At 42.5% G+C, this 72,089-nt stretch overlaps 1 protein-coding gene across 1 annotated transcript; it reads right to left on the bottom strand.

Moving 5' to 3' along the window:
- Positions 1–23,966: 23,966 nt before the first annotated feature.
- Positions 23,967–25,435, bottom strand: sox3 (SRY-box transcription factor 3). The gene is made up of 2 exons (XM_060832004.1): positions 24,395–25,435; positions 23,967–24,079 (listed from the first exon to the last, which is right to left on the bottom strand). The coding sequence occupies exons 1-2, from the start codon at positions 25,262–25,264 to the stop codon at positions 24,038–24,040; spliced, it is 912 nt and encodes a 303-aa protein (XP_060687987.1). The 5' UTR covers positions 25,265–25,435; the 3' UTR covers positions 23,967–24,037.
- Between the last annotated feature and the right edge of the window lie 46,654 nt (positions 25,436–72,089).

Raw genomic sequence — 72,089 nt, forward strand, 5'->3', positions numbered from 1 at the left:
GGATATGGGCCAAGTGCTGCCAAATAGGACTAGATTAATTTAGAATATCTGACCAGTATGGGTGAGTTGGACCAAATGATTGGTTTCCATGCTGTGCATCTCTATGACTCGATGATTATGAACCCATGGCTCTTGAGTGAGAAAATAAATCTGCCTTTTCTCTACCTTAAATGAGTTATCCTTTACTTTGAAACATATCTTCCTCATCCTGCCAATTTCTCCCCTATAATTTCTGAATGAGTGTGCTGTAATTTGGATTTCAGATGTTAGGCTGTCCGTGGTTTTCTGTATCAGCAATGGAAAGGGTAAGGATAAAACAATGAATGCTGGGAGTCTGAAAACAAATTGTTGGAGAAACTCAGCAGATTTGGCAGGATCTGTGGACAGAAAGCAGAATTAATGTTTTGGGTCCAGTTTTCAGAACAGTAAGGATTAAAAATTAATCTCAAACAGTGAGGAAAGGTGGACATAGTGTAAAACTACTGCTGCTGGCAAAACTGACTTTTGCCCTGAAATCTTTATATCCCAAACATGCCAGTCAGAATAATGGAAAAGTAATAACTAGGTGTGTGTTCAAATATGAGGGGTAATAGCCTCCGTTAACACCAGGACAATTCTGCGATAACAATTCTATTCACCTCCCCTGTTGTTCTGGGTTTGTGGTGGATTGAAGAGCCTGCAGCCTGGACTTTGGCTTGTTTTTCCATCTTTCCAAGGAGGTGACACAACACAACATCAGTTAGCATGTATATGGTTTATGTAGCATAAGCTTGATGGACTGGTGGCTATTTTCCTGTCTGACATTTTTTGCATGTTGCTGTTTGTTAGCATTTACTGTGTGCTAATTGGCTGTCATGATTCCTACAGCACACCAATGACTACACTTTAAAATGTTTAATGGTTATAAAACACTTTGGGACATCCTGGAGTCTTTGTGCTATTTTTTCACGGGATTTGGATATTTCAGCATGTGTTGCCCATCTCTAATTTCCCTTGAGAAGGTGATAATGTGCTGCTTTTTCTGTACTGTCAGTGGTAAAGGTTCTCCTGCAGTGCTGTTTGGAAGGGACTTCCAGATTTGTGACTTAGTACTAGTGATGCTCCTCTGTGAGAGGCTCTATGTAAATGCAGGTCCTTCTTTCAACATAAGGAATAGTTCCATTCGATGTAAGAGAAAATCATGCAAATCTTTTCTCTAGCAGTGCGAGTGGGTAAGTATGACCTTGACAGTGATAGAAGAATTGCCAACCTTTCACAGAACTCCCTTATGTTCCTGCCACTCATTTGAACAGGAGGAACAGTTCAATCAAATCAATCCACTCAATTCTTCTTGTCACACCTCACCCAGATGAGAAGACGCACTCAGAATATATTGAATTCTATGTCCATTCACCTTTAAACAGCTTCAACAAAGTTTTATGTGACACTGTGATAACCTACCAGCCACACCTTCAGCTGACCATAGACAGTAAACTCTGGAATTCTTTCCCTAATTATCATTTCCTCCTCCACTCTCTCTCTCTCTCTCTGACACACACACACACACACACACACACACACACACACACACACACACACACACACACACACACACACACACACACACACACACACACACACACACACACACACACACACACACATTAACAAGCTCCTTAAAATCAAACTCTTGGATCAATTACTTTTTAATTTCTCCTAAAGTCTCATCCTTTAGCTCTTTTATTAAATCTGCCCTGCTGTCATGAAATGTCTTGAAAAGTGTTTTTTTTTAATTTTAGGAGGTGCCACATCAATAGAAGTTGTTGTTGAAATTCCACAAACTATATTTGTCCATGCAAAGTTATATTCCGTGAAACTTATCCAAGTTATGATTCTAATGTATTGCGCCACCACTGAGAAACCACAGGTTTATCTTAGAATAAGGCACTTTATTATTGCAGAGCTTTAATAGCAGTGTGAGGGACATAGGTTGGGTGGGTATTTTGTTGCCATGAGCCAGTTTGGGCCAAGGGGCCAGTCTCCGTGCTGTAAGACTCTATGACTCTATGGCAGAAGAACAGAAATAAATGGATCAACCTTTCAGAGAATTTAAATCATTCGAATCTCTTGGATAAATCTTGAGTTTTTACAATGGTAAAATTACTGCCAATGGAAATTATGTTAGAAGTCACACAACACCAGGTCAGAGTCCAGCAGGTTTATTTAGAATCACAAGCTTTCAGAGAGTTTCTCTTTCAGCAGGTGAAGTGAGAGACTTTTGACTTTGCCCACCCCAGTCCAACACCAGCACTTTGACATAATGGAGGTAACGATTAACAAGGATGTAAAACTGATATGTTGCCATCCAATTTGACACATTTCCCAAAGTCACATCTACCCCAAAGTATTTTGCAGCATTGATGCAATGGGCTGAATGGTGTCTCTTAGCCTTCAAATTTCTACCTTTAAGTTACATTAGTATATTAGTTGACTCTTAATTGCTTTTTGAAAATGGCCCTGGCAAGTCCCTCAGATCAGGACAATGAATGTTGGCCCAGCCCCTATCCTTTGAATAAACTTTAGAAAATAATTGACTGCTGTTTGCTAATGATCCAGATACTGATGTTAAATGTTCATTGCAAATAAAGTAGACAAGCAGGAAGTTAGAAGAACACAGCAAGCTGGGCAGCATCAGGAGATAGAGAAATCAGTCCAGAAGAATAGGGTTATACCTAAAATGTTGACTTCTCCACCTCCTGATGCTGCCTGGCTTGCAGTGTTCATCCAGCCTCCTGCTTGTCTACTTTGGATTCCGGCATCAACAGCTTTTTTGTCGCTATTACAAATAAAGTTGCTGTGCAGGAGAATCTAGAACACAGAGGTCACTGTTTAAAAATAAGGGGTGGGTCATTTAACACAGAGGTGAAGAGATTTATTTTCACAGAGGGTCATGAGTCTTTAGAACTGTCTTTCTCAAAAGGCTGTGGAGGCAGATTTGCCGAACATTTTTAAGGCTGAAATAGGTAGATTCTCAATATGCAAGAGGGTGAGAGGTTATCAGGGTTTGGCAGGAATGTGAAGTAATCAGATTAACCATGATCTTCTTGAAAGGCAGAACAGACTCAAGGAGCTGAATGGTGTATCACTGCTCCTGATTTGTATTTTGATTTGTGTGTAAAATCTGTCTTGATGTATTTTATATCCAAAATAAATTGTTGGCTTCAAACCGAGTCCACTAATGTGAAAAGGTCTTATATTTGGTTGATGATTAATAAAGGATGCAATGGATGATTCAACAATCCCACTCCCCCACCCCCGCCCCCCCGCACCACCACCACCACCACCACCACAGCCCCCAGTAAGAAATAAATGTTAAACTACTATGACAGATTCTGCTATTAATTATGTTCTTAGACAGCAAAGAAAAGGTCGAGTAAGAGCTGACGTTGAAAGGATTCTTCAAGAGGCTATGACTCCCATTTTTTCTTTCTTTGAAAGTCTCCTCAACATTTGTTTTTAACAAACATCAGTGGGCCTCTTTATTCAGTTCTGTTCTTTCAATCAGAACTCTGTGAAGTGCAATAGAATATCTTTTCAGTTTAAAATTTACTAAATAAATGTAAGTTGATGTGCATATGTACAGCTACATATTCACACAAATGCACTGACGCACACAAACACATGCATGTTCACCACAGGTAAAACAAACCCAATGTCTGAATACATAAGCACTCACATTTATAATATTCTAGCCTGAAATATGACCAGATTTAATTTTAATTGTAATGTCCTAAAAAGTGTGTTTTATGGTTGCATATGTTCTCAAATTAGCATTTATCTTATTCAATAAATAAACTTAATGTATACTTAATAAAAATGCTTGATTTGAAAGCTTCCAAATAGATTTGATATTGTATTCTGTTTAAAAATACTTGCAGTAATTAAACTAACAAATTATTAAAATGGACTAATTTATAACACACCCCTCAGGTACTCCCCCATCATTGCTAGAAAATGCTAAATGCCCGACTTACTAACTCTGGCAGTAAATGAGAAAATGACCCTTAAAATCAAATAGACACACACTGCAACTGTGTGCATACTAAAAGTGTGAGCCATTCATCATTCTGCTTCATATCATCATCCATTTATACTAAAATGCAACATTAACTGCAGTCTATTCCTTTCCAATTTATCTACTTTAATGTCATAACACAGCATATTTAATCCTCTAATTTTTCTAACATTGAAGATCACACAGTCATAACCAATTTAAATTTAACATGCAAAATTAACATTGGTTGACACCAGGCGAATAGTGAGTAGTCCGGTTATTAAGAAGAATTAATGGAACCATTACCATGCAAATGGTTCTGATCTTTGCCCTCCCAGAGTTATGTTCACCAAAAAGCCATTTGCTTCAATTGAAACTTCTTATTCCCCATAGTGTGGAAAAATGAAATCATTTTTTAATCTTCTCTTATTTGTGTCAAAACATTGCGAATGTCCCCCTTCCAATTTTTCTTCTAATGGTGTAGTTAGTCCAATTTCCAATCTATTAGGTTACTTACCCCCTTAAATTAATCTTTTCTGTGTCCTTATTTTCTGAGATTAATTAATAGCAGGTAGTGGTTGATATAGTTAGGTTAATGTTCAATTCTTTCAGAACTGCTTTCCATTACAGTTATACACCACAGACCATGTTCAAAGACAATTGAAACACCCTCATCTTACTTTGAATGCTGGGGTAATGAAGACCTGGTTTACTTGGTGAACATAAATACGTCACCATCACCTATGAAGTCTACGTCCATGCCTTTTTTTCCTTTATTGTAGACCATTTAAGTTCTCTCCCAGCCGACTCATCTTCCCGTGCTTTTCAATAACATACTACTGCAATCTGAAGTGACACCATAACCTATTACTGTTGTGCTCAGAGATCAGCATCAGCTTGCTGTGCTACTGACTGCATGGGGCTCAGTTAGCTCAGTTGACTGGATGGCTTGTTTATGCTGCAGAGTGATGCCAGCAGTGTGGATTTGATTTCCGCACCAGCTGAGGTTACCATGAAACACTCTCCTTTTTAACCTCTCCCCTTGCCTGAGGTGTGGTGACCCCCAGGTTAAACCACCACCAGACTTCACTCTCTCTAATGAGAGAGTGGGACTATGGTGACTTTAGTCCGTTAAAGTGCATTGCTTGTTTATCGCTGCAATCCTATCAAATCTGCATTTCTCCAATCCTATCCTCTGTATGTATCCCTTACTTTCACCACTCCATTACCAGCAGCCTTCAGATCCTCCGGTCTAAGCTCTGAAATTCCCCTTAAAACTCTCTAAACTCTTTGAAGATTCTTAGGAACATCAGAAATAGGAGCAGGAATAGGTCAAGTGATCCCTTGAAACTGCTCTGCCATTTATAAAGTTCATGGCTGATCTGATTGAGTCTTAATTCACTTTCCTTCCTGTGCCACGTTTCTAGACCTCGTAATTGATTCCCTTCCAGATGAAAAGTGCACTCACCCTTGAAGATGTTCAGCATCTACTGCGTTTATTGGGTATAGCCTTCTAAAAATTCTAAAAAGAAGAAATTCCTCCTCATCTCCATTTTAACTGGGAGACCCCTTAACTTAGACCTACATTCCCACTCTACACTTTGGCCAAGTTTTAATTAAACATCTTACAATCTCTGTACATTGTTTGGCGTCAAGCGTCGTTTGGATGAAATGTCCTGAAAGGTTTTACCATACGCTATATAAATGCAAAGCGAAGCTGAAGATGGTGATGTACAAAGTGTGCAGGCAGGGATTGGCATTGAACAATGCCAACTGCAAGTAGACGCAAACCTTTATCCAAAACAATTTAACATTCTAAATTGCCAGTTTGAGAACTCGAAGGATTATGCATGTAGTTAAAGAACCGAACAAAACGTTTGAGTGGAATTGTTTTCTCAGCATCGTCAGTACAAACAAAATGTGTGAGAAATCACTTGGTAGTTGACAAACGAGCCTGAGATAAAGACAGAGATCAATTGGATTATAGGTAATGAGTCTATCAGCATCTCTAATTGGAATGGCTATTCACGTGTGTGTCCATCATTGTAATTTAGTTCTAAGAAAGAGTCACTCTTTGAATAGGATGCTTTCTTTTTCACGAATGGACACTAACTGGCTCATTCTGTATCTCTAGAATTTTGAACTTTGTGCTTCCTTGGGTTGCTTACTTTTTGAGAAAAAGTTCAAGCCAATTCAGGAATATTTGAAACATTACAGTTGAAGTTTACACAAAGAAAATGTGGAACCACCTTCTCCAAAAGCTGTGAACGCAAGTGGAAGTCATTAGAGTGGCAAGCTAGCATCACAGCCAGAAGTTCTGAGGACAAGGGTTCAACTCCCATTATAGCAAATGGTGAAGTTTGAAACTGGTTCATAAAAGGGGATATTTCAGAGAAATGTTTAAAAATTCCAACAAGACTAGGCAAGTTAGATGCAGGAAGGGTTATCCCAATGGTATGGGAGTCCAGGGGTCATAGTTTCAAGATAAAAGGTCAACCTTTTAGGAGTGAGATGAGAAGAAATATATTCACCCAGAGAGTGGGGAGTCTGTGGAATTCTCTGCCACAAAAAGTAGTTCAGGCCAAAACATGAGTTATCATGAAGGTGTAGTTATCATCTTGGGCGGCACGGTGGCACAGTGGTTAGCACTGCTGCCTCACAGCGCCTGGGACCCGGGTTCAATTCCCGACTCAGGCGACTGACTGTGTGGAGTTTGCACGTTTTCCCCGTGTCTGCGTGGGTTTCTTCCGGGTGCTCCGGTTTCCTCCCACAGTCCAAAGATGTGCGGGTCAGGTGAATTGGCCATGCTAAATTGCCCGTAGTGTTAGGTAAGGGGTAAATGTAGGGATATGGGTGGATTGCACTTTGGCGGGTCGGTGTGGACTTGTTGGGCCGAAGGGCCTGTTTCCACAGTCTAAGTAATCTAAAAAAAAACCTTGTAGCTAAAGGGATCAAGGAACATGGTGGGTGGACAGGATTAATGTAATGATCTTGAAGATCAGCCATTATTATACTGCATGGCAACGTAAGTTGAAACGGTCGAATGATCTACTCCTGTTCCTATCTTCAATGTTTCTGTGTTAAAAACATCTGGAATATAGAGTTGGCCTCATAATGTAATCACTGCCAATTGTTATAAGAACCCATCTGGTTCACTGACATTCTTTAATGAAGGAAATTTGTTGTCCTTGCTCAGTCTAACTGTTTTCAAGCCAATCTATGACTCCAGACCCACAGCAATGTGGTTGACTCTTAACAGCCCTTTAGGGAATTACAGATGAACAATAAATGCTGATCTGGCCAGTGACACCCACATGCTGTCTTTTAATTCAGAGTTTTCAAATCAAAGATCAATAGGTTTTCGTTTTACAACGGTATCAAATGGGATGTGGAGAAAATGAGGTTGTGATGCAGATTGGCCATAAGATTCATGAATGATTCGAGGGTGGGAATGGTATTGGATAGGGCAATGGCTCTGAAGGGGTTAAATCTTCACGTTGCATTGGTTTCACCCATTCTACTAATATCACGCAGTGTGGGTGGAGACAAGGAGATGTACTCTCAGTTTTTGGAGGGAATAGTTGGAATCTCCACTAGCCCCCTAAATTCCTCATCATTCTGGCTGACCAAATGTAATTGTACATGTTGTTATCATGCAATAAACTTTTTTTTTAAAAAAAATTCCCTACAGTATGGAAACAGGCACCTTGGCCCAAACCAACCATCCGGAGGGCACCCCACCCAGACCCATTCCCCCTACCCTATATTTACCCTGACTATTGCACCTAACCTACACATTCTGAGCACTATGGGCAATTTAGCATGGCCAACTCACCTAATCTGCACATCTTTGGACTGTGGGTGGAAACTGACGCAGACACAGGAAGAATGTGCAAACTCCACACACATAGTTGCCCAAGGTTGGAATCAAACCTGGGTCCCTGGTGCTGTGCCACCTCATTATCTAAGAACAGAACCTCTTCTGTAGATACTTGATGAAGGTATATCTTCAACCAATAATCACTGGATAGGTCCAAGACAAATCAAACAGAAAGGGGAATTAGTGACAATGAACTACCTCAAACAACTCATACATAGTACCACCAATTGGATGAGATGAAAAGTGTCATCAGCAGTGGACAAACAGGAGAACACCACAAAATAGTCTTAAAGTTTCTCTTTGTCAAGCCACTCAGAAAGATAACGTGTTTTCAAAATAAGTCTTTTTACCCTCTCATTAAAAATTCTGCAATTTATTTTAACTTTATTTGTAATGAACTACTAAAATAAGTAGAAGTAAGTAATATTAAACCGCAATGCAACTAAATGAAACAAAGCATACATTAGCCTGGCATTTCCATTTAGTTTTGATTATTTAGTGAATTCATGCAAAGGTATCAGGGATGGAGCAGAAGATTGGGAAGCTGAAGGGCAAACTATACTCAAACTAAATGGAATTCCTGCAATCTAGTTTAGAAAGCAGTGCATTAGAAACAGACATTCCCTCCAAAGAACGGGCCACATCACCACAGCTAATGAGTCTGGACAGAGCATTTCCATGAATTAAGTTCATTCGTAGGTCTTGGAGGCATTTTGAAAACTTAAAGAGGATCATTTAGCCTCAAGGACACTAATTGTACTTTTAAAAGTACTTTGCGTCTAATATTTTCTTAATTTACTAAAAAACTGAATTTTCTGGGTCTGTATGACTAGCAGATGATTCTGTACAATGCTTACAGAAAGTCTTTATCAGCTATTTAAGAATCAGTTTGCTCACAGTCGGTGGATTGGCACTCTGATTTATCTTTGTGATAAACTCATATTCAGCTATATTCATAAAATAGCCATCTATTACCACTCTTAAATACATCGAGAGACACATTTTAAAGCAACTCAAATGATCACATGTTCCACAACACTGCATTGCACTGCTGAAGGTTTTATGTTCAGTGATATTTGGATACATTTGGGCTGAGATTAACCAAACGAGTGAATTTCAAAATTTGCGTAATCTTGGTCACAGTTCACAGTTAGATTGTAGAAGGCACCCAAAGTGGAAACTGTACACCAAGGAAGCTTACTATATTTTCAAATTCTGATCCAAAACCTCAGCAACCATCTCAAACATTTCAGTTGAATACCGCTTGAAGCATTTCCAGAATCTCTTGGTATTCAGTCCACATTCAGAGTCCACTTTCTATATATCATCAGCATAATTCCAGTTATTTGGGCTATTTATTGTTGATTGATTGATTTATTGTTGTCACATGTAGCAAGATACAGTGAAAAGTGTTGTTTTGTGTGTTATATGCAGGCAGATCATACCATACATAGTGCATCAGGGTATAGATAAGATGATAGCAATGGTTTTTTTTCCCCTGAAGGTAAGGGAATTCAAAACTAGAGGGCATGGTTTTTGGGTGAAAGGAGAAAGATTATTAAAAGGGATCTGAGGGGCAACTTTTTCACACAGAGGGTGGTGTGTGTATCGAATGAACCTCCAAAGGAAGTGGTAGGTGCTAGTACAGTTACAACATTTGAAAGACATTTGGGCAGGTCCATGAATAGGAGAGGTTTAGAGGAATGTGGGCCAAATGCAAGCAAATGGGACTATTTAGTTTGGGAAACCTTTTCAGAACGGACAAGTTGGATCGAAGTGTTTGTTTCCAGGCTGTATTTCTCTTCTCAAAGCACATTTTGTGAACAATGTTCTCTCTAAGTTGCACAGCTGCAAACATGTGCAGCTGCTCTGATGTTTCATGCATGGTGATTGGCAATGGCACGCCAATCATGCCATTGACTTTCGATTCTAGAAGCTCATGCTTCACACAGATCTCAGAAGCCTGCCTAGATGGATGGAAAATTAGAGAAAATGGTGTTGGTGAGACTAAATATCCCACCAATTCCTGGCAGGCCCTGGTTTGTGACTGACTAAAATGAACAAGGTTCCTTCAGGTGGGAACCAAAATATGTTGGGACACATCTTCAGGAACATGCAATGGTGAAGTCAAGTCTTACCAACCGCCTTCCATTGACTGAAGTCAAGTCTTACCAACCGCCTTCCATTGACTGAAGTCAAGTCTTATCAACCGCCTCCCATCGAGCTGAAGTCAAGCAGGTCATAGTCAACCCTGAGGTACTGTGTAAGGAAGCGATTGGAATAGACAGGTCCAGAGGGAATGGTAAAGTGCCCAGACGACCATAGGGAAGCTCTCTCATTCGAGAGAGATGACTGATGGTGGTTTAAATATGTCTCAGGTGAGAGGAGAGGTTGAGAAGGAGACTGCTCCACGTTCACTTCAGCCAGTGTAGGAATTGATACTGTTGGTATCTCGCTACATCACAAACCAGCAGTCCAGCCAACAGAGCTAACCAACCTAAGATCCAGAGGTTACAAAGGCATGTATGGGGGTTTCAACAATGGATAAGGGCGTTGAAGGTAGGCAATATCATGGGCTTGGAAATTAATGGCCTTAATGCTAATATGACTGCGAGGCCTGTAGTTCAACCTGGGCTTACAACCACATTGTATCCGTCTGGTTTAGTCTCAGGGACAGGAGTCAACTTTGTTGCCAGAGAACAGAATGTGTGGCAATGGAGCAAAAACTGTCTTCCCAAAACTGGAAGAAACTTTTGCTTAATTAACTCTGATTGTTGGATAACGGCTTCACAACAGTGGAGAGACAATAGTGCTACTATCGTGATGGGTGATATTAAGGTCCATATAAAAGTTGAAGCTGAAATTTTGAGTATAGCTGAGGGGCAGCACATAGATGAGAAGCACAAGGAGGTCAAGAATAGATCTTTGGGTGACACCAAAATTCACAGCATGGGAACAGGAAGCAAAGCCTCTGCAGGTAAAATTGGCTCTAAGACTGAATGGATAAGAATGAAACTGAGTGCTATCACACCCTCTGGAGAACAGTGAAAAGTCATTGGAAGAGAATCATATGGTCACCCATTTCAAATGTTGCAAGATGAGCAAGGGTATTAATTCACTGTGTCACAGTCAGAATGTTTGTAATCTGGAATTTTGGAAAGACATTTCATGAGGGTGGTTAGTGTGAGAGCTTAATTGGAGAGATTACACATGGACAGATGGCCACAGTTTAGGGACGCAATAATATGTGGATAACAATGGGAATTTTGTGGAGGAGAGGAGACATTGGAGATGGAGCAATTTCCAAGGACAGAGGTATCAGGATTTACTTTACAGAAGGGATTAAATGGGTTAATGAAGAGAGCAGATCATAAATCTGGAATATTAATTTGATTTCTCTTCTGAGTGCTTCTAGCATTTATTTTGTTTCATTACAATTTCTAGAATTTTTTTTGTTTTTGTTGGACTATTCTTATATTTGTTTGAGTGTTAAAGATTTAGATATAATCTAACCGAGGTGTTTAAGGTGATTAAACAAATTTGACTTTACTCTTTCATTGACTGGGTGTGGGCATCACTGACTAGATATATTGCTCATCCCTAATTGCCCTTGAGAAGGGATGGTCTGTTGTGAATAGACTGGATGCAGAAAATGATTTCCTCTGGTGGGGACAGTTCTAAAGGAGGGGGGGAGAACTCAAGGTGAATGATCATGTTGAAATTTAATTTCCCACACATGTCCAAGGTTTGACATTTCTGGGATGCTGTTTGTCCTGGATTTCCTTGCTTTGTCTTTGTTGGAAGTGGAGTTGCTGCCCACCAGTTTCAGATTGGAGTCCATCAGTTCTTTACTGTTTTAGCATCAGCTAACTCTCTCCCTGACCCCATGGACTTTGCAGCAGCCTCCTTTTCACTGTTCCACCTCAATTCCTATGGCTTGGTGTTTCCTAATGTCTTTCCACCAACCCTGTCACAAGATAAAGTAACCATTGTCCTTCCATGCCATAGGGCCGCGCTCTCATTGGAGAGTGTGGGAGAGAGAGAGAGAGAGACAAATTATGGTGGTTTAACCTAGTGTTACCATGCCAGAGTTTAAGACAATGCCTAGGCTTACCTTAGTTAGTGTGGGAATTGAGTCCACACTGTTAGCATTGCTAACCAGCCAAAATGTGTGGCATTGGAAAAGCACAGCAGGTCAGGCAGCATTCGAGGAGCAGGAGAATTGATATTTCAGGCATAAGTCCTTCATCAGGCGGATGGTAGATAAATTCTTGATGACTAAGGGAATGAAAGATTAACAGTGGATGCACAGAGATGTAGAGTTGAGTTTAAAATCAGGCCGACCATGATGTTTTTGAATGGTGGGGCAGGCTCAAAAGGCTGAATGGCCTCCTCCTGTTCTTTGTATATTTGTACCAGGTGAAAATTTCAAAATTGAGATTGATAATTTTTAGGAAAGGAGACTACAGGATTCAGGGACGAATGTGGAGTTGAGATGTAAGTCAAGCCTCATCTGATTGAATGGCAAAATAGTTTCAAATCGCTGAATAGGTCGTGCTCTGTGTTCAAGTCCCACTTACCAACCAGAAAGTTGATGCTAACACTGGAGTATTTCAGCGATTTCCAGTGTGTCATTCTGTTGCTCATTCTTCATGGGTGTGCTGGCAGAGACTGGGCCCAAGGCTTCTTCGCTGCAATCACAAGTCAGTCCTGACTTTTACAGGCCTATGGTCTTGTAGGACAATGGTGACTTTACCTTTTTACAGTGCTGAAAGAGGCCACTTAGTCTTTCTTGTTTATACTATCTTGGTTGGTATCCGTAGCTTGAGATATTTGGAAATCAATCATAGAAAATGGGAACAGGAGTAGGCCATTCAATATGATCGTGGCTGATCATTAAGCTCAATAACCTAATCCTGTCCTTATCCTATTGCCTTGACCTCTTTAACATTCTATCGAAGCAAAAAGTCTCATTTAATAACATGTGAGCAGGCAGAGTTTGAAAAGGGGTGTGTGTGTGTGCGTGTGTGTGGAGTGTTGCTGAACAGAGACCTTGGAGTGCAAGTTCATAGCTCCTTGAAAGTGGAGTCACCGGTAGATATGATAGTGAAGAAGGTATGCTTTCTTTTATTGAGTATTGAGTACAGGAGTTGGGAGGTCATGTTGCGGCTGTACAGGACATTGGTTAGGCCAGTTTTGGAATATTGTGTGCAATTCTGGTCTCCTTCCTATTGGAAAGATGTTGTGAAACTTGAAAGGGTTCAGAAAAGATTTATAAGGATGTTGCCAGGATTGGAGGATTGGAGCTATAGGGAGAGGTTGAATAGGCTTGGGCTGTTTTCCCTGGAGCATCGGAGGCTGAGGAGTGTCCTCTTAGAGGTTTATAAAATCATGAGGGGCATGGATAAGATAGATAAACAAAGTATTTTCCCTGGGGTTGGGGAAGTCCTGAACTGGAGGGCATAGGTTTAGGGTGAGAGGGGAAAGATATAAAGGGGACATAAGGGATAACTTTTTCATGCAGAGGGTAGTGTGTGTATGTAACGAGCATCCAGAGGAAGTGGTGGAGGCTGGTACAATTGCCTTATTTAAAAGATAACTGAAAGTGTATATCAATAGGAAGGGTTTATAGGGATATGGGCCAAGTGCTGGCCGCCAAGTTAGGGCGGCACGGTGGCACAGTGGTTAGCACTGCTGCCTCACAGCGCCAGGGACCTGGGTTCAATTCCCGACTCAGGCGACTGACTGTGTGGAGTTTGCACGTTCTCCCCGTGTCTGCGTGGGTTTCCTCCGGGTGCTCCGGTTTCCTCCCACAGTCCAAAAATGTGCGGGTCAGGTGTATTGGCCATGCTAAGTTGCCCATAGTGTTAGGTAAGGGGTAAATGTAGGGGTATGGGTGGATTGCGCTTCGGCGGGTCGGTGTGGACTTGTTGGGCCGAAGGGCCTGTTTCCAGACTGTAAGTAATCTAATCTAAAAAAAAAAGGATAGATTAGGTTAGGATATCTGGTCGGCATGGACAAGTTGGACAAAAGTGTCTCTTTCCATGCTGTACATCTCTATGACTATGACTGGAACATAAGAATATTCTGTATCTTGAAAAAAATCAATTACCCAAGTTTTTTAAACCCATCATAAATATAATTATCTTCTCTGATCCTTCTTTAAATGTTATGCACATAGCTTGAGTAGTTTATTATATTATCCAAATAATAACTCAACGAAATATCCTTAATCTCAGTTAGGATATTAATGCAAATTCAATTATTTTATTTTTTCAAGCAATGTAGGTGTCACTGGCTGGGTCAGTGTTTGTCTCAATCTCCAATTTCCCATGAACTGAGTGGATTCTGGAGTCAATCCAAAGGACAGAGGGATCTGACCCACCTCTCCCTGAAAGTGGGATAACCTGGTCAAGAAAGCATACAGCACGCTTGCCTTCATTGGCCAGGGCATCAAATATAAAAGTTGGCAAATTATTTTACAGCTGAATAAAGCTTTAGTTAGGCCACATTTGGAACATTGCATGCAGTTCTTGGCACTACACTGCCTGAAGGATGTTGATGTTTTCGAGAGTACAAAGAAGGCTTACCAGGATGTTCCCTGGTCTGGAGTTTTAATTATGAGGAGAGGTTGGATAAACTCAAGATTGTATTCACTGGAAAGAAAGAGGCTGAGGGGCTACCTGATAGAAGCCTACAAGATTAGGAGAGGCAAATATAGGATGGATAGTCAAAGGCTTGTTCCCAGGGTAGAAAGGTCAACTACATGAGGACACAGGTTGAAGGTAAGATGGGAAAACTTAGGGGAGAAGTGTGGGGAAAATCTTTCACACAGAGGATGGTGGGTACCTGGAATGCACTGCCAGTGGAGGTGGTGAAAGCTGCCATGTTAGCAATGTTTCAGGCATTTTAATAAACACATGAATGGAAGGTGAACAGAGGGATGGAAACCATATGTGAGAAATAAGTAGTTGGTCTAAATAAGGATGAGGAATCAGTGCAGTCTTGGTATTGTTCTTTATTCTTAATTCTTTTACAGTTAAAAGTCACCCACATTACTGTGAGTCTGGAATCACTCAGATCAGACCAGATAAGTACTGTAGATTTAGTAATTTAGTAATCCAGGTGCCTTTTTAAAAAAATGACCCTGGTTTCATGACTGCCTCTGTATTATTTTTTTAAATTTCGGATCTTGTTAATTGGAATCTAAAAATATTTGTAAAATGTAGTGCTTTAACAAATTGTGGAGTCATTCATCCTTCAGAATTGTGCTGGTATCTTCAAGAATTAAACTTTATTCTCCTTTGCAATGCTGCAAGTAAATCCGATTCAAAACCATAGAAGATTGAAAAAAGATCATTCCATTATTTTTGCACTTTTGTTCTTTATTTAATATGCAAGACTAGATGTTTGATTGTGTTGTGTTGGAAGTGTTAGCAGGCAGGCAATGAAGCCTGTAGAAACATATTTAATATTCCACCAATAACTCAAAAATACCTGAAGAGATTTCATAAGGGAACTGGATGTATTTTGTGTTTATAATGTGCTGGTGCAACTTACAATTTTAACAACTTGTAAAAAAAAATGAATAAAGCAAACTGAGCAAAGGGTGCAAGCAACAAGCTCTGAAACCCATTTTATTACGAATTCACAAAAATAAGATATGTTGGTCAGACGAAAGGCTAAATACATTGACTGGTGTAAGAATAATCATACATACATACATAAAGACTATAGTTCTGTTCGCTGTTCTGAGTTAACTGATCCAAACCTGCGCTATCAGCAGTTTCGGAGGCTCCGAGACCCAGAAAGGAATTCAATCAGCTTCTGATGACTACATAGCAACCGCTGCCAGGAAGTGTGTGTGAATAACAACTGCATCAAACTCAGCTGTGATGCTTCCACAGCTGAATAACTTGCATTACTTATTCTTTCCTGCATTTACGATGACTGGTGGTTAAGGAAAAGCCAGAGTATTGCTTCATCCAAAGGACAGTGCCCCCTCAGCACTGCACTGGAATATTAACTTTGCCTCTTCCCTTTGGCCAGAATCCTGTGGTTCTGAGGCAGGTGTTCCACCAAATGAGCCAGAGCAGATCCTCAAGGGAGAGTGTTGGGGATGTAAAAACTGCTCAGTTAGTACAGTGACATTATTTTGACATTTTCAGAATACAGTATATGGGTCCACCTACAGCAGTTCAAGAAAGCAGCTCACCACCACCTTCTCAAGGGGCAATTAGGGACGGGCAATAAATACTGACCCAGCCAGTGACACTCTCACCCCAGAGTGAGACAGAAAGCATTGTCTCAGTTTCACAAGTCACTTTACTAATGTAACTCACTGAAACTTTTGAAAAAAAAATTATTTTGTCTCATTCTTAGCAATACAGCATAAGAATCAGCAATAATCAAACTGCATAATAAATTACAATTGTCAAGCAGATGTTAGAATTATTCTACAGTCAATTGAGAATTGTACAAAATGCAGCAGTTTAGGAAGGCAGCTCACCACCACCTTCTCAAGGGGCAACTAGGGATATTCAATAAATGCTGACCCAGTCAGTGACACCCACATCCCAAAGGTGAAATATAAGGCATTGTCTCAGCTTCACAAGTCACTTTACTATCTAACACACCGTGGTATGATGGCTCAGTGGTTAGCGCTGCTGCCTCGCAGTGCCAGGGTTTAATTCCAGCCTCAGGCGACTGTCTGTGTGGAGTTTACATGTCCTCCCCATGTCTGCGTGGGTTTCTCCTGGGTGCTCTAGTTTCCTCCCACAGTCCAAAAGATGTGCAGGTTAAGTGGACTGGCCATGCTAAATGGTCCATAATGTTCAGGGATGTGTAGGTTCGCTGCATTAGTTGGGGGTTAATGAAGAGTAGTAGGGTAGGGAAATGGGTTGCTCTTTGGAGGGTCGGTGTGGACTTGTTGGGCCAAACGGCCTGTTTCCACACTGCAGGGATTCTAAGTTCCGTTTTCCTAACAGACTCAGCAAGTTTTTTTTTAACTTCACTTGATGGAGGAAGGAATGAGTCAGGGTGAAGAAACGCACAGATGACCCCAGACCAAGTTTAAATGCCAGCACTGAACTCTCTGTCACTTCACCCAATTAAAGTAGGAAGGGTATTTCTGACCCCTACCAGTGAGCCAGGAGATCCAGGTTCAAGTCCCACCCACTCCAGCAGGGTTAATAATATCTCTAAAAACAGTTAATTCTGAATATTACAAACTTTATCTGAAAGTGCTCCTTGGTACAGTGGTATTGCCTCTGCCTCTGAGTCAGAAGGTCCATGTTCAAGTTCCCACCTGCACGGGAGGTATGGCATAACATCTCTGAATTGGGGAATTTCGAAAAAAAACATTACCGCTGTGGTGTAGGTTTAACTTCCTTCTCGATTTAACATTTCAGAGTTAACATCATAAAAAGAATCTGAAAAATCTTTTGGAAGAAAAATTACTGGCCACTTTAATGGGAACGACATTTTGGTGTATGAATGAGTCTGGACCCGGCAGCGGGTGAAATGTGCAGTGAAAGCAAATTGCACTTATACGGTGAACCGAAAGCAAAAGCTACTGGAGGTCAGGAAGCATGCATGGAGAGAGGACAAGTTACCGTGCCCAGGAAAGACGGTTCTTCATCAGAGCTGAAGGTTCTGTTCCTCCGCTTGTGTCAGGAAATCGGATCGCCTGCGCTCTAGTTCCGACTTTACACACGCCAAAAAAGTCTTTCCACCCTCTCTTAGTTCAGTCTCCCGTTTCTCCCACCCTTTCCTGCATCCAGTTCAATTCCAATTCTCCCGGTTTTTTTCCGTTCTCGCTGCCTGTGTTTGTCACTTCGTTAATCGCACTGATTAAGGAGAAAGGTCCCGTTATCCGGCATCCTCGGCAGGAATGTGCGTGCCACATAGCATTGAAGTTGCAGGATTGCAGGCAAAATTCCCCCCTCCCCACCCCACCCCCACTCTCTCCCCCTGGGCAAGAACCACCTCATCCCCAACATATTCTACACCTTGTTGCTTTCACCTTGAAGAGAGAACATTTACATTTCGAAGCGACCTGCTAGGGTTCCCAAAACTACTTGCAGCCAATCAAATACTTTGGGAAAAAAAATGCTTTCAATCGATTTGCTTTCAGTCTCTAAAATTCTAATCAATTCAAGGAATACCGTCTTTAACCCGTTGGATCCAATTAAATTGAAATAAAAGAACTTCCGTTTGTTGAATCCTGTTTTTAAAATCGTGAATAAAAGCTCAGAAAGAAGGAAAACAATAATATAAATATATTTATTTTCCTCAGACAAAATGTTGGAACATTTTGGAGTGAAACTCTGGTGCCACTCAGTGAGGGGCGGTTTCAGGTTGAGCTCTCACCCCTCAGTAGCTTCTCTCGCCACATCAGAGCAGGTATTGTGTTTTTTAAACCAACATTCCCCCCCTTCCCAAAAAAAACACAAAATCGTGGTCTAAAAAGGCATCTGGATAGGTATATGAATAGAGAGGGTTCAGAGGGATTCGGACCAAATGTTCGCAAATGGAACTAGATTAGTCTGGTCGGCATTAACTTGTGGGACCGAAGGGTCTGTTTCAGAGCTGGACATCTCTACAACTGCCTAGCATTAGAGCGTCCTGCTACAGGGTCCAATCATCAGTAAGAAGTGGATCAGGGTCCCTGGAGACATTGTAATATCACACTGTAATATCCTCCCTCTACAAGTCTGCAGTGCTCACTTTCTCCTCGAAGATTGTAATATCACAGGTGGAGAACTGAGGATGAACAACACGGGTCCTGTCCCCCAGTTGTAACATTCAGAGGACAAAGACATGTTCACAGGCTGCAGTCAATGCGGTCTCATTTAGATTGTTTTTACAGGCAAACCTCATTTCTATTCCTTTACATTTAAATACACGTGTGTTTAATTCACTAGAAAGCTACTTCTACAAGTACCATCCAGTTGTGTTGCGGTTTCTTTGTTTAAAAAAAGGACACCTTGATTATAGGAAGGATTAAAAGCGACATGCTAATGGTAACGTCCGCTTTTCCTCCAACAAATCTTTAAAACGGTCTTCATTAAAAGTGTCCTCCGTGGGCAATATTTTATTCAGTGGTCCTTAGCTGCGGAATGATTTCTGCGTGTCGCTCCTTCCTGCAAAACCACACGACACCAGGTTAGAGTCCAACAGGTTTATTTGGGAGCGCCGCTCTGAAAGCTTGTGATTTCAAATAAACCTGTTGGGCGAAAATCTGGCGTCGTGGGACTTCAGACTTTGTCCACCTCAGTCCAACACCGGCACCCCCCGACAACATCAGGGCTTCCTCCAACACTTTGCGAACGGAGCGCGCTGCAACCTGTTGCATTGGGGATTTTCTCTGGACCCATCCACGGCCGAACGTTCCTGTATAAGGGTCTGGCAGGGCGCGTCGGAAAGATGTGGCTATGGATAACCCGTGGCGGAATTCTCTACAGGCTGCTGTTCACGTCCACCCGTTTAATTTCCAGTCTAATTCAGTTTGTAAAAATCGTTTTCTTTTCCCAAACCTAGGCAAACCCCTTTTTATTTAAATCCCCCCAAAATAATCTGTGTGTCGGGTAGGATAAATATAAACTTCACAACACAGACCGTGTCAATTTCCTACGTTTAATTTAAATATTTTCTCAACCTCTAATCTGCTAGGAATGAACTAAATTGTCCTAATTTTACTTCATCGCCATTTTACCTTCACTCCTGCGAAAAAATTAATACCCTCTTTTCCAAATTAAGCACCTTAAATCCAAAATACAAGCAGTGGTCAACTCCCCAGACTGCAATGAAAACAAGTGGTGTTAGCAGGTGGAACATGTTTGTTTGTGAGAGACTGGAGAGCCAGCGAAATGACCCCGCACTCATTTCGTTGCGTCTTTCGCTAATTTGCGGATATCCCAGACCCCTTTAGCCCCCAGAAAGGTCTTTTTTTAGGGGTAGTCGCTGTTGGTAGTGGGGTAGGTGGAACTGCAACTAACCGCGTCAAGGAACAGCAACGTTGAGCCGGTTTGAAGATTTCCAGCAACTGGGCGAGGAATGCAGACCATCCGAAAGTTTAGGATTATCGTGAAAACTTCCCTCGGGAGAGGATATTATGGGGGTAAGGGTCAGGTATCAGCGTTTAGACAAACCCTGCATCTGAGGCGAACTCTGAAAATGATAACTGTGGTGTAATTTTCGACAGAGCGATTTTAATCTAACCCGTGCTCGCTTTTCGTATTCACGAGATCCACAGGGAAGATTAAGTCCAAAATTAACGAACAAATTGCGTAACGTGCTGCCAGCCACCCAGCAAATAACAGAACACAGCAGGTGCCTCGGGGAGGGTTGACAGTACCTGGGGAATGGAAAGGCCCTGGATATAGAAATGTGCTGGAGAAACTCAGCAGGTCTGACAGTATCTGTGGAGAGAGAAGCAGAGTTAAGGTTTCGAGTCTGATTAGGATTTATTACTGAACGACATTTTCAAGCATTCTCAGTTTGACCCTTTGGCTTTCCAACCCCGTTATGAATCTCTTCACAAACTCGGGTCTGAAGAACTGTCCCTGGACACCCACAGTTCAATCCATTCTGTTCCCTCAGTCTCCACAGATCCTGCCAGACCTACTGAGTACTTCTCCTCTTCCCTGCACTCCCCCCTCCCCCCATTTCATGTTCATTGACGATGTTCCTTTATTTTTTAAAAAGGGTTATAACAGATTTGAAAAAGCACGATTATATCTGCGATTAAAATCGGGCGAAGGGAGAAGCGGGATAGTGTGGCTCAGGAACCTTCCCCCACCCCCCACCCCCCCTACCCCCAAAATAAAATACAGGAAAATTGAATGGATCATTTGGGAAATGGAAAAGAACCGAGAGTTACTGTTTCCCACCTGCCTCAGACAGAACATTTCCCCCCCCCCCCAATCTACAAGTGCTAATTCCTGAAACGTTGGTTATTCAACTGACACCGATTTGATGTTGAGATTGTGACGCCTCTATTCAATAATGCTGTTAATATCACTTTTTTAAAAAATCCTTCAACTCAAACCATTGGTATATCAGCAATCCTGTTATGGGCATGGATACACGCGGCGAATTTCCCCACCCGGTATTCCAACAGGAATGAGTTTTTAAGAAAACGATCCGTTTTCTTGCTCTGGGAGATTATTTACAGCAGTAGAGAGCGGAAACTGCGGCTTTATAAAAGTAAGGTTCATCTCCTAAATCTTCAGGGGCTGAATAGATTACAAATGTCATGCATTTTTAAAGGGGGAAAAAAACCAACAAATTTCTGGCAGTATTGATGCTGCCTATTTGTTAGCGTGTAAGTCCACCGGGAAGTATTTTAGCGTTGCTGGGATAAAGCGACTCTCGCCGAGTTACACTTGCTGGCCACAATCAGGAGCAGTTCAGTGACTGACTTAACTTTGTCCATCTCCCGGTCGCCCAGAGAGTATCCTCCGGCTGGGCATTAGGACAAGTCCTTGGGGTTGAGAATGCATTGGAAATCTCGGCCTCGACCATAATTCATAAAATCATGAGGCCAGGGGGACAAAAGGTCGGCCCGAAACTGCCTGCAACAGGTTGTGTAGTAGACAGATACTCACTACACTTTAAAATAAAATAGCGCATGTGCTGTGGTATAATTCGCCAGTTTCTATTTATTGTTTGAAGCAATGGATGGAGATTTTTAAAAAATACTACAACGAAAGGTCAACCCATCAAATTACAGCTCAGTTAGTACGTAATTGTCAGCTCTAAAAACAAGACGCATCCCCTTAAAGTGTTCCTTTAAAAATGCCGCCTATCAGTTGCTTTTCAATTCCCCACAATTAAAATATTAATCCTGGATGGTCCCAGTTTAATCAGAGCTGCCTCTCCTTCTGTTTGTGTCCTTTTGTTTTGGTGTTCTGTTGGAGAGATACTGGGCCAACATCAGCGCTCATGTTTCATTTTTTAAAAAAAAATCCAAGATAAATAGTTGTTGGTTCCACAATGAGACACATTTCTGCTGTGAGAGCGCTGCCCTTACAGTACTGACTTTGAAAGGACGGACGTTCCATAAGTTTTTGTCAGTTTTATTTGCAACCGCATCGGCCTCATAGAAGGGGCATTGACACAGAGAGAATATCCTACATTTTCAGCTTCTCTCTATCAACCGAAAATGCCTCTGCGTGAAAAGCTGTAATAAAGGTGGAATGAAAATAGGAATTGGAATGAAGTATAGCGGGCAGAGAACCTCTCCAGTCCTCCTGGGGAGGGGGAGAGTTACAACTGGCACTAAGACTTCAGAGGAACCCAATTCTGGTTTTAACAAGGCTGGTGGAAAGAATTAACACTGTTTTAAAGCGCGTTAAAAATTAGAGGTATTTAGGGAGTGACAAAAGCACGATACACTCTTTTTATAAACGATTTCATTTAGTGAAATCAGCTCTTAAAATGCACCGAAATGTGCCCTGAATAAGTTTTTTTAAAGTCAGTCCCAGCTACAATTAATGTCAGCGTCTCCCGCCTCAGTACTCCGGCCATCTGCGGCTCTCGAGTAAAAACGGTAACAATATTGTCCACTCAGCCCGAAACAGAAAGGACAGGCTTTCGGAATCTATATTAAAGGATCCGCTGGACAAGGCCAGGGACCGACAGGATACAGGTAGCTTCTGCAGGAGAACAATGTGAGGATGGAAATGTCAGACACTGTCCCGAAACCCCACAATCTCCGGCAAAGTGCTGCATGTAAGTCCGAGAATTCAAGGGGGGGGTAGGGCGTTAAGAAATAACCTGTTCTCTGCTGGGAGCACGCAGCACGGTCCAGGATTTCTGTCGCTTTCAGCGCGCACACACACACACACAAAGCTCAGATTTTAGTCCAAGTTACACTAATCAATGAATTGAAAAGCTTTTACTCTAAACGGCGCTCCCCGGGGAAGTTGGAGCGAATGATTACTGAAAATATTCGTTTGTGAGACAAATTAACAAAAAAATGAGTCGGTCTCAGTGAGGATTTTTTTAAATTGAAACCACTTGTTGCATTATGTTTGTCCTGGTTTTCGGTTGAGCGAGTTTAAACTGGGGTAGACAATCCGATTGGAGGGAGTGGATCCTTTCTGATCATTTGGAGTATTTAAAGGGCTTCAAATCTAGCTCTAAATCCAACCTTAACAGGTAGTTTAACATCAAGAAAACGCAACTAAGGCTGGAGATGAATTGTACGATTTTTAATTCGTCTAACTAAACTATCTGTGAAACGGAGGCACAATTGCAACCGATTGGCACTTGTTACCGCTCGTTAGCAGTTCGTTATCAACGACAGGAACAGGGTGGGGGTGGGGGAGGTGTGGAATGAATGACGGAATTCCACCCTCAGTCTCAAAGAATAAAGAAATTTAACTACATCTTTCAACTGTCAGGGGTTTTTAATGGAGCCAATCAGAAATAGAAATCCAATTCTAAATCTTAAAGGAGCGATCGCGAAAACAATGGAAGAGTCCGTAGAAATCTTTGTATATCAATGAAAGATCCGCTTGACCATTCAAGACATCAATTGTTCATCATTTTAAAAAGAAACGTTAGGAGTGCTAATACAAGAATCCGGGCCGCGTGTGTCGTTTTGTAAAAAAAAACAAATTTATTCAACCTCAGTTCAGGAACAAGAGCCGGAGATTTCTTTTTAATTATAAAGAAAACTTATTAGTAAACTAGAACATCTCTTCAATATATAGTTACTCAATCGACATGGTAGATACTGCCTTCAAAAACACAAATCCCAGAAACCGGGAGTAGGGTCTAGATATAGCTTAAAATGTTCACAAGCCTGAAAAGAAGGTGTAACACAAAATACTATAAATTAAACTCTGCGTTGCGACCCGCACTCTTAAAACCTAAAAAAAACAAGGCAGAAGGCCAAACAGGTTAAAAACAAACCCTACAAAAAGGTATAATTTTTCCGCATGGTTTTGAAACAAGCTGAATGACACATTAAAAGTTATTTACAGATACAAGGAATTAGGTAAACATTTTCCAAACTCTTCCCCGCCCTCCCCCCCTTCCCCTCGCAGTTCCGCTGCCTGTAAATCTGACGGCATTAGAAGTCCCAAAAAAGGCTTTAATATAAAAGTCGGCATCTAAAAGGAGTCTCGCCCGTGTAGAAACGTTGATTGTCTCAACTGGAGAGAGAAGAGGAAAAACTTCAGCATTCAGAAACCAATTTCTTTTTTAAAAAACTCTTTAAAAGGTTGTTATGCCGCGGAGTGCTTCCTTCAGATAAGAGATCTCTTTCTCTCTCTCTCTCGCACACACACACACACAAACCACAACATTTTCAATCGGTTTGGGGATAAGAGTGGGAATAACATGCCTCTCAAATAACTGAGTTTTGTTTAAATGTCTGTAGAAATCGGGGAGAGTTTGGGTTGTTTGTGTGCGTGTGTTTCCTAATTTTTTTTTGCTTAAATGTGCGTTAGGGGCACTGTTGAACTCACCCCTGTGCCGGGTATGGCTGTATTCTGATAGTGTTGGTGAACACTGTGCAGTCTGCTGCTCTGGGCGGACGGGTCACCAGCCTCTCCTCCTGGAGGGAGATACATACTAATCATGTCCCGGAGATCTCCCAGGCAAGCCCCCCGGGAGTGGGAGGTGAGCGGGGGTGGTGTGGTTGGCTCTGTTTTCACCATGGAGCTGATTGCATTCTGCTGCCCATAAGCCGGGGACATGCTGTAGGTGGAAGCGGCGTTCATGTAGTTCTGGGCGCTGGACATCATGGGGCTGTACTGAAGACTGGCCATCTCATAGCGGTGCATCTGCGGGATCTGGGGGCTGTTAATCCCTGGATGTTGGGAGTAAGCTAACTGATCCTGCATGAGCGGGTAAGTCCCGTTGGCCCAGCCGTTCATGTGAGAGTAACTCTCCATTCTCTGGCTCGCTCCCACGCTGTTGTTCACTGGCACTGCTCCTGGAGAGAGCAGCCCGCCAGGGAGGGAGTATTTGTCCTTTTTGATGAGGGTTTTGGTTTTCCGCCGCGGTCGGTATTTGTAATCCGGATGTTCCTTCATGTGCAAAGCTCGGAGCCTCTTGGCTTCGTCAATGAACGGCCGCTTCTCAGCATCCGACAGAAGTTTCCAGTCGGCCCCGAGTCTCTTGCTGATCTCCGAGTTGTGCATTTTGGGGTTCTCTTGGGCCATCTTTCTCCTCTGGCCCCGGGACCACACCATGAAGGCGTTCATGGGCCTTTTCACGCGGTCTGGGTTCGCTCCCGGATTCTTGTTGCTGTTCCCCGGAGCGGAGCTGCCGATCGCCCCGGTGTTGGACTGGGAAACAGCCGGCTTCAGGTCGGTTTCCATCATGCTGTACATTGGAGCTACTCCTGGGGCAGAGAGCACAGGCTAGGAGCGAAAAAACAAAAACAAAAAAAAACAGACACAAACGTAGAGGAAGGGGGAGGGGGTGGGGGTTGAGGTGAAGGAAGGGGGGGTGGGGTGGGGACTACAGAGTTCCCTCAGGCGACTCCAGCAAACTGAAGACGCACTGATCAAGGACGGCACCGAAATTCTTCTGCCAAACTTGCTCTGGCTGAGGAGTTAATAGACACCTTTCCATGTGATGTAGAGTGACAGCCTAGCAATGAGTTGCTGCCAGCCAATCACAGCTCCCTCCCAGGACAGGTCCCTCATCCAGGGCTGTTTGGGAATGGGAGCAAATCATCCTCACCGCCACCCTGCCTCACACACACACACACACACACACACCCCTCACACAGACACACACCCCTCACACACACACACACACCCCTCACACAGACACACACTCCCTTCCCATAGATATACACCCCCACCCCTCACACAGACACACACCCCATCCCATACATATACACCCCACTCCCCCTCACACAGACACACCCCCAATCCCATACATATACACCCCACTCCCCCTCACACAGACACACCCCCCATCCCATACATATACACCCCACTCCCCCTCACACAGACACACCCCCCATCCCATACATATACACCCCACTTCCCCTCACACAGACATACACCCCATCCCATACATATACACCCCACTCCCCCTCACACAGACACACACCCCATCCCATACATATACACCCCACTCCCCCTCACACACGCCCTTCCCGTACATACATACACACTCCTCACTCTCCCTCACACCGACACGACACTGTCTTCCACACACACCCTTTCCCACATATACCTACGCCAACCCTTCACACTAACACACAACCCCATCCCACAGACACACACACCACTCCCCACACAGGCACACACATCCCCTTACACACACACCACCCCACACAATACACACAACCTCTCACACAGATACATACATCCCCTCACGCAGAAACACACCACCAGCAGCTCCACACAGACGTCCCCACACACACACACATACATACACACACTAGCCCCCCTCAGAGGCACACAACCTCTCTCACACAGGCACACACATCCCCTTCCACACATACCCATCCCACCCCCTCACACGATCCTCCCAAACACACCCTCAGACACACACCCCCACCCACACACTCCACACCCTCTCTCTCACACAGACACACCAACCCTTTCTCTTACACACACACTCGTACACACACCCTCCTACACATCCCACCCCCTCACACACACTGACCCCCTTCCCACACGCAACCCCAAATCCACACCCCCAACCCTCACATTTTCTCTCTCACACACAGCTAGGTGAGAATTTCGGACTGGAATCTCCCCCCATCCGCAAACTCTCACTCTCCTCCAGAAAAAAAGATGATTACTGATTTTTTTCAAAAAAAAGGAAGACTTTGTTCGATTTTTTTTAAAAAAAGAGGCGACCCTACAATGCGGCCAGTTCACACTCCCACAGATGGGAGTGCATTCACCAAAGCACGGTCAGATCCCTGGCGATCTGCAAATGTTCCTCTCTTTAAAAATATTCTGAATTGTCGAACTTTGTTTAGAGGAGGTGGAAGTTTGCAAGAGGCTCCGAGACAAAGGAATAGTTTTGCATTTGTTTAAAATAATCACAGCTCATCTCAATCAGTTCGACTGCACATACGATTATATATTTTTTAAAAATACTGATTCCGATTATTTTCCGCAGAAAGCAAGATGAGATAACTGCATGTTTCCCTGTGCGTCCTGTTTTGAAGCTGTGTTCTGGGAGGCTCGGTTTGTACATTAGAGAAAGAGAGAGAGAGGGAGAGCTTGTGGACAGAAGCAACTACAGGTGTCTCTCGTTCCCTCTCTCACTCTCTGTGTTCGGTTTTAGGAACTCGGCGCTTTCTTTTTGGTGATTGACAGCTTCACCCCGTGTCAATCAAACTCTCTGTGGTCAGTTTCTCAATTGCAGATTGTTTGGTCGCTATGGTAACCGCATCGCCTTGTCATTTCTGGAAGGCGTCCAGGGACAGCTCAGGCTCAGTGCTGGCTGGAGTGTAACAGCGGATCTGGCCCTGATTTGCACCGCATCTTTGGATGGGGGTCCCGACCCTTCAAGGGCAAAATCACCTCCATCTTTGCTCCTGCAAAAAGCACAAACTTTCCTCCCCAATCTAAAACAAATTAAAATGCAAATTCACGAAGGATTCACTTCATCCAAACCACCCGCTTTTACTTCCTCTCTCAAACTTTTAACTTTTTTTTGTTTGCTTAGTACCTTGGAAATGTAATTTCAAAATGTGCAAATTTTAAAATGTACAATTCCGCAAGGCGAGCAGTTTCAGAAACACTTCCCTCTCTCTCTCTCTGTCACACACACACACATAGAAAGAGAGACAGAGAGGGAGACTCTGATTTCCTAACCTACTGGGGTCAGATGGAGATCACTGTTCCAAACAGCAACCGGAAACGTCCGAGTACAATGAAGTTGTAATGTGAATTTCTCCTGGGATAGAGGACGCGCGGACAATCAGCCCCAGCAGGTTTGGGTGGTAATGATTTCTGACGCTAAAACCGAGAACTCATTAAATTATGTGTCATCTGCGGAAAGTAAAAATATTTCTGTTTGAAATTAACCTGTTCAGAGTTGCTATCACCGACCTCTGGAGCAGGTGGGGCTTGACCTGGTCCTCCCAGTCCAGGGGTAGGTACACGACCACTAGAGGGCCAAGCTTCTCAACAAGATACAGCCTGAACACATTCCAAAGCACATCTGTTCCGATGTAACGTTTCTTCAAGACGGCATTAGACGCAGTTCTTCAGTTTATAGGGTATGGGGATGAAAGCAGGATGGTGGGGCAGGTTTGAAGGGCTGAATGGCCTACTCCTGCTTCTGCAGATGCATCTGAACATTTAAAGGTGCTTCTTTTTTTTAAAAAAAACAACAAATAGGTCAGATCATGTTATGGCAGGTAACCCGGGTCTCCTGGCCCAGATGTTGTGACACTACCACTGCATCACAAAAACTGTAGTGTGGGCGCATCAATATAATTTTTTTTCCAACGGCTGTCGCTGGTAAGACTTGAATTTTGGTCTAAATGGTCTGGAAGAGGAACTAATCTAGACAGCATTCAGAAAATGAACCAGTTTGATGTGGGGGGGGGGGGGGGGGGTCAGGAATCACATGTAGGCCAGAACAGGTAAGGACAGCTGATTCCCTTCCCTTATTAAAAAAAAGGGACATTAATGAACCACAGATGACTTTTTTCCTTAACAAACTAGAACTGAATTTTTTTTTCTAAATTTTGCACATTGATACACAGCAATTCCATCCAAATCCCCCAGTATTACGGCAGACATTTCGTAGCAGAGTGATACTGTCCCACCTCCCGGGGAGCGTGTAATACCATATCTGAAATGATTGATTAAAAAATTATCTAAAAGTGAAAACTCAGGTAGCCAACGCTGTGAGTGGTTTCCAAATCTGAAACTGCTGCTGTATTTACACATGTATATTTTCAGTGATTTCAACAGTTAAAATAAATCGAAAAGTTCCCATTTCGTTCTGAATAAATGACTCGCTGAAGTTTTGTCAACACTGGACAATATATGAATAGGGACAATTTGGTTTTGTAAGCTGATGTAACTCTCAGTAGGGGAGGGGGCGCAAGCCCAATGTCTGACTAGGGGATAAAGTGGGACCCGGGAACCATTGTGAAGGGGTGAAGCTCTACCGCCGCCTGGCGACTTGACGCTGATTGCCCGTTGTCAGCGTCAAACCAGCGCAGCCGATCATTTAATATCACACACCCATTCATAGCAGCTCCCAGTGATTAGCGACAGAGCAAAAGACACATCCACGGACTGACGTACGTGATCCTCAGCAACCGAACGCTTCAAATGACTCTTTTTCAAAAAAAATATCGAAGTTATCTACAGCATCGCCATGTATTGGAACACTGCATGTCAGACTGACAAATGCACTTAAATTGGAGACACTTTCGTTTGGTTTATAGTGTACATACACTTCAAAATAACCTGCAGAAATGACGAGCTGTTAGAGATACGCTCAGTTTACATCCCTCCTGGTGCCAGAGAGAGAGAGAGACTGCCAGAACTTCCATACCCTTGTAGACATCAATACTCTGTTCATCGCATCTACAACAGTTTTTTTTTATTTTTTTGAAATAAATATTTGCTTCAATGCTCGGGGAACATCATTCTAAATGCATCATATTCTAACAGTCGCCGAAAATAATCAGGAACAAGAAAGTTTTTTTTAAAAATCCCGAATTCCAAGTTAAATTTCACACAAGGTGGATTTCTCGCGCAGATTAACATGCGACTGTTGTCGAGCCTATGGGCTCAGTGTTCCTCATAGAGAGGGAATAAAGCCATCTCGGATTGTGCATCAGAACCCAAACCCCACCGTGTACACTGAAGCCTATTTGGAGACTGATTTGACAGATGCTCTTATCCCGGAGACACACGCGTTCAAATCTCCCCGAATACTGGCCTCAATGATCTGAAAAAAAAACACAGATCTCACAATGTTACCAAACGTTGTGGGAGAGATCTACCCTCACTCCCATTCCACTAAATAACTGGGCACTAAAACAGCTTCCTTTAACCCGATATTCTATCTGTGGAAGGGACATTTGGAGAACTGCGGGCCTTAAATGTCCAGATAGAAGCAAACGGAACAGAGTTAAACGCCATCACCTCTGTCAAAATTCATACGCCAACTATCAGCTGTTAGAACTAAAATTTAACCAGATCAGCCGCCCTTTTATTTTCCTTATAGCAATGATCAATGAAAGCGATAGGGTTTCCCGCACTCGTGGAACCAGGATTAAAGACGGTTAATACATAACTGAACGGGAGGGAAGACTTTTGTCCTTGCCATAACTCTGGCACCGAAAGAGAAATAATCGACAAGACCGTGAGGCGGTTTCAGTGTTGGATATTCATGATTAAATAAGCCCCACATTAAATCATAAATGGAAAGATGCCCCGTGCCGTGAACAGAGGTTCCGTTACTAGTGCTGGACTTGCTCGTTTCCGAGAAGGAGCTAGTCGAAGATGTGATCCCAGTGTACAGTTACCTCAGAAAATGTACGGTCACTATTCTTATGTCAGAGTCTAAAGCAGTGGGGAGACTGTCAATTGTATAATCTCAAAACCCGATCTTCGTGAGAGAAAAAAAATCACATTGTTCAAATCCTTCACTACTCCTCAGTAATATGAAGACCCACTACTAATTGGAGACCCTCATTGTCTCTATGGAATCCGTCAGTGTGTTTGCAAAATTCAGTATTAATCCGGTTCGATTGCATTGCCCTGTGTCACAGCAATGGGTTAGACCGCATTTGGAATTAAAACAAGAAACGCTGAATAAATTGTACTACACAGCAGTTCTATAACTGAGTGCCCATTCGCTAATTTGAATGGAGTAGAGGAAATTTAAGAAACCAACGCTTGCTAATGGTTGGTGGATAGATTATTGAAACAAAAAAAAACAACTTCAAGCGAACCTTCCTCAAAACACTGACGAGAAATCAGACTCATATCATGAGATTCTCTGCTCAAACCTGGAGACATTCTGGAGAGAAACTGCCGTTTTAATGTTGATGTCTGAAACCCCTCACATGGGATCTGAAGAGAAGCTGGTGTAAAAAGACGACCCCGTGGTGTTCTATTCACCCAGGTCGTTTCTAACACAATCCAATCCAGCTAAAGATGTAAAAAGTTGTTTATTCTCAAACCATTCGGCGGTTTTTTATTTGTTGGACATATCTATATATCCCAATGTGACCGACTGAACGCTTCGTAATCTAAATGAATGAAACCCACCCTGTGACTAAGTAATAAAGGATTTTTCATGCTCCCAATTAATTATCAAAGATGAGACAAGCGACCACCATCATCGACTTTAAAATTCAACACTTTTTTTTCAACAGGGAAAATAAATCTCGCCTTTGTTCTTTCCTTTTTGGTCATCGTACATACGGTCCACGGTTTAGGGTCACATTTTAATCTGCAGGTATATGTATAACATCGGAGAGGGAGATTAAAATTAAAATTTCCGACCCTCTATCGTTGCAGTGAAGTTTTGCAGGAACTTTTCCCTCTTCCGTCAGCCCACCTCCTCCCCCCAGCCGCAGGGGGACCCCTGATATGACAGCCTTTACTAGCAGGGACCCGGCTCCCATACAGAACTCCCACCTGTTCGTTAGGAATATATTGTGATCAGGCCACAGACAACAACACACAGACTGAGGACTGGACGACACCACCCAGAACGGCTCTACAGAAATAAATTCACCAAAATATATTGGAATTCACTTTCTTAATCGATCCAAACAAAAAAAAAGCAGGAAAATTTTCATTCTGACACAGGACAATGTAACACGGCAAAGCTGGATAGATCTTGAATTGAGGTTCAGTGGCTCTAGAATAAAGTGTCTTGGCAAAGTATAGACAGTTAAAACCATAGAAATCTTTTCTAGTGATCTCGATCTTTATTAATTCAGAGAATATAGCGAGTATTAACTTGATTTGTTCCACGTCAATGTTATCTAAGGCAACAACGTTACTGGCTGAAATAGAGTCAAATTCAAAGCTAGGACAGAAAATCCCCATGTAAATTGTGTGCTTCAAATAATTTCGACTAGACTTTGGATGGTGGGTGGGCAGACTTTAACTCCTTCTCAAAGATGATTCCCGGTGCTAAGCACCTTCTGATGCAGTCACCTCTCGGAAAGGAGACCAACTATAACAAAACTGTTCGCACAAAAACAACCCCAACGAAATCAGCGTTTGGATACAAGGGAGTCCGTTCCCTTGCATCAAGCAGCGAAATAAATTCAGATATTCAAAACCGAGCGTAAATATATCAAACAGACGCAGTGCTGGAGAAACTCGACAAGTCTGGTAGCCTCTGTGGTCAGAGTGAAACCCCATCTTTCTTCCGGTGTTCCTGGTTCGAAAGAAGGGTCACTGCGTTTGAAACATTACCTCTGTTTCTCTCTCCACAGCTACTGCCTGACCTGCCGAGTTTCTCCAATATTTGTATGTTTCAGATCTCCAGCATCCGAAGTTCTTGTTTCATTTTCTGTAAAGATTTAATTGTTCACTTAAATCCAATTTAAAACGAGACAATCGTAACTATATTTTGTTGGCAACAGTTCCGGGATTTAATTTCTGGTCTGATTTTAAATCCACATAGTTTTTTTCTTGACAACCCCCTCCTTGGAGTTTGTGAATAATAATATGCAGCCGAAAAAAATGGAAACCCTCCTAAAATGCCCGTTCCCTCAGACAGAGTGCAATTCGTTAATGGGAAATCGGGTCTGTACCCCGCTTTAATTCGATCCCAACAGCTCACAGAAGTCTCTGCGCTCAGAACGAGTTTAAAACAGACGCACACAGAATAAATCGGCGGGTCTTTGGTAGGGGCTTGGCAGCGAGGTTAGCTAACGCCTTACAAACTCGCAGCCCCCGTTTCATCGCCGAGAGAGAAAAACAATTATCCGCTCGGCAAATAAAACTGGGCAGAAGTGTACACTGTAAAAGCTGCGGTATGGAAGACGCGAGAAACGAAACAATGATTCGGGGTCAGTCTAAACATTTCGGGATACACAGAGGGAACCTGAGAAACCCAATTACCTTTTTCCCTCTCCAATTGTTTCTAAAGTTTGGCATGTCGCCACACTCATTGGCAGAAATACATTATCGGGATAGTGTAAGGTTTGTTATGAATTTGCAACATCCCCCTCCCTCTCTTCCACATCACACCTTCACTGAAAAGGTTGTCAATTCCTCTGTTTCAATTCTGACTCATGGAAACATTGGATTTGTTCAGAATCCAACCATCAACAGACGCGCCTGGGAGCGGAAAAACAAAACGCTCGGCAATTGATTAAGTGTGATCCAGATTTTTTTTTAAAAAAAAGGAAAATGTTTGAAATTCCACAACCACGGTGAGTGAACTCACAAAAGGCTGTGTTAAAATCCCGAACAGATCTATAACTTTACTTCCCCCACCTTCCCCGCCACAATTCAGAGACGAGTAATCATCTAAACTGGAATTGCGGAGTTTGCAAAGGAAAAGCATCTGGATGTCTTTATCAATTCGGTCTGAATGTTATCTTGGGAAGGTTTGAGGCATATGGACAGCGCAGAGACCCAAATGGGCCCGAGGTACCACGGAACTGGGAATCTGAAAGTGTTATCTCACAGGCAGGTATTCAGTGGGAATGAGAGGAAACGGAGGGGGGGGGGGGGGGGGGGAAGAAAAGAATGAGTTTGTAATGTGAACACAATCAGTATTAATTTACTGAGCTATGTTTAAATGGATATACTTTAATTAGGTCTGACATTTCTTATGTCCATCAGCACCTTAGAATGCACTCTTTCCCCCCGCTACGTCCTGTATAACGGGAGATGTGCTGAGCACTGAGCTTTTGCCTTGTATTCATTAACTTGGGTTCAACTAGGTTACAGAATAGACTGGCTACACTGAGTCTAACCGTGAATTAGATGCACTGCATTACGATAACAAGACTTAATACGGCTCTTAGCCATTACAACAAGTCTTCCACCATTATTCTTTTATAAGAGAGTCGGATACATAATTGCAGTAATCCACAAGACTAATTAGGTGCAAATAAACTATTCATTACGGCCAAATTAAAATGAAACACGCGCTATTCTCACATGAAAGGGGTATCATTAGCGGGAGGACATTCTTTAGCAAGTGTTATTAAAAGCAGGCTAGTGCGAAAAAAAACAGCAGGCAAAACAAACAGGGCCGGATAATTATGTTGCGATGTGTTTTTCGTTTGGGATAAATAATTAAGATCGAGGCCAGATTAATTGACACTACCATCAGCAAAATTCATCTGCCATTCCCCCTTCTGAGCGCTGCAAACAACAAGGTCAGGTAGGAGTGAGGGCAGTTTGAGGGGAAGGCACAGGTTTGGGGGGGTCTGGACGCGATGAATAGTCATCACTCCTCTCTCTCTCAACGGGCTGTGGGAGCTTTTGATTAGAAATAAATTAGCCTCAGCTCACCTCACACACAATAGCGCGCGATTGGAAGAAACCAGGATGGCCCACGCTTATATATATATATATATATATAAAATTCAATCCCTCGCTTTTCAAATACAGCTGCTTATTTCATTAAGAGGCTGGGACAGGAAAAAAAATCCCACAAAGCTCATTTGTAATAACGCCGCTTCCACTTACCCCAGTTTCACTGTGCAGGGGAGCGGCCGATATGTAGTTTCACCCCCCGTTATTGTCTAATTAATCCCAATTTCCATACTCATTCAATCGACCAATTTCGGCACTAATTTACAGATTATTCCTCATCAAACCACACTAAAACGGGCATAGCTTGGATCAGCACAGAATACACTGCTTGGCTGAATATTATTCGATCTATTTATCTAAAGCAGTGGCTACATACATGGAGAGGGTTTGGGAAATCTATGCAGCTAGGAATGTAAGGGTTAAGAATACGCTATAAAACACATACAAGTTGTGAAAAAAAAAGCTGCTTTCCTGTCCAGCGGTTCCACCACAGCATCATTCCCAATCCAGGAGTAGAACTGAATTAACGTGAGATGGCAAACTGAGAAACAGCGTTAAGAAACGGAATGAATTCAGACAATCACGTTTCAGGTTTATTTTGTTACCACTGTCTGTGAAAGCAAAGACACCATTTCGAGTTTCCTTCCCGAACAGAAGGGGTTTAGATTGGAAAACTCGATCAGCGTTTGTAAGGTACAGGGAATTTCGCTTCCAAAAGAACAGCCCCTGAATTCTCTGGGACACATAGTCCGATCACCGAATTACAGTGTATAAGGGATTACTGGGCGATGGGGAAAACGAACATTCCGTTGAAAGACAGGTTTAACTCCCTCTTTAAAAAAAACAAATATAGACAACAGACAAATAAGAGCAATTCAATCTGGCGACCTTCAGTCCATTATGATAGCTACTGACCCCAGTCCCATCGAAGTCCACTGGCTGTTTCAGAGAGTCAATGGCTCTAACAGGGATCAGACAACAAACAATGTTGATTATCCCTGAGTTTGAGGCAATGGACAATGGTTGGAAAGGGAATAAGATCCGACATCAAATGACATCAAATACCTGTCAAATATTTAATTGTTTTTAGTTTAATAATTCACACCGTTCCAACCTGTTACTGACAATCATCGCGAGACAAAACACACAAAATAGACACAGATCCTTCAGGCTATTCTATACGGCCATAGCTGATTTGTTTGTGATTCCAATTCCATGCCTCCATCTATCAAAGACTTGATTTCCCTGCCTACCAAGACGCTATCCCCCGCTCCTCAGAGAATAGTTAATAAACCCACCTTCTCTTAAAAGACCATCTTCCACCAAACATTTTATTTTTTCCCAATCAATCTTATCTCAGGAACAGGTGGGACTTGACCTCATGCCTCCTGGCTTAGAGGGAGGAGCACCATGGGAAGACAATAACCTAATGGTAATATCAGTACACTATTAATCCAAGGAGCCAGGTAATGTTCAGGGGACTTGAATTCAAATCCCACTATGTCCTAAGGTGGGACTTGTTTTCAATAAAATTGTAGAATTAAGAATCTGGTCATGGCTAAATCGTTGTTGATTGTGAGACAGAACCCCATCTGGGTCACTAATGTCCTTTAGGGAAGGAAACCGCCATCCTTAACTGGTCTGGCCTACATGTGACTCCAGACCCACAGCAATGTGGTTGACTCTGAACTGCCCTCTGGGTAATTAGGGATCAGCAATAAATGCTGACCCAGTCTAGAACACCCATATCCCATGACGTTTTTTAAAAATTCTGCTGCACTACAGGAACCTTCCAACTAAACATTTTAGATATTTTCTAACCATCTTGTCAAGGCATGTTATAGCACACCTCTGGAGCAGGTAGAGACTTGAACCGGGGTCTCCTGGCTCAGGGTAGGGACACTACCATTGCATCACATCAGGCTGAAACCAAGTGTGTGGATCTGATTTTCTTAATTGTTAACCTCACCCTGTTCAAATCCCTCCATGGTATTGCCCCTCTCTTCTCTGTAACCTCTCTGAGTTCTACCATTCTCTGAAGACATTCTGATGAATGTTTATAAAATGTTTGGTCTCAACATGAGGGTTATCACCAACTCTACCCATCATATTCAGAAAGGATGGATAGGCTTTAACAAGGGTGTATGATACAGGAATGAGGCCTTCAGTTACCCAGAGAGGGAGACCGTGTTCTCACAGAAGGGGAGGTTTAAGTGGGATTTATTCGAGAGTGTTCAACAACTTGAGGAGTGTGGATAGAGTCTACTCACATTGGCTGAAGGATTGAGAAGTAGAAGACTCATAATTAACGCAATTGACTGAAGAACCAAGGTCAACCTGGGGAAAAGGTTTTAATGCAGTGAATGATGAGATTTTGTAGCGCATTGTCCAAGAAAGTGGTAAAGCAGATCTAATCACAACATTCAAAAGGAAATTGGATAAAGAGCTGGAGGGAAGGAAATTTCTGGATTGCAGTGACAGGTTAAAGGAATTGCATTAGTACTACCAGAGAAACATGATGTGCTGCAATATTCTAGGATTCAATATCTGCATCCCTCAAATACTGGGCCCTTGAGCATCCACAGATTTCATCATTCCATTCTGGCCTGTGCTTTCAGGTGTCTGAGCCCCAAATTCAGAAACCTCACTCCCAAATCTTTAATTTCTTTAATTCCCACTTAGAGTCATAGACTCATAGAGATGTACAGCACAGAAACAGACTCTTCAGGCCAATTCGTCCATGCCTACCAGATATCCCAACCCAATCTAATCCCACTTGCCAGCACCCAGCCCATATCCCTCCAAACCCTTCCCATTCATATACCCATCCAGATGCCTTTTAAATGTTGCAATTGTACCAGCCTCCACTACTTTCTCTGGCAGCTCATTCTACACACGCACCAACCTCTGTGTGAAAAAGTTGTCCCTTCAGTCTCTTTTTCATCTTCCCCCTCTCACCCTAAACCTATACCCTTTAGTTCTGGACTTCTCCACCCCAGGGAAAATACCTTGCCTATTTGCTCTATCCATGCCCCTCATAATTTTGTAAATCTCGATAAGGTCACCCCTCAGCCTCCGACGCTCCAGGAAAAACAGCCCCCAACCTGTTCAGCCTCTCCCCATAGCTCAAATCCTCTAATCCTGGCAACATCCTTGTAAATCTTTTCTGAACCATTTCAAGTTTCACAACATCCTTCCGATAGGAAGGAGACCAGAATACACACAATATTCCAACAGTGGCTTCTCCATGAATCTGCTGTTCTGAAATGATCTTCATGCAGGCTTGTCCCATGTCTCTGTACCCAAGAGCTTACACACCTGTGAAGTGCCTTGGGACTAAACATTAAAGATACAACATGAGGATAAAATAAAATATATTTTATTTATTGTCACGTGTACACAAGTATAAAAGTTCGGGAGAACTGTGAAAAGTTGACAATTTCCCCACTTATGTACTCTTATCTTAGATACAAAAAGAGGAATAAAAAAGAAAAGAAGTTGAATTACAGTGATTCATGGTTTAAGTTAGAAATAAGACACAGTTCAAAGGATAAACATGACATTATGGAGAATGTTCTTGCTTATATTAACATTGGAAATATTGCTGTTCCAGGAACATGCACAAAAATGATCACTTCCACAAAGGAATGAAAGACTGATGGGGAGACAAGGAGGTGAGTTTGAGTGGAAAAGTGGAATGGGAGAGGAAGCTTGGGAAGAGAAGAAGAGTGAGGTAGCAAAGGAAGGCAGGAAGGAAGGGTTGACATTCAACAGAGAAGATGTATTCTGTTCATCGATGTCTTTGAGGCTGAGGTGGCTGACTGTGGTTCTTCTTCCAGTGATTACAGGAAATCATATCAAATTAAATTCAGTTGGGGAAGATGTTTCCTGTTTGGGGAGAATCTAGAACCAAATGCCACGGCCAAGGAGTTGTCCATTGAAATCATACATCGGAAGGATTTTTTACTTATGAATGGTGGTGAGTATTTGGATTTGTCCCCTTCAGAAGTGATGAAAACAGAGTCTTTAGAATGGGAGTAATTGGATCAGCCACCATCCTACTGAATGGCAAAGCGGGCTTGAGGGGCTGAATGGCCTTTTTTTATTCCAAATTCATATGTTTGCAGATTCACTGCTGCGGTCTGACCGTATGTGAGATTGCATTGAAATATAGAATCAAATCTATTTGAATTTTCTTTGGCTTTTTACAAGAGAAATACAACATAATTCCAATTAATTAGTAATAAAAGTCTGCCTTTTTGTCAGTATGACTGAGACATCGCCTATTTTGTTTTAACTTTCACTTGCAGTTGGAAGCTGAGTATCAGCAGCTGATAACAGAAGCTTGTTATCCATCTGCTCCAGTATGGATGATTAATTAAGGAAATTATTTTTAAACTTGTTTTTCCTGTCAGATGAGATGGTGGATTGAATTAGTGTTTGCGAAGTGTTTTAAGTATTAAATAAAATTTAATTAGATACTGCAGTTTCTTCAATCTGTGCCAATTTCCCAAGGGTATGGACTTACTATGACAAACAGTGGATCTTCTTTTATAACTTGTCCAGTGTCCATCTTAAACCAGGAATAGGAGGAGGGCATTCAGCTCTTGAGTCTGTTTTGACGTTCATATAGATAATGAGTAATCTGTACCTTCATTCCAGTTCCAACACAATCTATTGATTGTAGTTTCAAAACTGGGCTTGTCCCCAGAATATACAGTATTTTGGGTAAATAGATTTTAAGATTGCAGTACTTTTTTGCGTGAAGGCATGTTTCTGACTTATTAAGGTGATGACTCTTTGCTTTTGAAGTTTCCTCCAAGCCAAGTGATTCCCTGACATTTACACTTTAAAAAGTTTAGAAAATTAATTGAAATGGACCACAGACCCCCTCAAAATATTTTAAGAAGGTAGCCTAGACCCTTATTTTTTCTTATTTTAAAGGTCAATGTGATGTACCGTGTTCCAGATGTGATACAACTGGTCAAACTACTTGACATTAAGCAAAACACAATTTATTTCAACATTATAATTAAAATAGAAACAAAAGAAAGAGAAATTTAGAATAACCAAACTATTGGAAAAATTAAGGCGCATGGTATTGGGGGCAAAGTACTAACTTGTATTGAAAGTTGGTTGGCTGACAGGAAACAAAGAGTAGTGATAAACGGCTCCATTTCGGAATGGCAGCAGTGACCAGTCGGGTACCACAGGGATCAGTGCTGGGACGGCAGCTTTTTACAATATATATTAATGATATAGAAGATGGTATTCGTAATAACATGAGCAAATTTGCTGATGATACTAAGCTGGGTGGCAGGATGAAATGTGAGGAGGATGTTAGGAGATTACAGGGTGACCTGGACAGGTTAGGTGAGTGGTTAGGTGCATGGCAGATGCAGTTTAATGTGAATAAATGTATGGTTATCCACTTTGGTGGCAAGAACAGGAAGGCAGATTACTACCTAAATGGAATCACTACTAAATGAATTCAACTGGGACAACACGACTGTTATAGGACAAGCCAAACAGAGAACAACCAGGGAATTCCTAGAGGCATGGCACTCATCCACAGATTCAATCAATATGCACATCGACCTGGACCCAATATACCGACCACTGCAGCGGACAGCTGGAACTGACAACCGGAAGCGGCAGATTCAAACCACTACAAATGCCGGAGGAAAGATCACAGAAGCGCTTCACAGGAGGCTCCCAAGCACTGAGGATGTCACCTAGACAGGGGACGAAATGTCTGCAACACAAATTCCCAGCTCGGCGAACAGAAACACAACAACGAGCACCCGAGCTGCAAATCTTCTCCCAAACTTTGAAAATGGAATCAATTTAGGTAAAGGGGCAGTACAAAGAGATCTGGGTGTTCTTGTACACCAGTCAATGAAGGTAAGCATGCAGGTACTGCAGGTAGTGAAGAAGGCTAATAGCATACTGGCCTTCATAACAAGAGGGATTGAGTATAGAAGCAAAGAAGTTCTTCTGCAGCTGTACAGGGCCCTGGTGAGACCACACCCCGGGAGTATTGTGTGCAGTTCTGGTCTCCAAATTTGAGGAAAGACATTTTGGCTATTGAGGGAGTGCAGCGTAGGTTCACGAGGTCAATTCCTGGAATGGCAGGACTACATTACGCAGAAAGACTGGAGCGACTGGGCTTGTATACCCTTGAGTTTAGAAGACTGAGAGGGGATCTGATTGAGACATATAAGATTATTAAAGGATTGGACACTCTGGAGGCAGGAAACATGTTTCTGCTGATGGGTGAGTGCCGAACCAGAGGACACAGCTTAAAAATATGGGGTAGACCATTTAGGACAGAGATGAGGAGAAACTTCTTCACTCAGAGCGTGGTGGCTGTGTGGAATGCTCTGCCCCAGAGGGCAATGGAGGCCCAGTCTCTGGATTAATTTAAGAAAGAGTTGGATAGAGCTTTTGAGGATAGTGGAATCAAGGGTTATGGAGATAAGGCAGGAACAGGATACTGATTAAAGATGATCAGCCATGATCATATTGAATGGTGGTGCAGGCTCGAAGGGCAGAATGGCCCACTCCTGCACCTATTGTCTATTGTCTATTAACTGAATAATAGATACAGGTCATATTGCTAATTAACCATTTCAATTTAATAACAACCCATAAACAGACCCATTGGCAAAAAGGGTAAATTCAGACACAGATTCTTACATGCAGCTCCTTAATTCAGGAGGAAACAATGTCAAGAGAGATTTCAGAGTAAGTGACAGCTGGGAACCCTTTCCCGAATTATGAATGCTTCTGGCATGCAAACACCTTCTGACTGCGACAGCTAAAAAAGCTAGAAAGCTTAATCTATGAGAACTGACCACTCCTCTTGCATTGCCACAAACTGTTTTAACAAAAACCTTGAAGACCTCCTAAGTTATTGACTTAGGCTGACCTCAGTAGCTACTTCAGCCTTTACAACCTGTCTTCAAAAAAACCCAGGACAAAATAACCTTCTTAAAGTAATATTTTAACCACGTATTTTATACCCAAAGGAATACAAACTAAGTGCATTGAGACCAGACTCATAATTAAACCCTTTTCAGCACAGTTAATGGTGAACTCCTGGGAAGTGTTGCTGAACAAAAAGACCTTGGAGTGCAGGTTCATAGTTCCTTGAAAGTGGAGTTGCAAATAGGTAGGACAGTGAAGAAAGTGTTGGGATGCTTTCCTTCATTGATAAGCCTATTAAGTGAAGGTGTTGAGAGGTCATGTTGCAGCCGGACAGGACATTGGTTAGGCCACTTTTGAAATACTGCGTTCAATTCTGGTCTCCTTCTTATAGGAAGGATGTTGTGAAACTTGAAAGGGTTAAGAAAAGATTTACAAAAATGTTGCCAGGGTTAGAGGTTTTGAGCTACAGGGAGAGGCTAATAAGGATGGGGTTGGTTTCTCTGGAACCTCAGAGGCTGAGGGGTGACCTTATAGAAGTTTATAAAATCATGAAAGGCATGGATAGTGTGAATACTCAAGGTCTTTTCCCCGGGTTGGTGGGGTCCAGAACTAGAGACCATAGGTTTAGCATTATAGGGAAAGATTTAAAAAGAACCTAAGGGGCAACCTTTTCATGCAGAGGGCTGTATATGTATGGAATGAGCTGCCAGAGGAAGTGGTGGAGGCTGGTACAATTGCAACATTTAAAAGGCAGCTGGATGGGTATATGAATAGGAAGGGTTTGGAGGGATGTGGACCAAGTGCTGGAAAATGAGACTAGGTTAATTTAGGATATCTGTTCAGTATGAAACAACTATTTCCATTCTGCACACCTCTATGATTCTATGATACTGGTATCATTCTGGTGAATGTGGAGCATGGTGCTGGAAATGAAGGCAATGCTGCAGGTAGCATATATAACTGAGTATTGGTATATATATATACTTTCCTATTCATTCATTTGTGGGAAATGAATGTCACTGACTGTGCCAACATTTTTTTTTCCCTAGTTTCCCCTGAGAAGGTAGTGGTGAGCTGCTTTCTTGAACTTCTGCAGTCCTTATGCTGTAGCTAGGGTTACGAAGTTCAGGATTTTGACCCAATGACACGAAAGAACTGAAACATCACTTCCTTTCCTTTACATTCCAGCCCCACTGCAGTAACTATACAGTATTTGTATCTGGGAGCTTTGATTGTGTTGTTAAACTGACCACAGACAAAAGGTAAGTGCTGAAAATGTGTTGCTGGTTAAAGCACAGCAGGTTAGGCAGCATCCAAGAAATAGGAAATTTGACGTTTCGGGCCAGAGCCCTTCATCAGGAACAAAGGTAATACAATATTCCAACCCTATTCCAGCTTCAGCCAGTATTCCTACAGGTACACCACAATCTAGGCAAGTGCTGGTGACCAGGAACAAAAACCATTCCCATATTCTCCTTGGTTGAGTTGGAGGTTCAAAATGGTAACTTTGAGTATCATATAAAGCTAGTCAGTTGTGTTTAAAGCTAATTTGCACCTATTGAAAGGTGGGTAGATTGGTCCTGGGGCAGGTGCTGTCAATGTGCAGGAAGTGAATTGGACCTGGGAAACAGTGAAGGTTAGTACAATGTAGGAACAAACTGCTGCAGAGGCTGGAATGTACAATATGGGAGATTGTGTCTCTGCAGTTTATAGACACAGTGCTGGAGGTCTCAGTGGAGGAGGTAGATAATAGAAAGGATGCCTTGTATGTGCAAAGGTGCAGATGGCCTTCCAGGTACATGGTCAAAGGACAGTGGAGGCCAATGTCAGGAGTAAGGCCCACGGACCTGGAAGAAATTCAGTGACCTCAAGGTCAGTTGATGCATCATCAAATATCTCATCCCATCACCTGTACCTCGAGTCTCAAACATTGCTCAATGCACCACACCCTCTTTCTCACCTCCCAGAGAGAAAGAACAGTAAGATTATGGGAACACTTGAAAATTAACATACGAAGCACTATTTGGAGGTATTCAAGACGAGTCAGACCAGAATGCGTCACTCACAAGTTTTACTGTTTTTTTTCCCCCTTTTGGGCTAGCAACAATCTCTATTGGTCACGAGTCATACAAAACATTTGTTAGTTCCATTTCACAGGTATAGAACCACTGCAAGTCTCACACCCATATCTCTTAGATTGCTAACATGACAGCGACATCTTCCAAACATCTTGCACAATATTCACTCACACAATTCCCTCTCTGTTAAAGAACAATGTGACGTAACCATAGAGATAACCAGCTAACCAGAGGGGATAGTCACTTGTCCAAACCCGAAGCCCTATGGGCTGGCCTTTAGTGGGATGCATGATTTCTGATGGTGGGACCAGAAGCTGGGTGAAAAATGTTGAAGATGTCAGTATTCTCATAACTGAGCATTTTCTCATAGTCCCTTCACTCCTATCTCACAGCCCCATTAATTTTACAAAGTGGCATGGTATCTCAATTTCCCTCTCACTTCTCCCTCCATAGCTACCTTACCACTTGTTTTTTTCCATTCAGAAACCAAAGAGATGCAACCTGACTAAACCTGGTACAAATAGCCAAATGCAATGATGATGAAAATTCAGCACCATCTCCTTCTTCCAGACTTAGAGCGACACTGTATATCTTGAAGTGCAGATTAGAGACAAGAGGAGCATGTGGTGAAACACTAGGCATGAAGACACAGCTGGCAAGACAGGGAGAATGGTGGATCCACTGTAAATGGAATTAGTATTTTGAGGCCAGTATGACATCTCTTCAAAGCTGATGTTGGACTCCTGGAGAGGGTCACTGGGCTCGTATCATTAGCTCTGCTTCTCTTTCCACACAGACCTACAGAGTTTCTCTCACACTTTCTGTTTTTATTTCAGCTTTCCAGCATCTGCAATCTTGTGCTTTTTGTTCCAGAGTCAGTTTAGCTTCTGACCTCTTTATGTTAAGAAGTCTGCCTGAATCTGTTCCTCCACTAAGTTTCCCTGTTGGTTGGACATGGTCAGGGACCAATTGCCCTCTAGTTTTACCAGGCTCCCCACCCTTTCCTGTTCCTGTCCCATATGGGTTCGTCAACCTCTGCCCAATGTTTTTCCCAAAAAAGTAAAGAAGCTCTTTAACCTTCAGCTCACTGCTACCAACTACAATAATTGCTAGACTGCAGTGTTACTCTAGATCTTTACCCTTCCATTAATCCTAACTATATTTGAATGTTTGGATGTATTTTACAAATAATGCATTTGGTATTGTAATGTGGTCTTTGCATAAAAGCTGGAAATACATTTCAAGTGGACTTTTCAATCTCATAACTCATCAAAATATGGTGATGGTAATTTTTTAAATTGCTACATTTTTATTAGTATGTTTCTTTGATGTTCTTTTTGAATGTGTGAATAACATTTATTATTCTTGAGGAGTATTGTTTACAACAGATTTGATAGCCGTTCAGCTATTTTGTACATCTTCCACCTGATGACTTTTCTGCTTTGAACAGCCCTTGTCTTCTCGAACACACTTTGACAATTTAATTAGCAGTGAAATAAAAAAAATTATACAAATCATGCATTGAAAAATTCAAAGAGTGAATGATCTTAGGTTAGAGTTTAGATTATTTTTGAAAATGGACTGTAACTAGAAACTGGAATAAAGTAACTTGCATCTCACCATGCATTACAGACAAAACCTACAAAATGTATCTGCACAGTTTTGCTCTGCTATTTTTCTGAACTCCAGTTCACAATTCATCATTACTGCCTCTTCTTAAATGGCTTCTGAGCCCAGCATTTATTATTCAAACCCTATTTTCAGTTGGAATGACTGGAATTAGTAGCAACCATCTGAAGCCCTCAAAACCTTGGCTCATAAGTGTAGTTTAGTTCCTTGTGAAAAGCAAAGAGGGCAGTTGCATTCGATGAGCAAGTGTACATTAAATTAGAGAAAATTACACTAAATTACCTGATCTCTAAGGGTGTTTATACATCAACCCCATTTATCTTATTAATATGGTGCTGCACTTCATCTGGTAATAAGGTTCATGATTAGAGTCTTATAGACTTTTCCTGGACTGTAAACAATAATGTGTGCTGTTAGTGCTCATTTTAAACATAATTGTAAAATTTATGACTCCCTTAACACCTATATTTTCTAGGTAGAATGTAGAAACAGAAATGCATCATTCAATGCTTCAAGCCTTTACCCCCATTTCATTAAATTGTGGCTGATCTCTGTCTCAAATCGAATGTCCTGTTGAGCTGGATTTAAAGGATCCCCTGATAGAAACCGAAAGATGACCACACAGATTTCTTAGTATCCTGTCAAAATCGTTCTCCAACCAGCCTCACTAAGGCAAATTATTACTGCCATCTTTTCTTCCTAATGACTGGGACTCTATTGCATTAGGTCTAAGACACTATGAGTTGACATGGAGTCGTAAAACACAGAAACAGACCCTTCAGCCCGTGAGGGCTGCCATAGAAATTTCATTTTGCGTTTGCATTTTTCTGTTGGGTAAAGGTTGGGTTGGGCTGTGAGCAGGGTTGGACGCAATAGTCTTGCAGGTTGTGGGGTTTGGCAGCATTCACGATCAAACCTTTATTCAACATTACAGAACACAAATGACAGAAAAATACAGGCAAGTGCAACAATACTGTGCCTCGGTACAAGAAGTATGATTTGCACAATAAAGAACTGATTTTTATATGTTCAGTATGTCACAAAAAATTGCACATCAAAAAATTGAGCACAGAAAGATCTGACAAACAGCAAGTAGATGATCACCCAGTCTGTCCCTTGTGATGCTATTTTGGGGCACAAGTGGTGTTCCCAGATACCAGCAGCAACATCTTACATTTATGTAGCACCACTAACCTAGCAAAATCTTTATCAATAAAAAGAAATTGACACCTATAGCTTGGCCAAAGGCATAGGTTTTAAGGAGAGTCATAAAGAATGGTGGCGAGGGAGAAGAGAGAAGTAGAGAGATTTAGGGAGAGAATTCCAGAAATTAGGGCTCACCTGATTAAAAACACATTAATGGTGGAGTGAATAAAGTCAGGGGTACATAAGCTGCCGGGAATTGAAGAAATGCAGAGAATTTGAAGATTAGCAGAGCTGGAGAATGATAGACAGGTTGCGATCAGGGAGGGATTTGAAATGAATTTGAGGATTTTAAAATGGAGATGTTGCGGGACTGACAGCTGCTTAAAAATACGGGGTAGACCATTTAGGACAGAGATGAGGAGAAACTTCTTCACCCAGAGAGTGGTGGCTGTGTGGAATGCTCTGCCCCAAAGGGCAGTGGAGGCCCAGTCTCTGGATTCATTTAAGAAAGAGTTGGATAGAGCTCTCAAAGATAGTGGAATCAAGGGTAATGGAGATAAGGCAGGAAGCGGATACTGATTAGGAATGGTCAGCCATGATCATATTGAATGGCAGTGCAGGCTCGAAGGGCTGAATGGCCTACTCCTGCACCTATTGTCTATTGTCTATTGTCTACTGCAGTAATTTGATAGATGGACTTGGTGCAAATCAAGTCTCAAGCCTCAGAGTTTTGAACAAGGACAGCCACGTGAAAAATGGAAGGCAGCCAAGACTATATGGAAATGGTCTTAGTAATAGACCAGCTATAGAAACATCAAAAATAGGAGCACACATAGGCCACTCAGCCCTTTGAGCCTGCTCTACAATTCAACATGGTTGTGGTTAATCATCCAATTCAGGATCCCATTCCCACTCTCTCCTGATATCCTTTGATCTCTTTAGTCCAAGCTTTCTCAAAATGTAGGCAATAAATGTGGGTTGACAGCTCAATTCAGGGTCTAAGAGAACACCAATGTTGAGAATAATCTGGGTCCACTTCAGACTGTTGTTAGAGAGAGACCTTAATCCCACAGTCCTGAAGGAGAGATCAATAAAAAATTATTGGAAGCCATTTTGATAAAGCTTCTGGGTAATTCTCCTCCACTTCTCTAAGGCAATATAAAATTGTTTGTCTCCACAATCACAGGAGCTGAAACTTCATATGTCTGTGTGGAGCTAGTCATTTTGCAAAGGGCTATAGTGTATTGATGGCTATTAAAGTTTAGACAGTTAATTTCTCTCTGTTAAAATGAAATACTCCCTAACATCTTTAATTTTGGATTTTACGTGTATGCTCTTTAATTTGACAATCCTTTGCACTTCAGACAAATGGCCAACCTAGACTGAATCCAGTTGCATCGATATTTAAAAGCTTCAATTAATTATGTGCTTTCCAACATGGGTTATTTCTAGTGTAAATAATCCTGAGTCTTGAAACCTAAACTACATCTAAAGATATTATGATGGCCTTCCTTTGTATGCGAATCATAAAACTCATTGAAAATTCAAAGGGACTGGAATATAAAAGTAGGGAGAGTTTGCAAAACTATACAAGACACTGTTTTGAGGAAGGGTCAGTGGACCAGAAACATTAACTCTGATTTCTCTTCACAGATGCTGCCAGACCTGCTCAGCTTTTCCAGCAACTTCTGTTTTGTATACAAGCCACTAGTCAGACCATAGCTGGAGTATTGTGAACTGCTGTGAGCCTGTTATAGACAGAAAGGTATACTGATGTTGGAGACAGTTCAGAGAAAGTTCACTTGGCTGATACCCAGGTATGGAGGGACGGTCTTATGAGGAGAGCTTGAGTAGGTTTGGCCTGTACTCATTGGAATTTTAAAGAATGAGAGGCAACTATGATCAGATATAAACAATTCTGAAGGGACTTGAAAGGGTAGATGTGAAAAGGTTGTTTCTCCTTGCGGGGCAAAAGTGAGGATTGCAGGTGCTAGAGATTAGAGTCAAGATTAGAGTGGTGCTGGAAAAGCACAGCAGGTCAGGCAGCATCTGAGGAGCAGAAAAATCGACGTTTTGGGCAGGAGCCCTTCATCAGGAGAGTCTAGGACTATAGGGCATAATCTCAAAGGTCGGGGTTCACACATTTAAAACAGAGTTGAGGAGGAATTTCTTCTCTCATAGGGTAACAAACCTGGAATTCTTTATCACAGAGGGCTTTGAGGCTAGGTCATTTGGTATGTTCAAGGACAAGGTTTTTAATCGACAAAGGAATCAAGGGCAATGGGGAAAAGGCAGGAAAGTGGAGTTGAGGTTATCAGATTTTCGATGATTTCATCTCAATGAATGGAGAAGCGGAATGAATGGGTTTTCTCTACTCCAACTGTTCTGTGGAAATTTACAACAATCACCCCAACATCCACAAAAGAGCTGCGTTAGGACATTATTTAAATTTACCTAAAACACACTAGAACTATGCAGAAATGAGGAACAACAGCTACACAAGGTTTTCACAAACAACAGATAGCTCAATAGCTTCATCTGCTGTGACCTGTTGGACAGACAACATCAAGAGGACACTAACGCCCGAATACATTGGTTACCCTACCCTATATTAAGAACATATCAGTTATGAGGACCAGAATCGTATGACCACTAAGAATCACGGTAGCACACCAACACACAGCAACACTAGACCAACTACTCACAGGGATGAAAGACCCCATACTCATAACTTGCTGGATTAACGTAATATACAAAATTCCATGTAATAACTACCATAAACACTACATCGGACAGACAGGAAGTAAACTAGCAATCTGTATATATGAACACCAACTAGCAGCAAAATGGCATAACCAATTCTCCCTCATCTTGGTCCACCCAGACAAGGAGGGCCATTAATTTGACTGAGACAACGTAGCCTTCCTTGGACAAACTAACTAGAGACATGCATGGGAATTCCCAGAAGCCTGGCCCCCAACCCGAAATGCCATCAACAAGCTTGCAGAAACAGACCCCGTGCACAAACCACTGCAGAGAAAAACCAGAAATGACACCACCCTCCTCAACAGACTGGATCATGTAAATACCAAGCTGAGCAGAACAATGCCTCGCCGAAGTTGCACCGATGATGACACCCATCATGGCGACAAAATGTCTACACGACAAGCCCCCAGCTCGGCAAGTAAACTAACAATCTCAAAATAAACATTCCCCAGGAATGGACGTTTTATCATCTGTTTACTCTTATTTGCACCAATTAATCAAAGGACAAGCCTTCTCCACCCAATATCATTCCAAAAAATACAGAGGTAAATCCAAACCTGAATCAATGTAGTAAATATTATCAGGCTATTTCACTGTGAATACATTAAAACTGAATCCATTGTCATTTCACATCTGCATGCACTTTGAAGCGGGAATGCCCGAAACAGGAGCTGGAACACTGAGTGTTGCTTTTTCTCTCTTTCATCTTTGGGCCTAATATTAGGTCACTTGGACAAAGATCAAGCTCATTACAAAGCAGGGACTGAACCAGGAAAATATTGGATACATATTTGTCAAAATAGCATGTTGGGCAGTTCAATCAGTATTTCATATTTATATTATAGAACATGCAACATAGAACAGTACAAGGAAAGCAATAGCCTAGTGGCATTATCGCTGGACCGTTAATCCAGAGTCCTAGGTAATGTTCTGGGGACCTGTATTTGAATCCTGCCATGACAGATGGTAGAATTTGAATTCAACGAAAATCTGGAACTATGGCTCTAATGATAACCATGAATCCATTGACAATTGTTGGGAAAACCCACCTGGTTGATTAATGCCCTTCAGGGAAGGCAACTGCCATTCTTACCTGGTCTGGTCTACATGTGATTCCAGACCCGTAGCAATATGATTGACTCTCAAATGCCCTCTGAGCAGTTAGGGATGTACAATCAATGCTGGTTGAGCCAGTGATGTCCTCATCCCATGAATGAATAAAAAAATGCAGGTCCTTCAACCCTCAATGTTTTACCGCATTTTTATCCTACTCTAAGATCATTTAATGAGTCTAACCTAGATACTCTTTATTTTGCTATCATCTGCCTCTATTACCACCACTGGCAATGCATTCCATGCACACACCACTCTCTGAGTAAAGAACCTACCTCCAACGTCCCCCCTAAACCTTCCTCCAATTACTTTAAAATTATGCCACCTTGTGATAGACATTCCTACCCTGGAAAAAAGTCTCTGGCTATCCACTCTATCTATGCCTCTCAACATCTTGTACATCTCTATCAAGTTACCTTTCATCCTTCTTCACTCTAATGAGAAAAGCTTTCGCCCCCCCCCCTCAACCTTTCTTCATAATTCATGCCCTCTAGTGCAGGCATTAGAGACTTTAGAATAATTAGGATTGCATCGCGGCACGGTGGCTATGTGGTTCACACTGCTGCCTCACAGCACCAGAAACTTGGGTTCGATTCCAGTTTTGAGTGACTGTGTGGAGTTTGCACATTCTCTGTGTGTCTGTTTGAGTTTCCTCTGGGTGCTCTGGTTTCCTCCCAGAACCCAAAGATGTGTAGGTTAGGTGAACTGGCCATGCTAAATTGCCCATAGTGTTCAGGGATGTGTAGGTTAGTTGCATTAATCAGGGGAAATGTAGAGTAATAGGGTAGGGGAATGGGTCTGGCTGGGTTACTTTTAGGAGGGTAGGTGTGGCCTTGTTGAGCCAAATGGCCTGTTTGCATACTGTAATGTGGTTTGCACACTGGTTCTGTGATTTACCGCAGAGACTGAGGCCATTGTGTTCATGCCATCCTCCAAGCAGCCTCCAGTGTAATCCTGCTTTCTGGCTTTTGGTACATAACTACAGGATTACAAGTGCATATCCAAGTACTTTCTAAAAGTGAGGAGGAATTATGGTGTGATCATCATTTTACATAATGAGTTTCCACCAGATATGCAGGCTGTTATTGACATACTAAGTCATCAAATCTCATTAAACTTCAGAAGTGACTGCAATTCATCACCTTTGCTGATTTGGTCTTGAAACTTCCTCTATTGGACTTTTCCATTTTGGACTGTCTTAGTGTCTGCTCCTATTCTGATCAACCATTATCCTTTCTTGGGTCTACACTTTTCTGGACTCCAGAAACAGAACTCCAGTTTTACACCGACTGGTAGCTTCACCAAACTGGAACTGCTCCTGGGTTTTTCATTTTGCTCAGTTTCATCAAGAAAATACTGTCGGTCAGATTTTCAACTTCCACTTTCATCTGCCTTGAATGGCATGTGGCTTTCTTTGAGTCACACAGTTACCCAGATACTCCCAGAACACTGACTCCAACACTTAGCTATTTTACTGAACACCAAATCCTTCACCTGAGTTCTAAGCAGAAAAGTATCCAACTGTTCTTGTGACCACCTACAAGAATACAAATAGTTCAGTTGCCTTCTTAGCAGTATAACTAAAAGTAGAACTACCTAAAATGAATTCTACTCTCTCCCTTACATATTTGAACATACTGACTCATTGTCTCCTTCTATCAACATTGGACTTTTGCAGTTTTGCTCCATCAGTGCTGTTTATACAAACTATCCCTGTTAATGTTAAAGTGGTTGAAGATTGTGATTACGATTGTCCTATTGTTTGTACACTTTACAGACATTCAGCTTTCATCATTCTCTCACTCTTCCACGGTCTATAATACACTCTCAGAAATATGATTGCTCCTTTTCCTATTTTCATCTGGTGATGCTGTTATTCTATTATTCTTGCTCACATCTAGAATTGTTTCTTTAATCAATATTATAACTCCTTGCTTTTTCTTTGTAAGCCTTTTCGTCCATTTCATTTGAAAACTCTCCAACCAGGAACATTGTAATGCCATTTCTGCCACTCTTTCAGCTATGTTTCAGTAATCAGTACAAGACCATATGAATGCATGCTCTCAGCTCAGCTGCCTTATTATTTGACTTCCTGTGTTGAAGTGTCCACCAGTTGACACCTTCTCAAGCATCTCCCTTCACGCTTGAATGCGTGGCGAGCAAGATCAGATACAAGAGTTTATTTTGGCTACAGTACTGTGGTAACAACATTGAATCTCACGGTAGAGGGGGTTGGTTAGCTCAGTAGCTGGGCGCCTGGGTTCAATTCCTGTAGCTATTGAGGTTATCATAAATGTCTTGCCTTCTCAACCTCTCTCCTTGCCTGGGGCATTGGGAACCTCAAGTTAAATCACACCGAATTGTATCTCTCTCATGTGAAAGCAACCCAAGTTTTAGTAGGACGATGACAACTTTACCTTCACAGCACTGTAACAGGCAACTCATGCCCGTGCATGTTTATTGAAAAAAAGCTATTATCATCCCCCTCACCCCCATCCTTTCCCAAAATCCAGCAACTTTCCCTCTTTCAACTGTTCATCCAATTCCCTTTTTGAAAATTATAATTCCACTATTCTTTCAGGCAGCATTTTCCAGGTCATAACAACACAATACCTTGAACAACACACCTCAGCTAAAACCATGTTTCCGAACATCACTTCCTACTACTTCGCCAACTTTTTAAAAAACATTCACTATTATTCCACAAAGTCTCTCAAAGATCTGAAAGTAGATAAGCTTCAGGTCAGCTAGTTAAAGTACAAAATGATGAAGGTGGCATTTAAAGCGATAGTTTTGCTGAATGCCTTTTAAATTATAAATAAATTGTTTGAAATGTAGTTTTCAAATTCACACATTAAGAGAATGCCAGACATTTGGGAAAATATTTTTAAACAGGACAGAAGAAGCAAAAACAATGAATACATTATAGATGTAACTAATATGCAAGTTAAGTTACTATTGGGAAACTTTGGGGCCAGATGTCTTTTTTGGGGGTTCCAGACCTTTTTTTCTCTCTGCATTTGTTTGAAAAATGAGGACTGTCCCTTTCAAATAAATTACTAATGAAGGTAAAAGACAGTAAGCAATTTCCTTCCTAAATCAGTTTCAACCCTCAGAACAGCCATGTCTCTATTTTGATAATGCCTGTCATTAGGTGAATGACTAATGAGGTTCAATCTTTATTATTCCAAACTAAACTCTGGCTAATTTTATGCAAATATTCATAGGATATGGTATCAACGAAATTGCAAAGATGTGCATTGATTAGTTGCTGACCTTCATCTTTACATCTAACTTGGTCTTTATTGTTTTTGTTTTATTAATTAAGGGAATCTGGCGTCACTGGCTAGATCAGATTTTTTTGCCCATTCCTACTTGCCCTGGAATTGCTCAGTCATTCCAGAGGGCAGTGTACAGTCAACAGTGTCGATGTGGGTCTGGAATCACGTACAGGCCGTGTAGGGACGGCAGATTTCTTCCCGAAAGGGCACTTGTGAATCTTTATAATTATCAACAACAGTTACATTGATGCCATTTGGCTGGATTTAATTCAAGATTTTTAAGACAAAATCAAACTTAAATTTCACCATTTGCCATGGCGGGATTTCAATCCACTAACCTGGGATTTATGAATTAAAAATCCAGGAATATTATCAATGCCTGCCCAGTCTAAAGATTGTGTCTCCTTTTACTCAGTGTCATTGATTTTTTTAATTGCAAAAATATACTTTGTATTTCACGATTTTTTATGAATGTGCAAAGTTATTGCAAGTTTTTTACAGTCTTTGCACATAAAGAACAAACAAACATTGGAAGTTAGACATTCTCTGCAGTTTCAAAAAACCCAAGGCTTTATATTTACAAGAGAGTCTGATAACTGAACAGACCCCCATTGTAGAGTCATAGAGTTATTGAGTCCTACAGCACGGAGACTGGCCCTTTGGCTCAAATTGGTTCATGCTGGCCAAAATATCGATCCATGCTAACCCCATTTCCCTGCACTGGAACCATATCCTTCCAAGATTAGAGTAGTGCTAGAAAAACACAGCAGGTCAGGCAGTATCCGAGGAGCAGGAAAATTGACGTTTTGGTCAGGTGCCCTTCAACCTGCCCGAAACGTTGATTTTGCTGTTCCTCGGATGCTGTGCTTTTCCAGCAGTGCTCTAACCTTGACTCTAATCTCCAACATCTGCAGTTCTCACTTTCGCCATATCCTTCTAAATCTTTCCAAACATGTATTTGTCCAAATTTGTACTTTACCAGAAATATTTAAAATGATGGTCTTTCCCCACTGCATTAAAAAGGCCACAACGCCAGGTTATATTCCAACAGGCTTATTTGGAAGCCGAGCATTCAAGGCGCTGCTCCTTCATCAAGTGGCTCAGTGTGTAATTTTTAACTTTGTCCACTCCAGTCCGACACCGTCACTTCCAAATCGTTTCCCAACTGCGCTTTGGTGGCAGCTGCCCTAAGCTTTAGTGCACCCCTCACATGTAGTCACAGAGTCATAGAGTCACAGAGTCATAGAGATGTACAGCATGGAAACAGACCCTTCGGTCCAACCCGTCCATGCCGACCAGATATCCCAATCCAATCTAGTCCCACCTGCCAGCACCCAGCCCATATCCCTCCAAACCCTTCCTATTCATATACCCATCAAAATGCCTCTTAAATGTTGCAATTGTACCAGCCTCCACCATTTCCTCTGGCAGCTCATTCCATACACGTACCACCCTCTGCAAGAAAATGTTGCCCCTTAGGTCCCTTTTATATCTTTCCCCTCTCACCCTAAACCTATGCCCTTTAGTTCTGGACTCCCACAGCCCAGGGAAAATACTTTGTCTATTTATCCTATTCATGCCCCTCATAATCTTGTAAACCTCTATAAGGTCACCCCTCAGCCTCCGACACTCCAGGAAAAACAGCCCCAACCTGTTCAGCCTCTCCCCATAGCTCAAATCCTCCAACCCTGGCAACATCCTTGTAAATTTTTTCTGAACCCTTTCAAGATTCACAACATCTTTCCGATAGGAAGGAAACCAGAAATGCATGCAATATTCCAACAGTGGCCTAACCAATGTCCTGTACAGCCGCAACATGACCTCCCAAGTCCTGTACTCAATACTCTGATTAATAAAAGCATATCAAATGCCTTCTTCACTATCCTACCTATCTGCAACTCCACTTTCAAGGAGCTATGAACCTGCACTCCAAGGTGTCTTTGTTCAGCGACACTCCCTAGGACATTGCCATTAAGTGTATAAGTCCTGCTAAGATTTGCTTTTCCAAAATGCAGCACCTCGCATTTATCTAACTTAAACAGCATCTGCCACTTCTCAGCCCATTGGCCCATCTGGTCAAGATCCTGTTGTAATCTGAGGTAACCCTCTTCACTGTCCACTACACCTCCAGTTTTGGTGTCATCTGCAAACTTACTAACTGTACCTCTTATGCTCACATCCAAATCATTTATATAAATGACAAAAAGTAGAGGACCCAGCACCAATCCTTGTGGCACTCCACTGGTGGCCTCCAGTCTGAAAAACAACCCTCCACCACCACTCTCTGTCTTCTACCTTTGAGCCAGTTCTGTATCCAAATGGCTAGTTCTCCCTGTATTCCATGAGATCTAATCTTGCTGAACAGTTTTCCATGGAAACCTTGAGAAAGGCCTTACTGAAGTCCACATAGATCACATCTACCGCTCTGCCCTCATCAATCTTCTGTATTACTTCTTCAAAAATCTCACTCAAGTTTGCGAGACATGATTTCCCACGTATAAAGCCACGTTGATTATCCCAGTCCTTGCCTTTCCAAATACCTTGGAATGTGCTAGTCTGCGACATTCGGTCAAGGTCAAAACTGGAAGACCCATGACTTTCGGGCAGACCAAAGAGCATCATTCACTGAGTTGATGGTTTTCCAGGTGTAGTCAACGTTTGTCTCGGTGCTCTGCAGGGTCCGATACAGAATCACACTGACCATTGCAAAGCCCTGCTTAAACGGAAAGGATGTTAGATCATTATTTCTGGAGTGTCAGTGTGATCAGATCATAGTATTTATTTCTGATTTTCCTATTCATTAATATGAATGAGTTGAAAATCTTAGGTCTGTAAACAAGGCAAATTGATCCAGCCTAACCTTTTATTGAAAGAATCTCCTTCTCTGAGAGTATAGCCCCAGAAAATAACTGGCTAATTCCCAGAAATGTAGGATCCATTCATAAAGATCGATGGGAACAAGAAAAAGGAATTCAGCCGCTGGAGCCTAATCCACCATTCAGTCAGATCATAGAGAATGTGTAGCTGAAATCCATTTGTTTCCTTCTGTCCGTATCCCTCACCAAGCAAATGGATCAGGGCCTGTTGATAGTTCCAGATAGCATTATGCAACCACTAACACAAATAGTTTCTACAATGTGGAAGCAGGCCATATGGAGCAAGTCCACACTTACTCTCTGAAGAACATCCCACTTGTACCCAGCTCCCCACCTTATCTCTGTATTTACCATGGTTAGCCCACTTAACCTCCACATCCTTGGACACTATGGGTAATTTAGCATGGCCAATTCACCTAACCTACACATCTTTGGGGTGTGGGAGGAAACTGGAACAGCTGGAGAGAACCCATGGAGGAATGTGCAACCTCTGGACAGTCACCTGAGGGTGGAATTGAACCTGGATCTTTGGTGCTGTGAGGCAGCAGTGCTAACTACTGATGAAGGGCTTATGCCCGAAACATTGACTCTCCTGTTCATCGGATGCTGCCTGACCTGCTGTGCTTTTCCAGCACTATCTTTTTCAACTCTAACCACTGAGCCACAGTGTGGCCAAGATAATGAGAAGGTTGATCATTATTTTTAATGTATTATCAAGCTTGATTCATAATCCCATAGTGACAGTGTTTTAAAAGATTTTAGCACTGAGACAGAAAGCTAATTTGTTCAGGGCGAAAGTAAGGACTGCAGATGCTGGAGATCAGAATCTAGATTAGAATGGTGCTGGAAAAGCACAGCAGGTCAGGCAGCATCCGAGGAGCAGGAAGATTGACGTTTCAAGCAAAGGCCCTTCATCAGGAATGAGGCCTCATTTCTGATGAAGGGCTTTTACCCAAAACGTCGATTTTTCTGCTCCTTGGATGCTGCCTGACCTCCTGTGCTTTTCCAGCACCACTCTAATCTAGATTCTAATCTGTTCAGAGCTGTTGTAAGAACACTCACATCTCTATTCGCCTAATCTTTGTGTCTGGTCAAATATCGCACTTTCATTAACATCCTCTTTCCTTCCTTCACTTTGCATACCGCCTGTGATGTGCCTTGAAGTTGGAAGGTTGTGAGTTCAAGTCCTACATGGCATGGGAAAAAATGGCGATGATGATGATACATTGTCATTTGTACTTTGCAATGAATAGCACAGTAAAATACTGTGAAAATCTTCAATTGTTGCCACAATCCGGCATCATTTGAATATTTTAAGAATAAAAAGATAAAGCTGAAAGAGTTCACAATCTTCATTGCACCACCTCCACCATGAGTCCTGAGCCCTCAGCCAGCTGACCAATGATGGCCAGCCAGCTGACCAGTCCAAATGAAGGGATCTTGCCTGAATTGTTGATTCTCCTGCTCCACGGATGCTGCCTGACCTGCTGGGCTTTTCCAGCACCACACTCTCGGAGGTGACCAATGACACCCTTTGCTGCCTGAGCCAGACCCACTAATATCACAATCACCATTCCTCAGGTGCCATCTCTGCATCACCTTGCCCTGCAACCCATAGGCCCCGGCTCCATTCTGTCACTGCCTCACCAACAACCATAAGATTCCAGCTCTCAGCCAGAAGCTGCAGCCATCACCATGGTGATAATCAGGACACTCAACTCTGGGCCTACAGCAACCAAGAGTTCCCTGGCTCTGCTTCCAGGCCAGGCTGCTGCCTTGTCAAGAGTCCCTCTCCAGTCGCTCTCCTCCACCATGCTACCTTCCCTGCCGCTGATGATAGGAAGAAGATAAAGAAAAAGAAAGAAGATGAAAAGAGGAAGGAAAGAAGGGAATAAGAAGCCATCTGGAGTGGACAAGCTCAGGAGCCCGAACGCTGTCTACTTTGCTGCTGTCGTCTTCTTGGAGATAAACACTGGAGCTGAGGAAGTGTTCAGTTGTTAATGGAGCTTAATCTGAAATGAGATACAAAACTGAAGCTCAGTCTTCAATCCTACTGGTTGCTGTATTCTCTGTATCATGCCAGTGAATGTGATTCAGAACTTATTAAGTGGCTTCTATGGGATTTGTAACTTACATTTCAATGGATGAACCTTGAACTTGTTGAAGAGATATTTGAACACGTAAGAAAATTTAATGCACACATAAATGTAACAACTCTCTCAGCAGGATAGGTTTTGCAGCCATTGAGCTGCGTGTGGAGTCCAGTGATGGAATCTCCCAGTTGCCACTACTGCGGAATCTCCCAGTTGCGGAAGGTGCTAATACACTGATTTGATGCATTGATATGTCTGTGCTTTCAAGAGAGGAAAATCGTGCAAACCTGCTGACTGTCTCCCTCTTACCATCTCCAGCAGCGATTCCCAGGTAATGAATTAAAGTTGAACATTTCTTAAATGTCCACCTCAACCCAGTGGCTCCCAGCTTCTTACTGCTCACAAGGAGAGTCCAAAACTATGGAGCAAAGTTAAAATTGGATTGGGGCCATTCAGGAATGATGGCAGTAAGCATGCCTGCAGGACATCTAGAACTCTCTCCACAAAATGTTTTCGAGGCTGGAGATCAATTGAAAATTTTAGAATGGAGAATGACTGGGAAATGGATCATTAGAACAGTTAGATGATTGTTTTGGACCAGTGTGGACACAATAGGTTGTAGGACCTTTATCTGTGCTATAGATCACTGTGACTCAATGACTGTTCATCATTAAACAATGTTATTCAAGATTATAAAACGAAGGGGGAAGTAGATGGGATTGAGATACAGTTCAACCCTGATCTAATTGAATAGCAGAACAGCTTTGTGTGGCTGAAATAACACATTACTATTTGAACATCTAAATCATACCAGCCATATTTCCTGCAGCCCAAGCCCCTCAGCAGCAAAGGTGATTCATGTGATGTTAAATGCAAAGGTGTTACTTTGGAAAGATTGTGAATGAAGAATTCCATTTAGAAAGGCCAGCATTCCTTTTCCTAAGCCTACAGCAGACACTTTTTAAATGAAGTCACAACAAAATGGCATGATAAAGCAGAGTACAAGCTATTACATACAAAGCTTTGGGCCAAATGCTGGAAAATGGGATTAGAATAGTTAGATGGTTATTTTTGAGTAATGTTGATGTGATGGGCTGAAGGCCTTTTCACCTACTGTGGATCTCTAGGATTCAAAAGCCTGTTTGGGACGTTAGACACTGCTGTGCTGCTGTTACATTTGCATCAATGACCCCAAATTGCAACTGTAAGTGTACAGGAGTCGTCATTGCATAACTTGATTTGGTTTAGCCAGGTTGGAAACCAAATCCAAAATTTTTAATTTCAGTTAACTACCATGAGTTATTGCCAGCTGCAAAAACAAAAAAAAACAAATTGCATCAGCACTTAGAATTGTGTGGTATGAGTCAATACGTTGATTTTTAATGCAAACAGTTTTACGTCAGAGGTCAGTGTTTGCGAATAGCAGACGTACAAAAGTATAAATCAAGCCAGAAGCAAACCTGGATTTATAGCTGAGGAACATTACCCTTGTCAGCAAAAAAAAACAACCTGAACAAAAGATTTTTTTTCTGAGTGCTGATGACTCAGTCTCATTCTGTTCTTAAACAACTCCAGAGCTCCCCAAAGATCTGATCCCTGTCTATAGCAAAGAACTCCTCCACTCATCAACCACCCACATGCACTCAATCTGTAACTATTGCACCCCATTTTCGTCTATACATCTTAGTGAAAGAGAGAGCTGACACCCAGCCAGTGGGTCAGCTCTCCGTAGAATGTGTGTTACTCATCAGCTGAGCTCTTGTCATTCATGAATTTCAAGTAAGCGACTTCAACAAGATCCTGGCCTGTACAGAAAGCTGGGTGTACAGTGATGCCTCCTTCCACCTAACTGAAGCCTCCTCACTTGTCTGCTCCCTCAACTACGCCAGACCATCATAGAGGAATCAGCAATGATAAGATAATTGAATATCAAGGGGAGATGGTTAGATTCTGAAAAAGGGTCACTAGACTTGAAACACTAACTCTGCTTCTCTCCGCAGATGCTGCCAGACCTGTTGAGTTTCTTCTGCATTTCCTTTTTTGTGTGGTTAGATTGTCTCTTTCTGATGAAGGGCTTTTGCCCAAAATGTGGATTTTCCTGCTCCTCGGATGCTGCCTGACCTGCTGTGCTTTTCCAGCACCACACTTTTGACTCTTGTTTGAGACGGTCATTCTATCTATAACGTTCCACTACACTAAGCTAGTTCTCGATTTTATCTAATTAAACCTGCATTACTTCAGCTTAAGTAGACAGAGATGAGTGCTTTACCTTGGGCCTGGTCAACATGAAAGTGTGTGATAGTTTTATTTGCGACTAAGGCATTGGAGTTGGAGGTTGTGATGTTGTCCTGATCACCATATTGTACTTTACTTTGCCCTCTGACTTCTGTAGCATTTTCTCCTCTTTCTCAGCATCTCACCTTGTTCCACCTCTTTCACCTCAAAGTTATTTTATTCATGACTGGCACATGGGTGTTACTGGCTGGGCCAGTATTTATTGTTCATGCCTAGTTGCCTTGAGAAACTGATGATGAGCTGCCTTGTTCTACCAATACAGTCCACATGTTGTAGGTAGAAACAAGATTAAAATCCTCATTGTCCACCACCTGCCCAGTTAGCATTTCTGGTCTGAGACATGGTCATTAAAAACCGAAAGAACTGCAGATGCTATAAATCAGAGAGAACAATAGAAGTTGCTGGAAAAGCTCAGCAGGTCTGCCAGCATCTGAAATCAAGGTTAATGTCTCAGGTCGAGTGACCCTTCCTACCTCAAGATGATGTTTGTCACTGAGGTATGGTCACTGCCTTCCTTCCTTAGACTGTTGAGCAAGCAATGTCTTACTCTTGGTAATTTCTATCTTCATTTCATCTTATTACGCTCTCTCTTCTCTGAATTCACAGACCTGTTTCCCAAAGGTTCTGGGTAGGGTCATCCAAGATGGAGGACGGGGAAAATTTCTGGCCGTAACAGGCTGCTCCTTTCCTGAGTTATTTTTGGTGCTAAAGGTGTTTTAGTTGCTGTTGCATTGTTTTGGAACTTTGGACAAAAAAAAAGTCAAAACAACGGCACTTTTAAAAGGGAGAAAGACAAAGACAGCACATGGTCTGAGCAGGAGAGAGAGAGAGAGAGAGAGAGAGAGAGAAAGGAACCTATACTGCTAACTGACACAACAGTGAACCTCCACAGTTACTGCCTTTGCTGTTTGAATTCATGTATCACTGGAGATTGGAGTGCGTCGAGAAAAATGAACAAAGAGTGATATTCACAACAGATCTTGGAGGAATCTGTTTGGGAGAGGTCACAGCACAGAAACAGATAAGTTGAATAGCTTTAAGTGTGGCCTTATAGTCAGTCTTCAGTAGTGAGTAGAGTGGGTTATTTCTTGACTATATGTTTTATTGAGTTATGTCTCTTGATTAAACTTAAAAATATAAGCCATAAGTATTAAGTTAGCCTGGAGCAGTGTTTTGTAGAGAAATAAGACAGTGCCATTTTCTGGATCTGCAGATTGGAAGAAGTGAAATTGGCCTTTAGTAGAGGGATATGCTCTTCTTGTCAGATGTGGGAGTTTAGGGAGAGTTTACATGTTACTGAGGATTGTATCTGCAACAAATGTCATTGGTTGCAAATCCTATCAGATCAAATGGATCAGTTGGAACAACAGTGAGAAGCAATAAGGAATTTACAAGAGCAAAAATGTATGATAGATAGCACTTATAGGAAGGGAGAAAAGCTACAGATACAGTGAGGTAGCTGGGTTAACTCCAGGAAAGATAAGAGAGGTAGGCAGGTAACGCAGGAGACTCCTGTGGCAATTCCCATTTCAAACAAGTATACTGTTGCAGAAAAGTAGGGGGTGACAGATTTTCAGGGGAATTGAGCACAAACAACCATGTTTCTGGTATTGAGACAGGCTCTAATGTAATGAGGGGTATGTTGGGTTCCAAGAAATCGATTGTGGTCGGGGACTCTCTAATCAGAGGCACAGACCGATGTTTCTGTTGTGAGCAGTGAAAAATCAGAATGGTGTGCTGCTTCCCTAGATCATGGATGACTCAGAGAGGTTACAGAATGTCCTCAAGAGGGAGGCAGCCAAGCAGGGAGGTCATTGTACACATTGGAACTAGCGATGTAGGATGGGAAAAGGAAGAGATTCTGAAGGGATAATATGGAGAGTTAGGCAGGAATTTTAAAAGGAGGTCCTCAAGAGTAGTAATATCTGGATTATTCCCATTGCTACAAGCTAGTGAGCATAGGAATAGGAGGATAGAGCAGATGAATGTGCGGCTGAGGAGCTAGTGTGTGAGAGAAGGATTCACAGTTTTGGATCATTGGAATCTCTTCTGATGTAGAAGTGATCGGTACAAGAAGGACGAATTGCACCTGAATTGGAAGGGGACTAATATATTGGCAGGGAGATTTGCTAGAGCTGCTCGGGAGGATTTAAGCACATAAGGACGGAGCTTGACTCAGGTAGATAGTGAGGAAAGAGATCATTCTGAGACTGGTACAGTTGAGAACAGAAGAGAGTCAAACAGTCAGGGCAGACAGTGACAAGGTAGGACTGATAAATTAAACTGCATTTATTTCAATGCAAGAGGCCTAACAGGGAAGACAGATGAACTCAGGGCATGGTTAGGAACATGGGACTGGGATATCATAGCAATTACAGAAACATGGGTCAGGGATGGGCAGGACTGGCAGCTTAATGTTCCAGGATACAAATGCTACAGGAAGGATGGAAAGGGAGGCAAGAGAGGAGGGGGAGTGGCATTTTTGATAAGGGATAGCATTACAGCTGTGCTGAAGGAGGAAATACATCAAGGGCAGTTATTTGGGTGGAACTGAGAAATAAGAAAGGGATGATCACCTTATTGGGATTGTATTATAGACCCCCGAGTAGTCAGACGGAAATTGAGAAACAAACTTGTCAGGACAACTCGGCTATCTGGAAGAACAATAGGGTGGTTATGGTCGGGGATTTTAACTTTCCAAACATAGACTGGGACTGCCATAGTGTTAAGAGTTTAGAGGGAGAGGAATTTGTTAAATGCGTACAAGAAAATTTTCTGATTCAGTATGTGGATGTACTGACTAGGGAAGGTGCAAAACTTGACCTACTCTTGGGAAATAAGGCAGGGCAGATGATTGAGGTGTCAGTGGGGGAGCACTTTGGGGCCAGCGACCATAATTCTAATTGTTTTAAAATAGTGATGGAAAAGGGTAGACCAGATCTAAAAGTTGAAGTTCGAAATTGGAGAAAGGATAATTTTGACGGCATCAGGCAATAACTTTCAAAAGTTGATTGGGGACAGATGTTCACAGGTAAAGGAACGACTGGAAAATGGGAAGCCTTCAGAAATGAGATAACAAGAGTCCAGATACTGTATATTCCTGTCAGGGTGAAAGGGAAGGCTGGTAGGTATAGGGAATGCTGATGACGAAAGAAATTGAGATTTTGGTTGAGAAAAAGAAGGAAGCATATGTCGGGTATAGACAGGATAGATAGATCGAGTGAATTCTTAGAAGAGTATAAAGGCAGTAGGAGTATACTTAAGAGGGAAATCAGGAGGGCAAAAAGGGGACATGAGATAGCTTTGGCATATAGGGTTAAGGAGAATCTAAAGGATTTTTACAAATACATTAAGAACAAAAGAGTGACTAGGGAGAGAATAGGGTCCCTCAAAAATCAGCAAGGCTGCCTTTGTGTGGAGCCACAGGAGATGGGGTAGATACTAAGTGTGTATTTTGGCATCAGTGTTTATTATGGAAAAGAAGATATAGACTGTAGGGAAATAGATGGTGACAACTTACAAAATGTCCATATTACAGAGGAGGAAGTGCTGGGTGTCTTGAAATGCCTAAAAGTGGATAAATCCCGAGGACCTAATCAAGTGTACCTGAGAACTTTGTGGGAAGCTAGGGCAATGACTGCTGGGCCACTTGTTAAGATGTTTGAATCATCGATAATCACAGGTGAGGTGCTGGAAGACTGGAGGTTGGCAAATGTGGTGCCACTGTTTAAGAAAGGTGGTAAGGACAAGCCAGGGAACTATAGACTGGTGAGCCTGACACCATTGCTGGGCAAGTTGTTGGAGGGAATCCTGAAGAACAGGATGTATGTATATTTGGAAAGGCAAAACCTGATTAGGGATAGTCAGCATGGCTTTGTGCGTGGGAAATCATGTCGCACAAACTTGATTGAGTTTTTTAAAGAAATAACAAAGAGGATTGATGAGGGCAGAGTGTTAGACATGATCTATATGGACTTCAGTAAGGCGTTTAACAAAGTTCTCCATGGGAGACTTGTTAGCAAGGTTAGATCTTATGGAATACAAGGAGAACTAGCCATTTGGATACAGAACTGGCTCAAAGGTAGAAGACAGAGGGTGGTGGTGGAGGGTTGTTTTTCAGACTGGAGCCCTGTGACCAGTGGAGTGCCACAAGGATTGGTGCTGGGACCTCGACTTTTCGTCATTTACATAAATGATTTGGATGTGAGCATAAGAGGTATAATTAGTAAGTTTGCAGATGACACCAAAATTGAAAGTGTAGTGGACAGTGAAAAGGGTTAACTTAGATTACAATGGGATCTTAATCAGATGGGCCGATGGGCTGAGAAGTGGCAGATGGAGTTTAATTCAGATAAATGCGAAGTGCTGCATTTTGGGAAAGCAAATCCTAGCAGGACTTATACATTTAATGGCAAGGTCCTAGGGAGTGTTGCTGAACAAAGAGACCTTGGAGTGCAGGTTCATAGCTCCTTGAAGGTTCAGTCGCAGGTAGATAGCATAGTGAAGAAGGCATTTAGTATGCTTTCCTTTATTGGTCAGAGTATTGAGTACAGGAGTTTGGAGGTCATGTTGTGGCTGTACAGGACATTGGTTAGGCCACTCTTGGAATATTGCGTGGAATTTCAGTCTCCTACTTATCAGAAGGATGTTGTGAAACTTGAACGCGTTCAGAAAAGATTCATAAGGATGTTGCCAGGGTTGGAGGATTTGAGCTGTAAGGAGAGGTGGAACAGGCTGGGCTGTTTTCCCTGGAATTTTGGAGGCTGAGGGGTGACCTTATGGCGGCTTATAAAATCATGAGGGGCATGGGAAGAGTAAATAGACAAGGCCTTTTCCCTGGTTGGGGGAGTCCAGAAATAGAGGGCATATGTTTAGGGTGAGAGGGGAAAGATATAAAAGAGACCTAAGGGTTAACCTTTTCACCCAGAATGTGTTGCGTGTTTGGAATGAACTACCAGAGGATGTGGTGGAGGCTAGTACAATTGCAACATTTAAAAGGCATCTGGGTGGATATATGAATAGGAAGGGTTCGGAGGGATATGGGCTGGGTGCTGGCAGGTGGGACCTGATTGGGTTGGGATATCTGGTTGGCATGGACGGGTTGGACTGAAGGGTCTGCTTCCATGCTGTGCATTTCTATGACTCTAATGTAAATTATCCCCTGAAAATTCCCACATTCACAGCTACACACTTCTCATTGCCATTCTATGCCTTGGTTCACTCCCTCTCTGATCATAATATTCTTCTTAAGGTAAAAAAAGCAAAAACTATATTGTTGCATTCCGCTATTCTGGAAGGCATTACAAAAAATATAGATTGTGTAAAAATACAGAAATTCCTAATTCCCATGTCTTTCAGACCGACTTTGACAAAAAAAATCACAGGCCAGATTTCTGGACTTGATAAGAATGACTATTTTCTACATATAAACAGAATTTAGCTACAGGTAAACAATTATGAACTGTTGCCTTATAAGTTTGCCACTTAAAACACTAACTCCCTTATAAAACTCTCCCTACATACACACACTACCAGGCACAGACTGACACAGAAAACAAAATGGTGTTACAGATTAAGGGAAAGACTGGGGAGGCAGTTCAATGAGACCTGACTACAGGGTCCATTGAGATGATCCTTTTGGCTTGACTGGACCTGCTGATTGTAGATGTTTCTCTTCCAGGTATTTTCACTTTCTCGCAGGACGTTCAGAGTGACTGGTTTACAAGTTACATCATCGCTGACATTTGGGCGAAAATCACAGCTTCCAGCCCAACTGGTGAGAGAAAATTAACTGGCTTTGTTTCAGACATTACTGTAGAAAAAAGACAGCTCCTTCCTTTCCCTTGGTCCATAAAAGCATGAGTGCTAGGAGCAGGAGGAGGCAGTTCAGCCCCTCTAGCCTACTCTCCCATTTAATACGATCATGGCTGATCTCATCTCGGCCTCAACTTCCTTTCCTACCTGCCCTCTACTATTATCAATTAAAAATCTATCTCTTCAAATTTACTCAATGTCCTGATATCTGTGAGGAAGTGAATTCCACAGATTCGTGACTCTGTGAGAGAAGGGATATCTCCCCATCTCTGCTTAAATGTGCCACCATTATTCTAAGATGGTGACTTCTCATTCTAGATTGCCTCACCTGTCTATATCTACTTTGTTTAATGGCTTCTAACTAATTAATCACGCCCACAGGCTATTCAGCACCCTGGAAGTCAATTACATTGTTGCTGGCAGGCAGAAGGCATTTCTTAATGATGACTGGTCACCAATCACCTATTTGTTGCTGGTCAAATCAATCTTTATCAACACCCCTCATCTGGAACTCATCTTCTCCCCCTGGGTGCCCAAGCATCAGTGTAAACTGCACCTACAATGAGTGCCAGTAATTTGGTTTTAAAAACTGCAATAATTCTTTCCATAATCCTTGGTTTTAAAACACTGTCGGTTTTCCATTTCAGTCAACAATCAAATAGAGAGACATAAAAAAAAAGTTATGGTGTTTGCAACATTATACTCTCGGTATGGTCTAAACAAGATTCAACATAATCAAAGCAAAACTCTGCTACTCCTGTGTTAAAACTGTCTTGTGCTAAAGGCTAACATACCATAATCCTACCTAGTAGATTGCTGCACCCAGGTTCCTTTGCATATTTACACTTTCCAGGCTCTTAAGAAAAATTCTGCACATCTGTTTTTCCAACCAAAGTGAATAACCTTGGATTTTTCCACATTATATTGCTTCTGCCATATTCTTGTCCACTCAAAATGTATATTCCCATTCATCTTTGTGTCATCCACAAATTTGAAAATATTACATTTGATCTGCATATCCATACCATTGATTTGTATTGATCAGTATGTGAAAGTCTGGGACCCAAGAACTGATCCTTGTGTGTACTGCACTAGTCACAACATGTCAACATGACAATGACCTGTTTACTTTTGCGGTTTGTTTTCTCCCTGTTAGCCAATACTTTGTGTACATTATAAAGTCATCAGTTGTTTCGCACCAAAACAGGCCCTTTGGTCCAACTTGTCCATGTTGACCAACATGCCGAAACCAAACTAATCCCATTTGCCTGCACATCCCTCTAAACCTTTCCTATCTATGTACCTGTCCAAATGTTTTTGAAATGTTCTAATTGCACTGGCCTTCACCACTTGCTCTGGTAGCTCATTCCATACATTTACCACGCTATGTATGAAAAAGGCCTTGAGAGTCAGGCTTCCATTTTGAACAGAGCGACAAGGAGAGAAACAAGAGCTGCCGGGAAGTTTTTAAGTGGGTGAGATCGAAACCCGAGACCCTACACTGTAGGGAGAGGGCCTCCCTCCCACCCATCTCCTCTTACCTTACTAAGAGTCTGTAAACTCGGTAAGTTTTCAGGTTTTTCTTCTCTTCCTTTGTTTAGGCCTGTGTGGGCTTTCAGATTAGCGGGGTATGGATGATAGAGCAGTTGCATGCTTTTCCTGCAGAATGTGGCAGGTGAGAGACACAACACATGTCTCTGCCGACCACATCTGCAGGAAGTGCACCCAACTCCAGCTCCTCGAAAACGGAGTTAAGGAACTGGAACTGGAGCTGGAGCTGGATGAACTGCAGATCATCCAGGAGGCTGATGGAGAAATTAAGAGGATGTTCAGGGAGGTGGTCACTCCCCAGACACAGGATAAGGATAGCTTGGTTGCTGTCAGGGGGTGGAAAGGGAACCAACAGGAAGAGCAGGTATACTGTTTGGATCTGGCTAGTGGGGATGGCCTACCAGGGGGAAGCCATATTTGTCAGGTCTCTGGCACTGAGCCTGGCACTGTGGCTCAGAAGGGAAGGAGGAGAATAGAAAAGTGCTGGTGGTAGGGGACTCTAGAGTTAGACGGATTGACAGGAGATTTTGACAGGACTCCCAGAAGGTAATTCGCCTCCCTGGTGCCAGGGTCCAGGATGTCGCTGATCGGGTTTACAGGATTTTGAAGGATGAGGGTGAGCAGCCAGAAATCATGGTACATATTGGCACCAACAATATAGCCAGGAAAGGGATTGAGGATCTGAAGAGTGCCTACAGAGAGTTAGGTTGGAAGCTGAAGAGCAGGACGAGTACAGTAGTGTCTCAGGTTTGCTACCGGTGCCACGAGATAGTGAGGTGAGGAACAGTGAGGTGAGGAACAGACAGCAAATGCAGCTTAACACGTGGCTGCGAGGCTGGTGCAGGCGGGAGGGCCTCAGATACTTAGACCATTGGGATACCTTCTGGGGAAGGTGGGATCTGTACATGAAGGATGGGTTGCACCTGAACTAGAGGGGCACAAAGGTCCTGGGTGAGAGATTTGTTCATGTGGTTCGGTGGGATTTAATCTAGTTAGGCAGAGGGGTGGGAGCTAGAGCTACAATCTGAGAGGGGTGTTAGTTGTGGATGGGGCAGTGACAGGATGTAGTGAATCTATCAAGGACATTTTTCATGTGATGAAACAACGGGATCGGTTAATGTGTGCCTGCTTTAACGCAAGGAGTGTCAGAAATAAGAGTGATGAACTTAGAGCATGGATCAGTACTTGAGACTATGATGTTGTGGCCATAACAGAGACATGGGCTTCAAAGGGGCAGGAATGGTTGCTAGTTGTTCCAGGGTTTAGAATGTTTAAAAAGAACAGGGAGAGGGGGAGAAAGAGGAGATGATGTAGCATTGCTAATCAGAGAGTGCATCACAGCTACAGAAGTGAAGGTTGTCGAGGAAGGTTTGTCTACTGAGTCAGTATGGGGGTGGAAGTTAGGAACAGCAAGGGAACAGCCACCACATTGGTGTTTTCTACACACCCCCTAATAGCAGTAGGGTGATTGAAGAACTCATAGGCTGGCAGATTTTGGAAAAATGCAAATGCAGTAGGATTGTTGTTATGGATGACTTCAACTTTCCCAAAATTGACTGGAACCTCCTTCGTGCAGATGGGTTGGATGGAGCCTTTTTTGTCAGGTGTGTTCAGGAGAGTTTCCTTACTCAGTGTGTAGACAGGCTGACAAGGGGAGAGGCCATTTTGGATTTGGTGCTCAGCAATCAGCCAGGGCAGGTGTCAGATCTCGTGGTGAGAGAACACTTTGGTGACAGTACCATGACTGCCTCACATTTACCATAGCTTTGGAGAGGGAAAGGAGCGGTTACCAAGGGAAGATATTTAATTGGAGAAAAGGAAATTATCTAGGAGAAAGTGAGGACTGCAGATGCTGGAGATCAGAGTTGAAAACGTGTTGCTGGAAAAGCGCAGCAGGTCAGGCAGCATCCAAGGAGCAGGAGAATCGACGTTTCTAGCATGAGCCATTCTTCAGGAATGAGGAAAGTGTGCCAAGCAGGCTAAGATAAAAGTTAGGGAGGAGGGACAAGGTGGAGGGGCATTGGAAATGCAATAGGTTGAAGGAGGTTAAGGTGAGGGTGATAAGGTGAGGGTGATAGGCCGGAGTGAGGGTGGGGGCGGAGAGGTCAGGAAGAAGATTGCAGATTAGGAAGGTGGTGCTGAGTTCGAGGGTTGGGACTGAGACAAGGTGGAGGGAGGGGAAATGAGGAAACTGGAGAAATCTGAGTTCATCCCTTGTGGTTGGAGGATTCCTAGGCAGAAAATGAGGCGCTCTACCTCCAGCCGTCTGGCGATGGAGGAGTCCAAGGACCTGCGTGTCCTTGGTGGAGTGGGAGGGGGAGTTGAAGTGTTGAGCCACAGGGTGGTTGGGTTGGTTGGTCCGGGTCTCCCAGAGGTGTTCTCTGAAACGTTCCGCAAGTAGGCGGCCTGTCCTCCCCAATATAGAGGAGGCCACATCGGATGCAGCGGGTGCAATAGATGATGTGTGTGGAGGTGCAGGTGAATTTGTGGTGGATATGGAAGGATCCCTTGGGGCCTTGAAGGGAAGTAAGGGGGGAGGTGTGGGTGCAAGTTTTGCATTTCTTGCAGTTGCAGGGGAAGGTGCCGGGAGTAGAGGTTGGGTTGGTGGGGGATGTGGACCTGACAAGTGGTCTTTTCGGAACACTGAGAGGGGAGGGGAGGGAAATATATCCCTGTTTGGAGGTGGCGGAAATGACGACGGACAACACGATGTATATAGAGGTTGGTGCGGTGGTAGGTGAGGACCAGTGGGGTTCTGTCCTGGTGGCGATTGGAGGGGCGGGGCTCTGGCAAGTGAGAAAGGAGGTTGCTAAGCTGCTGGTGAAGATCTTTGCCTCCTCACTCTCCATGGGAGTCATACCGGAAGATTGGAAGGAGGCGAATGTTGTTCCTCTTTTCAAGAAGGGGAAGAGGGAAATCCCAGGCAATTACAGACCAGTCAGTCTTACATCTGTGGTCAGCAAGGTTTTGGAAAGAATTCTAAGGAATAGAATTGATGACTATTTGGAAAAGCATAGTGTGATTAAAGGCAGTCAGCATGGCTTTGTGAGGGGCAGGGCATGCCTCACAAATCTTGTTCGTTGAGGAGGTGTCAAGACAGGTCGACGAAGGTCAAGCAGTGGATGTGGTTTATATGGATTTTAGCAATGTATTTGATAAGGTTCCCCTTGGTAAGCTCATTCATAAAGTCAGGAAGTATGGGATACAGGGAGATTTGGCTATCTGGATTCAGAATTGGCTGGTTGACAGAAGGCAGAGAGTGGTTGTAGATGGAAAGTATTCTGCCTGGAGGTCAGTGTTGAGTGGTGTCCCACAGGGGTCTGTTCTTGGGCCTCTGCTCTTTGTAGTTTTTATAAGTGACTTGGATGAGGAGGTTGAGGCGTGGATTAGTAAATTTGCAAATGACACAGAGGTTGGAGGTGCTGTTGATAGTATCGAGGGCTATTGCAGGCTGTGGTGCGACATAGACAGGATGCAGAGCTAGGCTGAGAAATGGCAGATGGAGTTCAACCTGGATAAATGCGAAGTGATGCATTTTGGAAGGTCGAGCTTGAATGCTGAATATAGGATTAAAAACAGGATTCTTGGCAGTGTGGGGGAACAGAGGGATCTGGGTGTTCAAGTGCATAGATCCCTCAAAGTTGCCACCCAAGTGGATAACTGTTATGAAAGTATATGGTGTTTTGGCTTTTATTAACAGGGGGTTCGAGCTTAAGAACCATGAGGTTTTGCTGCGGCTCTACAAGTCACTGGTGAGATCACATTTAGAATATTGTGTTCAGTTCTGGCCACCCTACTATAGTAAAGATACAGAGGCTTTGGAGAGGGTGTAAAGAAGGTTTACCAGGACACTGCCTGGACTGGAGGGCTTGTCTTACAAGAGACATTGAAAAACTTGGACTTTTCTCTCTGGACAGAAGGAGGAAGAGAGATATCCAGATCGAGATATATAAGGTAATGAGAGGCATGGATAGAGTCAATAGCCAGAGACTTTTACCAGGATTGACCAGCATGAGGGGGTCATCGTTTGAAGATATTATGAGGAAGGTATAGAGGAGATGTTAGAGGTAGATTCTTTACGCAGAAAGTTGTGAATGCGTGGAATGCGTTGCCAGTGA

This window comes from Hemiscyllium ocellatum, chromosome 11 (assembly GCF_020745735.1).
Source record: "Hemiscyllium ocellatum isolate sHemOce1 chromosome 11, sHemOce1.pat.X.cur, whole genome shotgun sequence".
Lineage (NCBI taxonomy): Eukaryota > Metazoa > Chordata > Chondrichthyes > Orectolobiformes > Hemiscylliidae > Hemiscyllium > Hemiscyllium ocellatum.

Bases quoted from the DNA above. Each gene is read 5' to 3' on its own strand.
- sox3 (XM_060832004.1), bottom strand. From the start codon at position 25,264: ATGTACAGCATGATGGAAACCGACCTGAAGCCGGCTGTTTCCCAGTCC. The intron at 24,080-24,394 runs GTGAGTTCAACA...TTCTCTCTCCAG, and splicing joins CAGCCATACCCGGCACAGGG to TTGAGACAATCAACGTTTCT.